Raw genomic sequence first — 72,089 nt, 5'->3', positions numbered from 1 at the left:
AAAACACTAATGACTATTTCAACAAAGAAAAACAAAATGGCATATAGACACTATATAGACAAAGTACATAAGCGAAAATAAAACACACGTCGAATTATCTCGTTTAATTCTCACCATATCAATTTAAACAACCGTAATTTACCGATGTTTAAATCTCACAAATCAAGGTAACAAACATAAATACAGGGTATCACGTGATCTCCAAAAAGAAGCGATTAAAAAATGCGTCAACAGGGAAAACCATTCTTTATTTGCATGCTTGGTCCCGATCCGCTATGAAAATCCACACTCAGTCAAAATGTCATAATGTTTCTAAATGTACCCTAAACACTCAATCAAATTTGTCATTATACAGTTTGATATATGTTGTCCTATTGCGCAATATCATTAAATACACATATGATAGAGATTGTTCTGAAATGCCTTTATTTTGGGTGTTTGTACGGTATTCTTTTAATTTACACATTCAGAGTCTAATACCTGCTTAGTGAATATACTGTGTCTTTTCGTTAATGTCGGATTTGTATTTGCTTAAGCAATTCAACATCTTGCAAAGGCAATGCTTACCCTTCCAGAGCCAAAAAACCAACAAGAGTTTACTGTATTATCAAAAAGAAGCGGAGCACAACGAGGGGGTATTCAAAACTCATTAGTCGATTAAACAAACTGACAATGTTATGGCAAAAACGAATAGTCCATAAAACATTACATAGAAAACTAAAGATTGAGTAGCCTTTTTTTCGCATTTCTTGCAGAGGTTTTTTAATCTCTAATGAACCTTCAACATGTTGAAGTATGGTACCCAGTTTCAATGTATGCTTAGCCATCGATTAAAGTCGGAATGCTAGTAACCAAATATTTATACTAGATGTGAAAATAAATCCATCATCTGTATTTTTCTTAGGTCATCCGTCAAATTGAATCAACTGAATTTAGATGTTTATGTATTGTCTTTCATGTTTTCTTTCTCTTTATGTATTTGTTTCTATAGATGAATAAACTAGTATTATATGAGAATAAATTAGTTTTTTGTTGTTTTTTTTTTGTTTCTGTGAGTTTATTCAAGGTAATCGTGAGCAAATAAGACAATCAGAATGATAAATCATCAATAAAATGCAAAAAGACTGCAGAAAATTAAGAAAATCCGATTTTAGATTTAATCAAATAAACTGATCAGAGATACCAGGATTTAGATTTGTGTTTGTCAGATGCACGTTTTCAAAATAATCATTAGTGACCAGTAAAGGTACATAAAAACCTCGGAAAAAAACTTGTTTAACTCTGAATTTCATTTGTTGTAAAACTGTTTGATTTGGACTGCTGTATATGATATTTACGCTAAAATAAAATTGTTTACTCCGACATTATTATATGACGTAATTTATGTCATATTTTCTTTGTAGACAACACCGCGCATTCCACAAGAGCCACGGAGGATATTTTTTCCGAAAAACAGACGGGTAACAAGTTTTGATAGTCGAGCAATACTTTATATATCTTAATGAGATTTTATTCTTATCCTCATTGAACAAAAGTATGTTTAGTATATTTGAGGGATGTCAACGAATACTCGAATACTCGCTTAGTAGAACCGGTTATCGTTTAAAATTTCCCTAACAGCTACCGTCAAAGTCTCGTACTGTTTTAAGGTGATGGGCTGCATAAGAGAGCAGCTTTTCCAGGCCTATGCATTTAATTTAAAAATGGTTCTAAAATAAAATTTTCGGCCACATCGGAATAGCGTCAGAGCGATTATTTGCGTCTGCATGGCTTTTAGTTACAAATTTGCGAAACCGACTTTCATTGGACAAGATAATATTTCTTACGAGCAAATTCGTCACAACCTGTGATGACCTCAGTAATTAGCCAAACGCAACAGTGACAGCTTATCTCCACGTGCATTTATTTCTGTGAATACATTTTCTTTACAAAAACGAATGTAACTGTTGTTTGGTCAGTTTTGACTTTGTTTTCATATATATTCAATAGATATTTTTTGAATTCTTGATTAAATCATTGTTAGCCGATAAGTACATGTAGTGTTAGAGATATTTGGTATGATATCTTTATATAGAAAATAAAGTTTATGTTTTAGCGTACATAAGACAACGACACTCAAGGCTATGTGGTGTTTCAAATTAAAAGATGTATTTCCGAGCGAGGACTCGATTATGGCCCGTTAACATAATCGAGTACTCAATTTATGCGTCTTTTTTTAATTCAACTATCATGATATTCACCGATATTTTATGTTTTAATAATTTTTATCAGAAAAATAAGCAGATGACAAATATTTTGAACATGCCTTAAGTAAAAAGTAAAACAGCAAACATACCGAGCTCCAAAGAAAATTCAAAACGGAAAGTAAACTCAAAAGCTCAAACACATTAAACGATTGGAAAACACTTGTCATATTTCTGACTTTGTACAGGCATTTCCTCGTGTAGGAAATGGTGGATTAAACCTGGTTTTATAGCTAGCTAAACCTCTCACTTGTTTGACAGTCGCATAGAATTCCATTATATTGACAACAATGTGTGAGCTAAACAAACAGACATAATAGATAAAATGTCAAAAATTGGGGTACAGCAGTCAACATTGTGTTATAATCTTAATCACTATAAAAACAAAACTATTTCAACAAAGAAAAACAAAATGGCATATAGACACTCTATAGACAAAGTACATAAACAAAAATGAAAGACAAGAAATCAAAAAATGACCATAGCACAATAACACAATGGCGTGATGTAAAAATACCGAGCCACGCCACAAGTATCTTACCAAAAATGGACTAAACAGTAAAGGTTACATAGTGAATGTCAATGAAGAGGGACATTTTTATTACACACACTAAATCGCTAAAGTGCAAATCTATACATATGCATTTCTTGTTTTATAGTGCTAAATTTGAAGTTGTTTGTCTACTGCGGAGGAATTGCAGGAATTATATTGCTGGTTTTGAGCTGTTCTGCTTGTGTGCAGTTCAGAAATAGAGGGAAAAAACCAAACATGACAATTTCAAATGAAGAAAACAGAATTCTAAGAGGTTCAGTCAAAGACAATCAAAATATATCTACACAAAAGAAAAGTATGCATATATACCATACCATCGATGACGACATATTAACAGATCGAAATTCCGATTGTTATGCATATCCAGTAGTACAGAATGAATCCAGTGACCCCAAAAGAAAAAAAAGTGAAACTGAAGCTGCTTGTAGTTATGCTCAACCATACAAAAGCCTGGTCCCTGTAACTATTGAAATGCATCATTATAAATAGAGAAAATGATTAGAAATATGCTTAAAACAGTTCACGCAGTAATAAATAAAAAAGAACCATGAACACAGAAACGAATCAATTATTTCAAAAGGGCCAACAAATAAAAATATCAGACAAAAAAAAAGCCTCAGAAATGACAAGGAAAAATAAATAGCTGTGATCTGCTTTTCATGTGTTATAGATATATGAGCATGCTGTATCAGAATTTTTTAATTTGGTTTTGTACTCTTTCTTTTGCCATGTGTCTGTGTTATATAGTGTTGTTACATGCATATTTTAGTTTTAATTTGTTGCACAAATGTATGATATATGTTGAATTTTTGTTAGATTTTTTTTCACTCTTAATAAAAAAAATGGCTTTCTACATTCGTTAAGGAACTGCCTAAAAGAATGAACAACAACCAAGCTAAAAATTAGTTTTATTCAAGTTACTGTTTGATTCGATTGTTTATGAGGAATACATGAATCTTAATAACCTTGTTTCCGACGTGGTATAATATCTTTATCAATTGAGAGAGTTTCAGGGTTTGCTTTTTTGATAAAGTTATGCCTGAGAAAATAGATTATTTGCCATATTATTAGATTTAATGAATCCCCACTTTGTTTAATAATATCACAAAATTTCACAGTAGGTTACCCGCATGTTACATTCATCCTTAGCTTTATAAATTGCAGATACAGTGCAGGTTAAGATTTGTGGTATTTTCACAGTTATGCAAATCATATCATTTCTAACGTTTTATCTTATTTCCTTTTAAAAATGCACAGTTACAGTAACTAAAAGTGCGATGATCCATTTACATAAATACATTAACGGTGCTTTGTGGCAAGTTTTGGTTTTTGGTTTGAAAATTCAAAAAGTTTCATACAAAAAGCTTCCCAAATTTCGGTTTAGAAGGTTATTTATTTGAACTAACAAGAATCAAGAGTTATGCGCAACGACAGAACATAACAATATTAATTCGTTTTAAGTCAACTGTGTTTAAAATTAGAAAAAAAAAATATTTGAAAGACCAAGATGAAACGATGCCTACCGATACTATTTGGTATTCATCATTTAACGTTACAACACACCGTGAAGATTCATATATCAAAACACTCTATTAGTAATGGGTGAGTATTTTTCCCATTTTCAGTAGAATATTTGCTAAAAGAAATAGAGCGGAAACTTCGTAATTTCTTTGTTTTTACTTTAATGTTAAAAATTAGTTAATAATGAAGCCATACACATCTAAAGGACTGCAAATGCATACAGCAATGGTATATGTAAAAGATTGGTGCTTGTGTTGGATAGTAAAAAAAAACACATACACACCCGTTAATGATTCCTCTTAAACTAGGTGAACAATGAAAAAAACATATAGTTCGTGAAGTTTCTATTACTACCGTTCACTTAGTGTGTATACTATCAAGTCCTTAGCTGAAAAGAGAGGAATAGAACGGTGCCTTTAGCATGTGTATTTTATTGTGGCGTACAGCAGTAATCAAAATAAGAAAACTGAGCCATGTGTTGATCCTTCAAACTAGTAGCTTTCTTCAATGTAAAGGATGTTAGCTCGTCTTGCTACTCATGTGGTTCTGCTCTTATTATTCCTATCATAAAGTGATGTACACTTTTAGGTAAAATATGAACACTATAGGTTAGGATAAGCAAATCGTTAAATCACGAAAAAGAATGATACAATCTTTCTACTACCAAACTAAATATTGATTCTATAAGAAGAATTATCATTCTATCATATGATTCACTCACATTTTAATTATCATGGAATAAATTGAAATATGGCGTAATGATTTATGATAGTTTCGGTTAAATGCATACACAACGTTTCCATACTGTGGACGATTAAGAGCTTTGGTTATTGTGACCAAAGCATTTGTATATTTGAAAATACGTAGGTTAAATTCCTTTTGATTTGTATATAAATGGTTTGCTGTCTCATTGGCATAAACTCACGCATCTTCTTTATATCATTCTTTTTTAAGGTTTTAGATTCTTGTCAAATTTTGGAAAGAGTTATATACAAAAGCTTCTTATGAATTATTTTAAACATTTTAATCATTTCGAATAAACCATAAACATTCCTAGAGTAACACCCCTTTGCATGAATATACTTTGAAATCTTCTTTGTGTCTTTAATATTCATATGTTATCAATTTGTTTGTATTGGGTCGTTTAAAGTTTAAAACCCCTACGAGTTATCAAAATTGAATGACTCGGGATTCATACTTCAGTGAAGAAAAGATATCGCAATTTTGTAGTATAAAACATATTTTACGTTGTTTTTCTTCAATTTCCAACGTGCGTTGTGTAACTTGCATCAATTGTATGCTAGTCTTTTGACAATATCTAAACTTGCATTGATAGTTTTGAGCTGGAATCAGACGTCAACATAACGGCAAGCCCTATTACTTACATTATACATAATTTGAGTAAATTCGTCATGTATTAAGTTGGCAAAACAGACTACGTTATTACTTGTGTTTATCTCGGATAGACAATTTCATCCGATGAGAACATTAGATTGGAGAGAATTGTTTAGCAAACTCATAACGGAAAGAAACTAATTTCAACTTGAATGTTTAACAGGAATTAAAAGAATTTTGTACGTAAATAGCTTAACAATAAAGTCATTTTCAAAAACTCTTTTCCTCGGTTTATTTTGCTTACAACATTTACATATGCCAAAGGTCAATACCAACAGACCAGATCGAGACACTTAAAAATGAAATCGTCTTAATAAGTTTTTATTTTGTACCTGACGCTTAAGCCTAATATGCTCACCTTTCCGCAGCATTATTTCTTGATTTTTAATGCAATTTTACGTTATCTTTTTAAAAAAATCATATAAGCATGTTTTGTTTAAATTGAATGTCATTTATTACAAAAAAAATACAAAACAAATATGCAGAATCATAAGAAATGAGACTACACTGCTGCAGACTGAATTTGTTTTGTTAGCAAAAAGGCAAATCTTAAACAAAGATATGTTCACTTTAGTTAGCAGAAACATATTGAGCGTGGCAAACAAAATGTGGTTTTTAAGAAAAGGGCCGAAAAAGATTAAACCCAATGAAAACTCTTGGATACATGTCTTTTCTATCATTAGTTATTATGGGCTTTAAACTAGGTTTTAGTAAATATGAGTAATCTCAGATCTGTATTTCATTTCTTTAGTGTTTCTGTGCTTTGTATCGATCTTATGAGTCAAGACGTTATAAGACCCACCACATCATTCTAAATGTGCCTGACTCGTCTTTGCAGCTTGTTTCATATTTGTGTTTCTTTGTCGTTTTGTTTGTCAATCAGGCCGTTGTTTTCTTGTTTAAATTGTTTCTTGTTTTTGTTGTAAGGTCGAGGCCCTTTAGTGTTTTCAATGAACTGTGTATTTTGCTCATTGTGGAACACCGAAAGGTGACATATAGATGCTCACGTATATGTCGGTTAGTATCTGATTGATAGTGGTTTCACTGGTAATATAACTATGTCTCCTTATTCTATATGAACATAAAACAACCAGGTTTATAAATTCCGCTTCATTATATCCATTAATTTTTTTTTTATCATCATCCTTTTTTGTCACTATAGATAGGCGTATTTCATTTGAAATTCTGAATATCTGAACAACAATTCACATGTTAATTCTAGAAGAGATGTTATTGAAGTGTTCTAGAAGACTTTGCACTACGCAATAGTTTGTTGGTCAATATAATTTAATTGAATTTAACAAAAATGCATATACTTATATTGTATTTTCATCTTCTTTTTATCCTTTTGGTAACTTTCGCCCCTTTTTACTTCCTGCACGGTACAACATGCTACACATTTTTATTTTAAGTTTGTAAAATCTTTGTCAAGTAAAAATACCCGTGATTATCTGCATCATTGACAACGGTAATAAATATGTACTTAAACCATATTATAGTTGAACTCATGATTTAAAGTTCATTGAGATAATCATGATAATAATATTCGTCTACATATCAAATACATTTTTGCGTTTAAAACAAGTTGATCAATTTAAAAATAAATTTTACTCAACTGTGCATACTGATATTATTAAGTTCAATACAAAATTAGACATCTGGCAGTTTACATTTAACATTCGTAGACACAAACAGGAATCTAAATGTTCTTTTGCAAAAAGATGTCTTTTCAAATCACAACTACAAACGCCTGCATTAAGTCATTTATATTGGAAGTAGCATAATTATACAGAACTTGAATGATGTAATTAACGATGGGTAAAACAATAGTATTTGACGTTGACAACTTTAAATTTAAATTGTATGTGAATGGAAACCCATTCTCAGAACCAATGGACACGAACGAATAAGAACACGAATCAGCGAGGAGACAGAAAAAATCCTGTTTTTTTTCTACAACATGCAACGTCAAAAAAGACATAAAAACAATAAGACATATTTTTTGGTATTTTTGAAAGAATTAAGCAAAAACTTTTTCCATTAATAAATTGCTTTCATAACAATCAAAGACGTCTCGAAAGACAAGGGCATTGAAACATAACATCATGCAAATTATTTGAGGAATTATAATTGGTTTATTTTAAAAGAACGAACATGGCTGTGTTTTCATAGGTATGGCATCACAGAAATAATTTGAGGCTGACACATTTGTTTGGGTTCTTGTACGTGCACATAGCCTGTGATGTGACATGATGTCTTCAAATAAAATCGCAAAAGACTTAAATGCAAATTTAAAATTTCATTTTCATTTTTTTTTTAATTTAAAATGCATGTTGCTATATGGGTTAATTTAGTCACATGCCCGTGATTCACTTAAGTCTTTGGTCTCAGGGTATGCAGAACAACCCCAGGAAGACAAGGCAGGGTGAGCGGTGAATGAAGATAAGTAAAAATACCTATGCAGTTAGTTTAATCGCAAGACTATGATTTCATTTTGATACATCAGCTATGTCAATATATACTTTTAGAAACTCGTACGAGCAACTTTATTGAACATCTTTTCAACTTTAACAAATATGGATATAACGACAGTCGGTTTATTACAATGTCCCTGATTTCGACATTCTGCACTTGTTGATGTTTGCATTGAAAAACATATCAAATGATGTGATGTTAAACAATAGTGTCGTGTATCTTTTTTATGAAATTATGACAACTTATTCCTTATCTAAAAAATATGAATGAGAGTTTTAATTACCGAAACATTATAGATGTATTACGCTGTCATAACACACTAGCATGTTAAATCGACAATCAAATGTTTAAGATATTCATAGCTCAATGATTTGTTATCAACAATAAACAGAAGCCATTCCATATTCCAAGCTCTGAATTGTCTAGAGTTGATTACTTACTGCACGTGTTTAATGATTATGTTTCCAAAGGTTGACTTAAACATAATACTTTGTTACCGCTTGCTATATCTCGTACATATCTTGCTATATTTTTAGTGAGAAGGTTATCTGAAATCAATAGTAACACCCAGATATTTACCCCCTTTACAAACCTACTTTCAACTGATATAATAATTCGTTGGTGTTAGGCCGGAACAAAAAGATAATGCATTACTTCTAAAGTTCCTCATATTCGCAAATAAATGTGACATGCAACTGTTGTACTTATATTTCTTTTCATTTAATTATGATATAATTTATATTTCTCAATATAAATTTTGTACTCCTTTTTATTAAGCTGTTCCTTTTATAATTCCTTTTTGTTAATATGACGTTGTATTTCTAGAATTAGCACAGTAAGAATTGTTAAATTTTCAAATCTTACTCGCCCTTCAGAAGTGTTAAAACACTTTCCTTTCTTATCCAAAACATGTGTTTAGACGTCATAGAGTCTTTTTCCACTTTAAGAACATTTGTAAAAGTAAAACTAAGTACAGGCGAAACACTTTCAAAACCAAAAGAAATTGCATTTGTTCCTGGTCAAATGAAATATAACAAATAGTCATGGCGTGCATGCTGATTTAATAATTGACATTTTATTCTCTTATGTTTTTTTTTTTAATTTAAAAAAAATGTAGTTCGAACAAATTTTAAGAAAATACCCATTACAATTATGAAACTACTTTCTCTATAACCAGATAACTTATTAAAAGGTAATTTGAATAAACCAATTACCAAATATCGAAAGACAATGCAACATAAACAAATGATAATATGAACGGAACAAGAGAATGTTCATCGACATTATCTCTCGGTAAAAATCATAAATATCTCATTAACATCCCATTAATATCTCAACATAAAAGGCTTCACAAGGTAAGGTATAATACATTTGTCAGCTATTTACATTTTTCATGAAGTATTGTTTGATATCGGTCAAATACAAATGTTAATGTCATTTTAAAGGTGGGGATTAAAGGTCGATTTATGTGATCATCAAGTTAAAAGCACACATACTATAATAAGCTGGTACGACTTAAATCCGTGTTAGCGCTGTACTCGAAATGAACTCATAAAATCAGTGGCAAGGTAGATTCAAGTACGTGCCAACATATTGAATCATCGAAATAATTAAAAGTAAAAAGTAGCTGTTTAGATTATGATGATTAAGATCTTTCTCATGTCATTGATCGCTTCTGTCGTTAGGATGATATCTCATAGACCCTTTCACAATAGCGTAATTTTATTTAGAAAATACAAAGAGCAGAATATGTAAAATATGCGTCAATAAGGAAGCAGCCAAACGACTACGTGTCACTTTGTAATCTATTCTGAGACTATAATGGTCGTGAACAAGTTTTTACATAACAATGCCAGATCTGCCATAAACCACCAAAATCCCCAAATTTCCTACAGATACGAAATACAACATTTGTGTCCTTTAAAGCATAACGTAAATTACATACCATTTTTTTTTTAATTCCGTTTGAAAAAAACCACCAAAGTTAACATATATATAGTTTGGATTCGGAATTTTATCGTAATAGCTAAGGAGCCCAGAGCAGAGATTTGCATTGAATGCAGTAGAGCACTGTGATATATCTCATTATTGTTTTAGATAGTAAGAAAAAACTAATAAAAACTCAAATGAATTGGATGAACTTTTTTAGTACTCATAAGGCCTTTAATGGTATTAGTAACGGCGGTAAGTTCAAAGTGTCACTTAATGTTACTGCTGGGAAAGACCAGGAAGTGCTTCAGACATCATGTACACTATAGTGGGATTTCACGGATTTAACCCCATTAATTATTTGCGATTCTTTCTGCAATATAAAGTTTCCCCTTTTTATCGAATTTTGATATTATATTTGAAACAGTCGATGAGAAAGACAGCGACCTGATTTTAGCTAAAAACAATAAATGAATTCGTTTATGACCAACGGCAATCAGGACAAAAACTGCTTTTAGAAATGATATACAGAGCAAGAATGTGAAGGGTTTTAGTAATCGGGGCAAAATTTAAGATGGTACACATAACAATTATGCAACTACTTTCTCTATGAATGATAAATAGACAATTTGATAAAACATGTTTAAAAATATCTTGAGACAGTTTAACATAAACTAATAATAATATGAACGGAATAAGCTAATATTCATTGACGTAATCTCTCAGTAACAATCATAAACATCTCATTATCATCCCAAAAATATCTCACTGTATTAGGCGACATATAGTAAGGTATTATATATCAGTTGTTTAAATTTTTCATGTAGTATTGTTTGATGTCGGCAAAAACAATTGTCATATTCATTTAAAAGGTGTTGATTTATTATCGATTTGGATGATCATCACGTTATATATACACATACCTTGATAGTAGTTTATAATCAGTGCCAGCACTGTTGTGGAGATGCAGTCATATAAATTAGTGCCAAACTAGCTTCAAAGATGTGCCAATATATTTTGTTATCGAACTATTAAAAGTAAAAATTAACTGTACAGATTCTGATTATTAAAAAAATTTACGTGTCATTGATTGCTTTTGTTGTGGGGATACTGTCTCATTGATCCGTTCACCAAAACGTTTTTACACTCAAACAAAGAAAAGAATATATGGAATATATGTCGTTGGGTTGATGTGACATTGACCAGTTGACAATAACGTTATTATACTCAGACAAAGAAAAGTGTATATGAAATATATGTCTATAACTATATGTCAAACTGTATATTATTCCGAGGCTATAAAGGTGTCGAACAAATTTTGAAAAAAAATCAATGAAAGATCTGCCGTAATCCGTAATTTTTTTTATTTCAAGTTTTGTAAGCACGGGCCTTACTGAAGAGACATTACTTGTCTAAACATGCATCCGGTACAGTGGTACCTAAATGCTTTTTCGTTATAGCAGCTTAAATACTATCTGCCTCCGAGAACATCATTCGCCACATATTAGACAAATATGACCTTAGATGAATTTGGCTATTCTTTTATGTCCCTTTGTTAAAGTAAAGACTCGTATTCCCGCCGTAACATCAAGATTTGATCAGGGATCTTTTAATGTTAAATATAAACTTATAATTGAACTTTTACTTATAAAAAAAATCACTTTTTTCAATTAAAAATTTGAAAGAGATGTATTTAACACTTTGTTTTATTCAAATAAAGTTTGACAGTCTTAATTTTTGAAACTGTTTTCCCGTTTTTAGCTTTACTAATTTACAAATATCTTTAATGAATGAATCTTGATATAAATAGAAAGGTTGGCAAAAATGAGCAAGCAGTACACACTAGGTAATAGTTTCATATGCTGTGTGTTACAAAATTGTTTAAGGTTAGAAAATGGTTGAGTGTCCGCTAACATTATTAACCACGCCAAGTTATGTTTCTGCTTCATTGTGTCTCATTGTACTATGACAATTTGCATGTTTACTTATTTACTGAACTGATTATTGTGGACATAACACCATACACATTATTTGTGAAATAATAATTGAGATTTTCAATCAGAACTTAGGTTATGCCTGTGTCTTCATACAATAGGCATCGCAAACAGACGATTTCGGCACAAATATTTGTTTTGGTTCTTGTACGTGCAGTGTCCTGTGAAACTACAAGCGTTAAGTTCATCACATGCCCTCAATTCCCTTGTCCATTTTTGTATGACAAGGCCGGAAAGACTGGGCAAGTGAGAGGCCGGTGAAGAATTCTGCAATAGTGTAAGCAAAATACCTATTAGGTTGAAATGTAAGTTAAATGACTGCATGTTGATACATTTACTATTTCATTATACTTGATATTAGGACCGTTGATTTATTACAATGATCTTGGTTCGACATTCTGCACTTGATTTTCTTTCATTGAAAAAAATACCAATTGATTTCATGTCACACAATTTGTCGTGTTCTTTCAAGGACATACGATACAGAAGAGATCCCTCGTTGAATTTTTCCTACGATTTTGAAGTCAATTTTTGTATGCACGATTGAAATATACATAGAACAATATACCAGCATGACTTACTTTTTTAGATGTTTCAGTTTGCAATCTGCATGTTTCACATCAAAAGGTCAAAATGTTAATGTTTAATACTTTTCAGAAGAAAAGAAAATAACACAGTTTTATAACGGAAAGAGATATTTTTACCCAATTTTTTACAAAGCCATCATTTATTTACTGTTGTTCAAGTCAGTCCCTAAAATGATGGTTTAATACGTTTGAATATTTATGAAATCATACAAAAAAAAGTTGTCAATTTTCTCTTCTATACAAATGTATACATAAAACAGCAAAACATTTATTTTAACTTGCAATTTCGTTGCATGGTCAATTGCAAAAAAGAATGGAGGTCCATGTGCATATTTTAGCTAGAAATGGAAAACCCAGTTCGTTGAATGCCGGAGATCCTACTTTTCGTGTTGGTGCTAAATTTCGTCGCAGTATTTTCTTATTGAAACATCGTCGTGCAGCTTTTCCCGCCATACATGAAACGGAAATTGCTGCCATTTACAAATGTATTAATGATAGAAAAGTAAACATGCTTCGAATTTTATGACCCGCAGTAAATATCGCGTGCTTAAATATACATATAAATATACGTTGCAAATAATTAATTTTAAATCACGTACTAGTAATTGATTTGATGCCGTCAGTGATTGTTATCTGGAGTTTTGTGTGCTTATTGTTAGCAACGTTGCGAAACCAACGTGTTAAAATTGGTGCCTTATTATCTACCCTTGCTCCTGCATCGTATGCCCTTAAGTTATTACAATAACTTATTTCCCGCCTAAAACACGATTTAACGGTTTAATTGTGTATGACATTCTGTACAAATGACTTTTGGTATTGAATTCGAGTGCTTTTCCTGGATTGGTCATTATTTCCGCACTACATGAACCGGATAATAGTAACCGAAATAAGAGTGAAGGAAGTCAGGATTTCTGTAGATTGAGAATGTTGAGTTTGGCTACTGCAAATGAGAGTATTCTTTAAAAAGGTATTTAGAAAGATATTTCTCTTATATCTTTTTTAATTTACTTTTATAACGATTCTCGTTTTAAACACATTTTCTAAGTTGTTTAATTATACTGTGTTCCATATGCTATTTTCCTATTTCACTGATAAAAGTAAAGGCAGACGGGTATATTTGGTGGTGCTTATTAAAGCTTCAACCCTGCAAATTAGCTAATGTCCATGTCACAAGTTAAGAATATAAAGATGTTCATGAATTATATGTTATTGATTGTAGATCTTGCCAATCTAAAGTGGGAAAGGATCTCTTTAATCAATAATTCCACATATGCATCTTCCCCTATCAAACTTACTATCAATTTTTTCGCATTTAGTCAGTTTATTATTTGTGATACTGAATGCATGACAATTTCATCTTTTCGCGTTAATTGGACTTTAGATTTTTCGTATTTTGTCGTTTGATTATTACATTTTTAAAATCATTTTTCAGTCTAAATTTTGTAATGCTTTTCCTGTTTTCAACCTTTTTTAATTCGTTTTTGTTAATGTAATGTGTTATTGCTTGAACTAAAACTGTAAAAGTTGTTACATTTTCAAATTTGTATGGCCTTCCAGTTTTGACATGTGAACACACTTTAATTTCTTCTCCAAATATATATTTCTTTTGTACTACAACTTTGATATTCTTTAAGTATACTGTGTAATAGGAAAACTAAGTATAGGCGTATTTTTTGGCAACAACTTGCATTTGTTCTGGTCAAATAACATTTTAATCATTGAATAACTTATCGAAGAATTCAAATATAGAAATATATTTAACGAGTGACAGAACAACACATTAGTTCACGAATGTGCGAATCGCATGGGTTAATTATCAGTGTTGTCCGGTCACGAGTTGAATATTTTTCGATATTTTAATGTGATTAGCTATTCTTTTTATTTTATTGTAAATAGGCTTTTAAATGGAAATAAAGTAGAACATGCAAGGAACTATATCTTTTTTCTACGAATTCACAATTTTCTTTGATGCACCGTCATTGAGAACGTCTTGACAGTACCTACTGTTGTATGATACAGAAGAGTGAAATTATCGAGTGTATTTCACATGTGAAATTATCGGTTTTTATTTCACTTTGAAATCACGGTAACAATGGGTAATTCATCGCAACAAAACTAATGTAATATAAAGATTTACTCGTGCATGTTGATTTAACAATAAGTCTTTTCTTCTCATATGCTCGTTTTTCATATTGGAAAAGATGTAGTCCGAAATAAATTTCAAATTTAGGATAATTCAAAATCTCAACCTACTTTTAATAGGCCTTTTCTTCTCACATGTTCGTTTTTCATATTGGAAAAAATGTTGTCCGAAATCAATTTGGAATTTAAGATAAAAATTCAAATTCTGAACCTACTTTCTCTATGAATTATTAGAAGACAAGGTCAATGAAATAATACAAAAACTATAGAAAGGCAATATAACATAAAAACATGATAAGTTATTAATGATATAAACAGAACAAGCAAACCCATATCGACATAATCTCTCATTATAAATCATACATATCTCAATAACATCTCATAAACATGTCATCAAATAACCTGCACATAGTAAGCTATTATACACTCAATAATATCAGGTGTTTACACTGATAATATTGTATTGTTTGATGTAGGTCAAAATCAATTGTCAAAGTTATTTAAAATATGGTGCTTAAGGTCTATTGCATATTATGTAAATAAAAACATAGCTTAATATTAGCTAGTACGCCTACAATCAGAGTCAGCACTAGAGTGGAGGCGAACTTATAAAAATTATAAATGCCAAGCTAGACGCAAATGTGTGCCCACATATTGAATGATACTGTTAAAAATACCAATTAACTGTTAAAATTCTAATGCTCAATGGCTTTGAATTGTCATTGATTGATTTTGTCGTAGGAATGCTGTCTCAATTGACCAATCATAAAAACGTAATTTTATTTAGGGAACACAAAAAAAGGGAGATGTGGAACATACGTCAATAGGACAGCAACCAAACGACTTCATATCAATCTGTAAATTATTTTAGACTGAAGGTTGTGAAGAAATTTGACGACACAATGGCAGATCTAAAATAAACCCCCATACCCCCAAAACATAAAGAGATGATCTACGGCTTTGAAGTTCTTTGAAATATTACAAATCACATATTATCCTTATTGGTATCTCTGTGTAAAACAAACAATCAAAATAACAATATTAATTTAGTAATCGGACTTCGAAAGTTAACAAAATTGAAACTTCGTTTCTGAGTCCAGCAAGACATTAGGATTTACTACAGCAAATCACTTTCATATATATATGTCATCATTGTTTTAAATGTTAAAAAAAAACTAAGAAAAAAGTCACGTTCGAATATGATCACTTGAGATATCATACTTGTTCTCGTGTATTGCTTTGCTATCGGGTTCGGTTTTTGCTTTACGTTTGGTCCTCTTTGGTTTCATCGGTTCCTCAACGTTTGCATGCTATTAGGATTGTTACATATGTTGGCCTCGAGCATCACTTAAAATAAATTGATTGTCGAAATGCTTCTATTCTAACATAGGACTCGGACTTATTTTCAACTGAGTGTTACCGTGTTTTTTGCTGTGTGTTTGCTTATTTCACATTGACTAGAGGTATAGTGGAAGGGTTGAGATCTCACAAAGTATATTTAACCCGGCGCATTGTTGCGCCTGTCCAAAGTTAGGAACCTCTAGCCTTTAGTTAGTCTTGTGTGTTTTTTGTTTTTGTTTTTTTCATTTCGATTCATTTGTATGCTTCGGAATTAAGTGTGGCGTCTATTTCCCTGAACTAGTAAACATTAATGTAAAGTGGCCAGCTTAGGCCCGTCTCCGTCTGCAGCATTGTCTTGTTGCGTTGAAGACTCATTAGTGGCTTCGGGCTGTTTCTGCTCTTTGTTTGGGCTGTTGTCACATTCCACATTTCCATTCTCTATTCTAATCTGTTTCAGTAAATTTGTAACCGTTAATGTTACTTCAAATATTACTACTGGGTCGAAATAGCACCTGATGGACAATCTTTCCTCGAGAAGAGCATCCAAAAATATTGGCATCAACTGGATGATACTCTTTAATTGAATTTTCAATTTATTAATTTTTATGGTGTTTTTATTTTAACAAAAACGAAAACTGTCATTGATAAATCAGGATGTTTGGTAAATACCATTATGTGTTCCAACTAGTAACATTATTCAAGCCTTTTACTATTGGGTTGATTTAAATTTCATTGATAAATACACAATTTGTAGTCTAATATGGACACTGAATTCAATCGAAAAGTCCCTAATCACATGGCAAAATCAAATGACAAAACACATCAAACGAATGAACAACATCTGTCATATTCCTGACTTGGTACAGGCATTTTCAAATGTAGAAAATGGTGGATTGAACCTGGTTTTATAGCGCTAAACCTCTCACTTGTACGACAGTCTCATCAAATTCCGTTATATTTACAACTATGCGTGAACAAAACAGACATAATAAATAAAATAGTCAAAATATGGGTACAAATTTTGTCGTTCAATGTTTATTCAAAACAATTTTATAATCCCACTCCCCGCTGAAAAAAAGAAAGTAAAATAGGAGCAATGTAACTAAATTGGATTCATCAAATTATGTTCAATTGTTTCCTTTGTGTGCCTAATTTCATTAAGTTTGAATTATCTAATTTATTGATTTCTTTTCACTAATGGAATTAATTTAAAAACTTACCTTAAATTTGGTAATTTTTATACGCTTTCACTGGGAATCGAACCCGTCCTTGAAATCTGTTATTTGTGACTGACATCAACATATCGACGAAATATGTCTATTTTATACATATAAATGAACATATGATATACATCGGTACAACGACACACAGGGCTTGTACCTTTATATATACACAAAAGGCAATCGTATAGTTAAGTTGGTAGCCGCGAGGTTAGCATGGTTAAGATCAATGAGTTAAAGGTCAAGTTAAAGGTATGGACTTGTCGGTTTAGGGTCAAATCCCTCTATTCTCTTTGTTGTCCCTATTCTTTAGATGTTTTTGTTTTTTTTCTTTCTTATTATGTATGTAATTGTGGATATTTTTGTAATAATAGCGAGTTTTACCGTTTATTTTTGGATTATTATTGGCTATATTACATATTTGAAACGAAAATGATTACATTCAATTTGTCCATTTTTGTTTTATAAATATAATAAGTTTTCATCAGTTTTACTACATAATTTTACAAATGTTTATTCGCAAATTCCTATGCGAGTAAATTGTGATGTGCCTAGAATTAGGCTTCTTGTTAGAAATTTCGGTAACATACTTATTATATATACTTTATACATGCTTTTTGATCAGGTTGTTGTCTCTTTGACACATTCCCCATTTCCATCATCAATTTTATTAGTTGTGAAGCACCTAAAAGTTCGAATATGTCTTATTTTGTAAACACAGATAATATTCAGATACCTGATAATTTAAAGGCAGTCGTGTTGTGTTATATTTGTATTTTTCTAACCAATTAGTTGTGATCTCATATTTAGTAATACATCGTTGAACATGATAACAGGGTTATTTAAACTCATTTACAATACCTTCTAATTAAGAAAAGGCTTTAATTTTGAAAAGACATTAACATAATAGTTTAAGTTTAAAAATCAACGCTTATTCATTGTATTTATATTACATATCGACTTGTTATTGGTTTTTCAGTAGCCCTTAAGAGACTGACTACGAATAATCGTAAATACTTCACAAATCAAACATAGCATTGAAAGTTTTCATTATATACACAAATGTAGAACAAAATAATAATAACAACAAATATAAAAATTGATGCGAATTTGTTGCATAATTTAAGACTGAAAGGTCATGAGAAAATAAGACGGAACTCTGCTATAGAATAAGCTATGTAAAAAGTAAAATAATGAAAAATTACTGTCCACACATTTTGTAAACATGCTGAATTTCAAGCTTAGTTTTTAACTGATTTTTTATGATTTGACGATCGGGAATTATATGTAATAATATTTAACCTTTAACAAATTATCGGTTTGTAAGTGACGTATCCGTGTAGATAATCAGCAAAGTAAAATCAATCTTAGAAATTTGAAGTCATACCACAACTAGCCGTACATACTTAATGTAACATGTTATGGACAATTTTATAACCTTCAGCAAACCGAACACGTCTCCAAATAATGTACATCTGATTGTTAACATTTTAATCTTACAGTTATCTGCATATTCAATGAAGGTTTTGTGCAAGGTAAGTGTCTTTACATCAACTCACTTTAAACAAAATATATAACATTTTTCGATATTGTTGGTTTTTTTTCAGAATGACTCGAAATTGCTTTCGGCTTATGTAATTATTTCATGTTTTCTTACACACCTATTGAAAATTACATTTTGCACTTATTGTTCAATGCCACCACATCCTAATATTTATGTGTGTGACCTCTCATGAAATAAGGTGTTAAAGATTTCACTTTTTCCTCAAGATGAAAAACCAGTAGGAAATAGGGTTCAAGATCAACTTAAATGTGCCTGGTCATACGTGCATAATAATACACAAGTTAATGCGGTTTTATACCTTTAATACAACACGCTAGTTAAAGCGGCGATCTTTGTAGTTTTTTCTACTGAATATATTCAAGTTTATGCATATAAATAGCCTACATTACAGATGCATGATTGCATTAGAATTATATACATATATGTTGGATATCGAGAGGAGGATGTTTGTCCATGTGATGTGTAATCATGTAATATAATATAACAATAAATTGTGTTATATCTAATTCAAATCAATCAACAAAAGTGTAATCCAGCAATTGACGTTCCTCACCAGTTGACAGGTGAAACTTTTTTTACTGCATTTTATGTTAACATACACGCACACACACACACACACACACACACACACACACACACACACACACCGGTAACTACTATATTCGTATATAACAGATGTTCACTTTCATCGGTACAATGGTGAACCTCGGGTTCTAACACGATCTACATTCTTAAGAATCACATTAAATCATTAAGAAAAAAAAGGTAACAAGATAAAGTAATTACCAGATATAAACAACTATGCAAATAAATGTGCGATATTATGAAATTGTTGATTAATAAACTTTAAATGAACCAAAGGCTAACAGATCTATTTACATCTTCTTAAGTGGCAATTGATCATGGCTAAAATTGTATTTTTTCGAAAGTCAAAAATCGTAATTTAAACAACTTTGTAAGGTGTCATCTAATGGTTTTTGTTTTATGCACATACACTACATTAAATGAGTAAAGATAAGAACAAATCAGATGTGTACCTCCGATTACAAATATATATTAATAATGCATTCTTCTATTTCAAATTAACTTCTTTCTCCAGATATTTACATTTTAAAGACACACCCGTGTTGGTGTAAATGACCGTGCTAGTCAATTTGTTGAAATTACCCTGTTTGTGGCCAGCATAATTATCACATCATGTTAACATTTTTTAATTAATCAAGGTTATATTTTTGGTGACTTGCTCCATATTTTGCACTTTTCTTCTGACATACTGTTCAAAGTAACCTTTTTTTTGTCATTATTGACAGGCGTATTTGGATATAGTTCATGACCATGTTTGAAGTTTTTGCTAAAAAAAAAAGGTAAAAAAGGAAAATGAAAACGATTCTGCTAATTTTATAAAATTTAATTTAAATGGTAATTTTAAATGTAACGGGCATTGATTTTTTTTTATTTTTGTTCTGATTTTCGCCTTTATAAAGAAAAAAAGGCAGTTGAGAATTCTGTTTTGAATTTCTCTATTTGAATTTATAAACAATATATATGTTAAGTTTCAAAATGGGATACATTATTGACCATTGTATACCCATATGGAGTGATTTTCTTTCAGAACGATAGTTCTTTATTTTAAAGAAACAACCCGGACAATACCAAGTTTCAATGAAATGTGTTTCAAAATTACCTATGTAAGGTCATTTTTTTCCCTGACTAAAAAGCAAACTACAGTTTACTAAAACATTTAATTCATTTGATAGTAATCGTGTGATATTGTTAATTTGGGTTTTACTTTTCAATTTCCCATCTTGACTAGGCTTTAGGATTTTAATAACACTTTTAAAACAAGCCAAATTGTATCCAATTGTATATGAATGTGAAGTAAGCGTCCGGTTCGTTATTCATTAGTCGATATTCAAATTTCTTAGTTGAAAATAATAAATATAAAATATTCCATGACATTAAAAGCATGATATCCATAGTTCAAAGGAGTAAAAAGATATGACGAAAATCGTTTTTTGACCCCTTCAAGCTGTCGGAAATTCTCGTTGTCATCAAATATAAACCCTTATGTAAATCGCACATTTCTCTTTATAAAATATAGAATTTTATCAATGAAATGCAATCAAAGATGTATTATAATACATGATATTTCTAGAAACAAAAACCAACGATCACTCTAGTAACATTCGTGACATTTAAGAATATAAATAGAAATAATAATTGAAAGCCAAAAAAATTCAGGCAAAAGGGCACACGGCGATGGCTTGACCTCCCTGATCTCTCAATCTTCATAAAATTGTGCAGATAGTCAGTTAATATAAAGATACACATGACATCAACAGGAATTTGGGTAAACGTCTTGTCTTCAATGTTTATGTAGATCTCTAAGTGCCAGTTTCATATCCAAAATAAATATAGTGAAAACCTACCGGAGACCGCTTAAATTACGATGAGACCCCACTGGTGCTTCAATGTCCTTAAAATTGAATGATCGTTTAAATTATGTATATAGTATATATACAGATCGTATCAAAAGGATTTCCCAGAATAATGTCATCTTCGATATCTACGGAGGACTTAAATTGTCACTTTTCAGCTAAAATCGTCGACATTTCATTATATATTTTGAATATCAAACTGGCACCTCCATAAACGTAGAAGACGAAAAGTTTAAGTTTACCAAAATTCCTTTTGATGTCATGCAGTGGCGGATCCAGAAATTTTCACAATAGGGGTGCACTGACATCCTAAGAGTGGGCCCGCTTATGTCATGCTTCAGTGATTCTCAAAAAAATCAACCAAACTTGTCCCACAAAGGGGGGAGGGGGAAACTGACTAAATCCGCATCTGTCATGTATATCTATATATTAACTAAATATAATTGTCGAAATCCGGATATGGTGTACAAATTGTTGCACCTCATGTTTGCGGTATACCATCTTTCTCGCAAGTTTATTACTTTCTGATTGGTATTAAATTAATAATTAAGATCCATTTTTACATCAGGTGATCCGTTTATTTGGCAATCGCCATGTCAGTCAGCAGGGTTTAAGAACATCCATTGTTCGACCTTCTAGTCAAATGAGTTTTGCTAAAATATACTTTTTTCACTTTTTTGGTCTTTTGGAAAATGTTGTTTGTGCTGTATTTAGACCACTCTACCAAGAACTTTGTTTTGCATGCACACGTATTAAAAATGCGGTTTGTATCCAACACAATCATAGGTTTGAACGTTGTTTTCAATTTAGACATGTTTATATTTTTTCGTTTGGGCTTGTATTATATTTGACTTCGGGTTTATATGATCCGTCCATCCTATTTTGACTCTTCAAAATTCAAGAGTCAATCCCAAATTGAGGTAAATTATATGGCCTTCCAAATACCGTTTCGATCCCTAACATCACTGAAGAGACATTAATTGTCGAAATCCATATATGGTGTACAAATTTTTGCACCTCATGTTTACGGTATACCATCTTTTCTGCAAGTTAATTGTTTTCTGTTTGGTATTAAGTTAATGATTAAGATCCATTTTTACATCTGGTGATCCGTTTATTTGGCAATCGCCATGGCAGTCAGCAGGGTTTAAGAATCCATAAATGGTGTACACATTTGTGCACCTCATGTTTACGGTATACCATCTTTTCTGCAAGTTAATTGTTTTCTGTTCGGTATTAAGTTAATGATTAAGATCCATTTTTACATCTGGTGATCCGTTTATTTGGCAATCGCCATGGCAGTCAGCAGGGTTTAAGAACATATGTTGTTCGACCTGCTAGTCAAATGTGTTTTGTTAAAATATACTTTTTCACTTTTTTGGTCTTTTGGAAAATGTTGTGTGTGCTGTATTTAGACCCCTCTACCAAGAAATTTGTTTTGCATGCACACGTATAAAAATTGCGTTTTTATCCAACGCAATCATAGGTTTGAACGTTGTTTTCAATTTAGACTTGTTTATATTTTTTTCGTTGGGCTTGTATTATATTTGCCTACGAGTTTATATGATCCGTTTATCCTATTTTGACTCTTCAAAATTCAAGAGTCAATCCCAAATTGAGGTAAATTATATGGCCTTCCAAATACCGTTTCGATCCCTAACATCACTGAAGAGACATTAATTGTCGAAATCCATATATGGTGTACAAATGTTTGCACCTCATGTTTATGGTATACCATCTTTTCTGCAAGTTAATTGTTTTCTGTTTGGAATTAAGTTAATGATTAAGATCCATTTTTACATCTGGTGATCCGTTTATTTGGCAATCGCCATGGCAGTCAGCAGGGTTTAAGAACATACGTTGTTCGACCTGCTAGTCAAATGTGTTTTGTTAAAATATACTTTTTCACTTTTTTGGTCTTTTGGAAAATGTTGTGTGTGCTGTATTTAGACCCCTTTACCAAGTATTTGTTTTGCATGCACACGTATAAAAATTGCGTTTTTATCCAACGCAATCATAGGTTTGAACGTTGTTTTCAATTTAGACTTGTTTATATTTTTTTCGTTGGGCTTGTATTATATTTGCCTTCGAGTTTATATGATCCGTTTATCCTATTTTGACTCTTCAAAATTCAAAAGTCAATCCCAATTTGAGGTAAATTATATGGCCTTCCAAATACAGTTTCGATTCCTAACATCACTGAAAAGACATTTATTGTCGAAATCCGGATATGGTGTACATGTTTTGCACCTCATGTTTGCGGTATACCATTTTTCTGCAAGTCTATTGTTTTCTGTTTGGTATTAAATTAATAACTCAGATCCATATTTACATCTGGTGATCCGTTTATTTGGCAATCGTCAATGGCAGTCAGCAGGGTTTAAGAACATCCGTTGTTCGACCTGCTAGTCAAATGCGTTTTGTTGAAATACACTTTTTCACTTTTTTGGTCTTTTGGAAAATGTTGTTTGAGTTGTATTTAGACCATTCTACCAAGCAAGAAATTTGTTTTTTCGCATGCACACGTTTAAAAATTGCGGTTTTTATCCAACGCAATCATAGGTTTGAACGTTGTTTTCAATTTAGACTTGTATATATTAACTAAATATAAAAATATACTTCTTCACTTTTTTGTTTTTTTTGGAAAATGTTGTTTATGCTGTATTTAGACCCCTCTAACAAGAAATTTGTTTTGCATGCACACGTTTTCAAATTGCGGTTGATGTCCAACGCAATCATAGGTTTGAACGTTGTTTTCAATTTAGACTTGTATATATTAACTAACTATATGCATAACATTATGAAGATTGAAAGATCAAGCAGATCTAGCCAATACCCTTGGCCCTCTTTCCTGTATACAGTTTGAATATTTAGTCAATACCCAAATTCCTTTTGATGTCATGTATATCTATATATTAAAAAACTATATGCATAGTATTATGAAGATTGAGAGATCAGGAATATCTAGCCAACGCCCTGTGCCTTTTCACCTGAATATTTGACGATTTTTATTTAAAAAGTGATACTTTAAACCCTCCAAAGATATCAAAGATGACATTTTTTTCTGGGAAATCCTTTTAATTGCATCTGTATATATACAAAGGGTACACGATTAATACATTTTGTGGATATCGAAAAACCAGGGGGTCTCACTGTTTTTACAGCGATTTCCGGTAGGTTTTCACTATATTTTTTAAACTGGCACGCTGAGTCCTCCATAAACATAGAAGACGAAAAGTTTACCCAAATTCCTTTTGATTCCATTTATATCTATATATAACTATATATAACTATATGCATAACATTATGAAGATTGAGAGATCAGGAAGATCTAAACAATGCCCTGGGCCCTTTTTCCTGTATATAGTTTAAATATTTTTTTTGCTTTCCATAGTTGTTTCTCTTTCTATTTTCAAATCTAACTAGAGTGGCCGTTTGTTTTTGTTTCTTGAAATATCATCTTTGAAATGTACATCTTTGATTACATGTTATTGATAAAAATATATATTTCAGAAAGAGAAATATTCGATTAACATAAGGGTTTATATTTGAGACAACGATAATTAACGATAACTTGAATTGGTCACAAAAAGATTTCCTACATCTATTAATGTTTACTCCTTTTAACTATCACTATCATGCTTTTAATGGTATCGAATGTTTAAATTTTCATTATATTCAACTCAGAAAATTTTAATATCGAACCGACTGCTAGCAGCCGGTTGGATAATGAATATCGAACATAGAATAACGTACCAGTAACTTCATATACATCACATTGTATGTAGCATCTTTTTAACAAAAGTATACAATCGTATTGATTCACTCTATATTTGAAATCTTACTATGCCTTGACCTAAGCATTTTGTGCTCTCTTCCTGCTAGTTCTTGATTTTGTATCTTTGTGTACATTTTACTCTATCAAATGATCAAATATTTTCATCTTCTATACGGGAAGATCCACGTACATTATAAAAAGGGAGAGTTGGGGCTGTAATGTTGTATACTGATTCTGAATTGTTGAAGAAAAAAATTAACTGCCAGATAATAGAGGGTAAACAAATATTATACATAGTTCGATACACTATTAACAAACAATCTGCTTTCCTGAGTTAAAATGTTATGAAACAAGTTAAAAAAAAACACCTAGCACCCCTTTTCATAAGGTTAATTTATAATACATTACGAACAAAGTATATTTTTTCATACACAGTAACAATTTATTTGTTTCTTGTTTATACAATTAGTCATATTTTTTTTAACTGAACAGTGATTTCTTAAGTTTATATTTAGATTATTTGTGAGTTTTATCTAACATCATAGATACAATTTAGCCGTAAGTATTTAAACCTAAACTCATCAGAAAAATATATCCCACTTCAATGTGATTGGTGAAATTGATTACAAATCCTACTAAGATTTGCAGAAAATAATATATGTTCACGGTATATACGTCAGATAATGCTTATTTTAAGGGTTTCCTTGTCGTCTATCATATATTTAGCATTACTATAATAGTTTTTGCATATGTGTAACGAGCGGAAGTAAACTAGCCATAAATTCACACCAGGCTGATTAACAATATCAGAGGCCTCTCGTGCAGATAACCCGTAACTGTGCCTTTCGCGCCAAGTTACTTCCGGTATTTCCGGAGTCGTCTGATGTCTGACACACAAAGACACGACAAAGTGTGATCGGTTTATTAAGGTTACAACTGTGCTATTTGAGCAGTCAAATTGCATTGACCACATATGCATATGCGATATTCAGCCACTTACCGTATATCGCCTTGGTTATGACGTTGACAATGTGTTTCCGTAGATTTTATTTATGACGTCAATATATGATGCATATTCGCGGAATTTACACTGTCCACTTCAAATTAAAAAGAATATAGTTTTTACCCACATTTTTTTTTAATTTGAACAGTTTTAAGAGTTGCTGTATATAAAGAATAGCCAAACATTGTCTCAAATTATAAATTTTCTGCACAAAAAGATTAATACAAGAAATGTGCCTCATATAAAAACAATTTGTCGAAGGTATATAATACAAAAGATTAATACATGTCCTTTTCCATATCGGCCCATTGATCATTCTTCGACCCATATCAGCACTCGACTAACGTTTCGGTCTGATATGGTGGTCTAGGATTGATACCCGGGTCAATATGGAAAAGGCAATGCATCAATTGGTATATAAGACACCTTTGGTATCAGTATTTTCCGAAGAAAGACATCCATACGGTCGGTCATTCATTTGATCAATCCTGACATCCCTCGGTGTGTTATTCAACAGGAACAACATTAGAATATGCATAGAGCATTGCTTCATTTTTAAGAAAGACTTTATATCCCTTGTTAATCTATATATCACAACAGTATAATGAATATACTGTTCTAAGTTAAAATCTAACTGTAATTGACAACTTTGCTATAAGAAAATTTGGTACAATCCGAACCTAAATATTGCAAAGCATTGAAAGTCAGTTGTTAGAAATACAATACAATTTATTTGAAAATTATATAAGAATAAGAAGATGTTATATGATTACCATTGAGGCAAATCTCAACCAGAGAACAAATGACATAGACGTTAACAGCTATTGGTTACCATAAGGCCTTCGACATTGAGCAGCTTGAGACAACAATAGATTTGAATTATATAACAATTACATGTTACAGAAAATATTCACATTTACAGATCACTATTGATCACTTAAAAATATATGCAAATACCCCATTCCTGTTATGAATAATCATTACTTTGTAATGCAATCTTCATAGGAACACTTCGGCTGACTATTAGCAAAACATCATACGTTACAGAATTTGGAAGTCCTGTCTCACTCAATTGCCAAATTTTTGAAGATAAACAATTCCCTATTGTACACGTAATTTGGAATATATATACAAACGGAAAGATCATAGAAAAGAATGTGCATCAGGAAAATTCTTCATTGAACATCACATACCCTACATTTGAAGATACTGGCAATTACACTTGCTCTGCTAAAGATAGTCAAACATATGTCACCAGTCAACCTATCAACCTTACTGTAATAGGGGGTTAGTATTATCATAATGTATAAGACTATTTTTAGAAAACTACTGATTATTATTCTTTCTAGTTGGTTTATGATTATGATGATAAATGAGTCTGCACTATATACATATGTTTAGTACTATAATATTTTAGAACTAATCATATATTACCAATTACCCAATATTTCAATATGAATTTGATAATTACATTTAGATATTAAATTGAGTATTTTACAGAGACTACGCAATGATTTTTAGAAGAAGAAGAAGGTGTCACAAGTGTTAGCAATGATTTGCGAATTTTATTTTTGTTAACCTAATGACATTTATTAAAGGCGATAAAAAATACTTTTGAAAGTATCTAAGCTGAACATCATTCGGTTTGAACTTAGTTTCACCCGACATCTCCTTGTAATCATCTGCGACAAGAACAAGTTAATGATTGTTTGACATATATCGCTTTAATATCGATTTTATAACATAACATTGTAAAGACATTTATACATTTAAACAAGTACAGATCGTTCGCAATAAAGAGTACTAAATCATACAATATATTTACGTTACTAATAATTCAGGTATGGAATTTCCAACGGTATGAATTAACAAGATGTATAAAAACATGATCACATACTCATGGGGCCTGGATGGCCGAGTAGTATAATTAGTCGAACTACTGTAGAGATAGCCTGTTAACACTGAGGTTGTGATTTCGAATTCAGAACGCGAAAGGTCCGTTTGACTTCAATCTTAATTGACTAGGATTTTTCATTTTTTCAACCTAAGGTTGGCGGTTATCCCCGGATACTCCGGCTTCCTCCATCAATTAAAAATGATCACCACGAAATAGCGCAATAGTAGTGAAAGTGGCGTTAAACACCATCAATAAATTATCACATGCTACATAGAATTGTAAACTGTTGATGCATTGATACATATATAAATATTAATGATGCATTATTGTTTTACAGCTATTCCTTGTGTTAAAGTTGCACGAAAGTCTTACAGAATTCATCGTGGACAAACTGTAACTATTGAATGCAACATCACTTCCACTCCTAATCACATCGATGTGTACTGGAAGAAGACATTTAATGATTTAAAAACCAAAGTAACATCCCATACTCAACGAGTTCATGGCGGAACAGTTGCTGTTCCTTCATTGACAATTTTGAATACAGGTACAAAAGACTCAGGATTGTATACCTGTTACGCGCAAAATCTTGTTGGCACTGGAAGTAGCCAATATACAAATTTGACAGTCGTTGGAAGTAAGTTATTTGCATTTAGACTCTTTTTTGCGGCTAAATATTAAAAGATACATTACATTTTCAAACCTTTATCTCCTTGAATCAACTCCAAATATATTTGTCTTGCAAAATGACATGCATATGGCTATTCTCTTTATGTATATCATTTCGTTGTTTGCAACAAATGTAATAGTGCTTAATAGGGCACACGGGAACACACCAAATGAAGGATTCAGTGTTAATAGGCAACAAATTAAGGACTCATCATTTCAAAAAACAATACTCTAAGTAGGTTAATATAAAATTTCTTATTTTACAAAAGGGATGAGCCAAACGACTTCGAAAGACTTGCCAGAGAATCTCGTTTCTTCAAAAATCTCAAGTTTTAATTGAAGAATACGTAATTACCCCCCTTCATATTATAAGCACGTCATAAGACGTTTCAAAGGACAACACCGTAAAGGACAATCACATAAGGGTTGCCACAAAGCATGAACACGTTAGCGAAATTTTATAATTTTGTATCGATAAATATGTAGAGGCATTTGGTGACTATGTTATTTTGAATACATTTATAACATGTATAAATGTACACAACTTTAATTAATTTCGAACGTAACGAACCTCACACAAAACCGCAGTTGATTCCTTGTGCTCCAGAAGAGTAAGCAGTTCCTGATTAACATGTGACACCCGTCGTGTTACTCCTATAAAATATGTAAACAAGACATTCCCCATTTCCATTCTCAATTTAACTGATATCAAGTTATTAGACTTTACACCATACTGGATTAGTTAATGACTCTTATTGTAAATGTAAATTGTAAAACCCTGAATCTTGACCAAATGTGAACTTTTAAAATTAAAACAAGTGTTTTACGTGACAAAGGATAGACTGATTGCTACCGGTATAGACAACACCGATTTTTAAAAATTAGAAAAAGTAAAAAGAACAACACTTACATAGTGTTCTTTTCATTTTTTACAACATAAGTAAGAGAAACACGAACCCTTTTTCAACAATAATATGGGTGCCCTCGTGTGATCTAGACGAGTAAGCGGGTTCTGTCCCACATTTGGCACCCATCGTTTCAAAAGTAAAATCTATCTCAAGCCTCAAATCATTGTCATAGACCTGAGTCCCATGACGTCAAACAAATCAAATATGTTACCATGTGTCCAGTTTCAATGTGTGTCATTTCTCAATGACGTAATGAAGCTCGAATGCCTAGCCCATTGTTAATTCTTTTAAAGTAGACGCCACTTTTGATATATAGAAAGCTGCTGTGCTAAAGCGCTCTACCCAAGACCTTGAACAGTTGTATAAAAACATATCATAAGAACAACCTGTTTAAATCAGTTGGAAAAGACTTTGCTCACAATATCGGCGCGAAGCACAAATAATCAAAGAAAAAAAAAATACAAAGTGGCGATCTATCAGTCGTTACATTTATTTCACTGTTTGACCTTCAAGGCAACGTTACTGAATTGAAGCACCCTACACAGCCTTTGAACAAATAATGTGTCTATATTGATAATTAAAAAAAAGACTTGATAATAGGGCTAAGTCTGTCATATGTGTTTTTCGAAAACTGTTTTGTGATAAAGTCTGCCGTTAGTTTTCTCTTTTGAATTATTTTTCATTTTCCATGTCGGGGCCTTTTATAGTCGACTATACCGTATGGGTTTTCCTCATTGTTGAATTCCGTACGGTTGCATATATTGCTAACATCCACTTCAGTTGAACTCTGGTGGAAAGTTGTTTCATAGTCAATCATACCACATTTGCTTATTTTTTTACTAATAACTAACTGAAAATAAAATAAATATAATATGTTACATTTTGCCTAAAAGTTCAAATTGTTCATTGTTCAACACTGATGTCGACTTGATTCAAATATATAAGTCGTATTGATGTCTTTGACAACACCTCACCTTCTTCGATGACGTTTTGGTAATTCTGACGTCAACACATCGGGCATTGATAAAAGGAACACATATTTAGAAAAAGAAGAGACATATATTTGTGACCTCTGTGTGATGCAATAAAGAATAGGACACACATCTGAGGAAAGGACCCATTATAAAGGCTGGACATAGATTTGAGGCTGATATATATAAATGTAATGCTCTGAAAAGCAATGATACTCCGAACCGCGATAGTCACGATGAAGTGCGATGGTTTGATGATGAAGTGCGATGGTGGCATTGTGACGCTATCTTGTTTAAAGCTACGCTAAAGGGCGTTTGTGGTAAAGCTGTAGTGCGATGGGCTACATTACCTTCACTGTTAATGTTTTTCGTATAAATAGGAAGATATGGTATGAGTGTCAATGAGACAACTCTTCATCCAAGTTACAATGTGTTAAAAGTAAACAATTATAGGTCAAAGTACGGCCTGCAACACGGAGCCTTGGCTCACACAGAACAGCAAGCAATAAAGGGCCCCAAGATGACTAGTGTAAAACAATTCAAACAGGATTCATGTCCATACGTCGATTTTGATATCAATGTATTTGTAAGAGGCAGCTTTTCATCAAAAGTGTTAGTAAATAGTCAAGAGTATGCAGCGAAATTAATAAAAATGATCTCTCATTTGGTATATGCAACTTTAACTAAGGACATATACGATAAAAAATAAAATCTGTATATCAAATGCTGCAAACAACGTTTAAAGAGATGAACATAAAGGGTATAGATGAAACAATAATATAAGCAGGGCACTTGCAGATGCTATTCCAACAGTATAAGATAATCACATAATTATTATTTGACATGTTTGATAAATTTCTACAATTGACATTTTACAATCGAGAGTCTAGAGTTGGGATATCTAAATAAGGGATCATCTCAAAAGTATGAATTTCATAACTGATTTACTCGGTATAGTAATAGCTGTTTTAACATTGCTGCCAATACATTTTGATAATTGTTTTAACGAATCGCTGTTTTAGTAAACAACGCATAATGAAATTCATCCTATATCTTCTAAGTTTAACATGTTATTTGTTTGGCTGATAAAATGTATGCGACAAGTTCTTCGTAACGATACGTTGGTTGATGTTTTTTATATTAATTTTTTGATGAGTTGGTTGATTGCTTGAAAGACAGATTGATTTATTGGCAGTAATGCATAGTGTTGAGAGATGCATATTTCATATTGACTAATGCATTGATTGATTGTTTGTCTGACGTCAAGAGACGAATTTTTATCCAACATTGTTTACCCAAAGAAACATGTTAAATGTCCCCATCCGACAAAAGAGAAACACGATGAGGATCTTGATTAAACGTGCACGATTCTCTTCAAACTAGTCATCACGCGTCTTAAAGACCATCACAAATGAGCAAAAGGACCATCACAATTAAAAACAACGAAGACCATCAAATATCAGCGTTACAATCAAACTTCAGCGTCACAGTCGCACCTGCGAGTCCTACATTATATGTGATTCAGGTCTCAGACAGGGTATATAATGTTACATTCCCGGTTTAGAGTATATATTCCCTGAGCCATAGGCAAAGGAGATATAAACCCTAAACCGGGAATGTCACATTATATACCCTGTCTGAAACTTAAATTACACAGTCATATATTACGGATTCCCCCTAGTAAAACATTCACGTTTCAATGTAGTATATGTTTTATTAATTGTTTCTTAATATTTTGAGTAATTCTTTTAAATGCAAATTTTTCATCTTGATTTTTTTTTTTTTTTTCCGCATACGTAAGGGATTTTGTTATTTGCTGTGAAAATAATGATATCGTGTATGCAATAATTTGTAATAACACTTTAAGACATTGATTAAGTATTTGATGTGTAAATCGCGTGAATTTCTATTAAAAAACGTATTATTGGAAGATTCGCGTCATTATAATCCTTCTTTGAGCCTCTGACATTTTTTAAGTGTTCTGTATAGCTTAAGATTACGTTACATAGCAACGTTCATTATGATGACGTTGTTGAGGTTCCCATTGGGATAAAAAAAAAACATCTTATATACCGTGGCATGTTTTCTGTATAGACCCTGACATCTTTGTGATGTTATCCAATCATAAAACTCGACACATTTGTTATCCGAAACATATATATGTTCTAGGATGCTGGACACAGTGCAGGCGGTGTTGCCACGATGTCACAGACGCAAGGGTTCGAATCCCGCTGAGGAAAGAACAAAAATTTGCTAACGCAATTTTGAGGATCTAACATTGTTGGGCTAAATTTGAGACGAATTATATATATATATATATATGTCTCACCTAATAAAAGCTCTTCAACTGCAGGATGGTGCAAGTCGTGTGGTTACAGACGATGTCTGACTTGCCAACAAATACTGAATACTCAAACATTTACTTGCCACTCCACCGGGTCCGTATACACTATATATTGCAATGTAACTTGCAAAACCCAGAATGTTGTATACCTTCTTCAGTGTCGATGTGACATGCAGTATGTTGGCGAGACAGAACAGCTATTCAACAAACGCATGAATGGTCATCAAAGTGACTACACCTGCAAGCCCGACCTCCCCGTAAGTCGTCATTTGAGATCACCTTGGCACGCCCAAGCTGATCTCAAAAACCTTACCATCACTATCAGAGACCACAACGAGGGTTGCTCAAGGGCCGACAGACTTGATCGGGACAGTTTTTGGATAAGAAAAGTAAGAACAGATTCCACAGAGGGTATTAATGAAAAAAACATAAAATGAGTCCCTGCTATCAATTGTTTCCTGTAACTAAGGCTTCAGTACAGGACTCTCACAGTTTTAAGGAATTTATCCTTCTCCTCCTCCCAAACATCAATATTGAAAACATTTACCAACGTATTGATTCGTGATAATTTGTATGATGTTCAAGATTATTATTTCAGTTCGACTACCACATGTCAAGATAAAGAGTCATTTGACATCTTACTGATGAAGGATATTAGTTATTCGAGTTATTGCTTATTATATATTATATGTGGTAGTGTCCTGTATCATATTTATATGATCCATCGCCTCGTAAGATTTGTCGTTGGCTATTATTCGGACATTTAATATATATATATATATTATCCCCTCCTCTAACTATATTTGAATATATATATATACCGTTTTATTGCGGGATAAAGGTCAATGACAAATAAACTATAATGACGATAATAGAGAAATAAGTCAGGACTCCAGACGCTCGTTCCGTCAACACTATTGAATGCAAAAAGAAAAATAGTTCATTTAGAAAAGAAATTATGATACCGAGGAGTCAAATATCATTAACAACGGTAGATTTAGCAATTGACACAAAAGAGAAATGATTTGAAAGTTAAAACGACGATTTGTGTTTTCCAGGTTCATAAAATCTATTGTTAACGAACTCCCATCGACTTCACTTATATTTTTAATTTTAGACATGAATTATCCATTTGTCCAAATCGATTCGGAACGAAGCATACAGGTCAAATATGGAGAGTCCCTCATGCTCAAGTCTTACATTAGATCTTATAAAGGATATCCAATTCGAAAAATATATTGGCAGTATATAAATAATGGAATTGCAAAAAGAATTGATTCTAAGACAAATGGGAAAACTTCTGACAACCCATCTCTCACTATTATGCACGTAACTACACTTCTGACAACTCATCTCTCACTATTATGCACGTAACTACATCTGAATCGGCAAAGTTTACCTGTTTTGCTGAAAATGATGTTGGAACTGCAAAAAGTAACTCAGTTGATGTCAATGTAAATGGAGGTGAGTTTTTGTTAAGATTAGAGTTCAAATGTTGCTTCCTTAATTGGCGAACTATTAAAGGTGTCATATATAAACCCTATACATTGTTTATTAGTCTTACATCTATGTTGTCGTTAAAAGAAACAAATAACAAAATACTTCCACATTTGCTTTCTTTATTTTTTAGAATTACTCACAGATAAGGCAAATCTACAAAACGGCCAAACTCATCCATTTATAAATCCCTAAATAACCTATATTTATTGTCAAAATCCTTACCAACACATATATTTTGTCCTAAAATTTTAACAAAACTAGATATTGATGTAGACCAAAAGATATATTTTAAAAAAAAAGCACGTTGCACATACATGTTGTACATGTCGTACATACAATATCCAATTTCAATACAAATGTGAATGCATGCCAATATTTGACACTAACGATATGCTTATTGATGTCACGCTTCAATCACATATTACATTTACACACTATGCCTAAATGTAACCTTCTTTTCTTCACTTAAAACATTGACAAATCCTCAATAACACGATCTTGAAAAAGGATTATCAAATTCGTTTTCAATTTTTTGTTGTACAGTGTATTGTTTTAGCTTGTATTTGCAGCTTTATGTTTTGTATAATGTTGTTTGTATTTTACATGTTTTAGTCTTTTCCTTTTTTCCATGGCGTTGTCAGTTTATTTTCGAATTTCTTTGGTATCTTTCACCTCTCTTTCACTTCTTTTCGAAGAATAATGAATACAGGGCAAATACTAGTTTGTCATACTTTCTTCTTCATGTATACTTATACATATATTATGAGGTGATATGTTATATTATATGGTATTTTTTTTTATAAATTAACTGTTTGCAAATGTAAAAATTATTCGAAATACTAAGGATTTTCTTATCCCAGGCAAAGATTACCTTAGTCGTATTTGGCACAACTTTTTGGAAGTTTGGGTCCTCAATGCTCTTCACCTTTATACTTGTTTGGCTTTTCAACTATTTTGATCAGAGCGTCACTGATGAGTCTTATGAAGACGAAACGCGCGTCTGGCGTATCAAAATCATAAACCCGGTACCCTTGATTACTATTAGAATTTGACAATCATTGTTAATCGCAAATATATTACCATTTACTAGAATGAACAGTCATGGAAAACGTACCGATCGATAGTTATTATATGATACGATGTATTGATAATTGAATGGAAAGTTAACGAACATTATCTGTTCCAAATGTCACATAATGATAAAATTAGCTTGTTCACTCGACTTCCTCTAGTACAACACACTAACACTGATGTCTTGTATATTTCATATTTTGTAATCTTACATGCATATATAATTATATATTAGACACTGTACAATGTGAACATCAAAACAATAATCAGTAATTTATTGTGTTACATGCAGATTAAAACGTTGATAGTATTTTGGACCTACAAAGCAAATTTGTGTTTTGTTTTCTTATACAGCTGAACCTGTTATTGAAGTTTTTAACACAATGTACGAAGCAGATGTTGGGGTAGAGGTTAAACTGGTTTGTTATATACGTTCTGAACCTTTTATCACAAATGTTTATTGGGAAAAAGTTGCAAATGGCACAAAAACAATAATAAATCAAGGATCAGTTGGATATAAGGGTGGAACACCTGTACATCCTTCACTTATTATAAGTTTTCTTACCATGTATGACACCAGAAACTATACATGTCTGGGAACGAATGCGGTTGGAAATAGTCGCAGTCAACCAATAGCCTTACAAGTAATAGGTGGTAAGTTCGAAGTGTCAAAATTTTATTTCACAACGGAAAAATTCAATAAAATTGTGTATCACATTACGTGAATATCTGAATTTAGCAAATGCAAAAGCCATCTCCATGTAAGTGCCAGACTGCTTTCGAGCAATCTAATTTAAAACAGATCCTGTGTCCACGCTTTGCTTACAATGATTTGACTACACCCCGTTCAACAGTTTGTTCTGACTTTTAAATCAACCAATGAAACGGTTGCCTTCACATTTTTAAGGTGTGTATGACAAAACCTGAGGATCGCAAAAGGTCATTAAAACTAAGTCGAACGAAGCGTTAACAGATCCTTTTCAGCGAATCGTGAACGCAAGATATGTATTCTAATCAGATTGACTTTTGAGAATAATGAACTAAGTAGCAAAGTAAAGATAAATCATATGCATTGTTAAACAAAAAGGAATTGGATAAATGTTTCGTGCAAATATCTTTTTAACATTGCCTAAGATACATAAATGCATGTTTATCTCATCAGTGTATAACGTTTGTAACAAGGATAATCCGAACTGTTTGTTAAAATGTCATAGTTATAGATTGATTTGGATTAAGTCTAATCGTCATTCTGAACAAAAAAGACCAAGAAGAAAATGTATTTGTTGAAAAGGAATAATCGTCTGAATATGCATGTTTTGTTAAATTCATACTTAGAGCACCAGGTTTTAAAATTTTCATGAAATAATGATGTTTTAACTTTTAGATTTCCCTGATGTATCTGTACCTATTAACACACACGAAGTAAGTTTTGGTGATAGTGTTGAACTGAAATGTTATGTCAAGGCAAAACCTTTACAACATTTAGTTTTTTTGGCAACATAATGTAACAGGTGTTATCCGACGAATATTAAAGGGAACAGCTGGGACAGAGGGCATGACTGTTGAAAACCCATCACTCTTCATAACATTTGCTTCCAACACCGTTTCTGGACTATATACTTGCTTTGCACAGAATACAGTCGGAACTAGCCAAAGTTCCACAATAAACGTTACAGTAAACGGAGGTAAGATCAAGGGACAATGTCTTTCAATTTACAGATGAATTTAACAGAATCTGAAATGAACAATAATTGAAAATTTATAAAATAATATTGACTACTAGTATTGAACTAAAGTGAACTGAAACATGACTTAACATTCTTACTAAAAGTGTCCAACGTTACAATTTTTTTGTTCACTTGAATAATATATGAAAACGTCAAGTTGTGATTAAAATTAATATTATAAGACTGCTATTCTAACTGATATTGAAATCGCGAAGTAAACGCAAACGTTGTTAGCATAGACAAAAATAAATATGGCTGGCAATATCTATTAAAAAGAGAAAATGTTTTAGGAGGGTTCGAATGTTTGTTAGTTTTTAACATGTTGTAGCAATCTAGCTATGCAATTTATTTACAAACGTTAAGTATCTTTACACATTGTGTTATTATTAAGTTAAATTAGCTAAATAAATTAAATATTGATGTTTCTGTACAGGCGTTTTTAACATAGAATAACACAATACCGATGGGTTAATGAAGCAATATATAATGCGCATTGGTGATTACCTATTGCACTTATCTACAATATCCCTCTTATCAAGTAACTAAATTTCAATGAAAACAGGAATAACAACATATGTTCTTATCTCCATGTAAATAAAAGATTGCATATGATTCTGTGTTTCCGTAAGGGCAAAACGTCAAAAGGGAACATGGATATAACATATCGACACTTTGAATTTTCCCGTGAAAAGAAGTCCAGAAAATACAAATCAATAAGTTCGATACACATACAAGGAAACCGAGGACCAAAATTGGTAGGCATCTTTTATCCCCATTTTAAGTGACAAAATGATAAACCGACACATATTACAAATACAATAACAGATGGAGATAGATTTAGTGAGCAATCTGTAGTAGAGAATTGATAAGAAGTAGTGGATTCGTAAACGATAATCAACGAGCGACTTTAGTCGCAATTTGATTATCGTTTCCGAATCCACTACTTCTTATCAATTCTCTAGCTTAACCCATTTCTAGTAAAATGACTGTCTGTTTTATGTTTTGACAAGGAATCAACGGAATTTCATAAAATTATTTCGTACTTTGTCTTTTTTATTCTATAATAACTGGAAATGATTATATCCACACAGTTCACATCTATATTTAAGTTAACATACATTTAATATAACTTGAATGGTTGTTAGCTCCCCTTTTTAATACCAGATTTCATATTTGTATATTAATATTTCATTTAGTGTTTAATAATTACAAATGATTTAAATTATATATAGATTTTGGAAACTATGATTTATTCAAGAAGACATTTATTTATATACAGTATTTATTTATCATTTTTTGAAAAGTTAAAAAAATATAATTGCCAAAACTTAGAAACCTTTGAAATTTACATATATAGTATATACCAATCTGTCATTGTTTTCAACTGATAAAGAATTGATTTCAATTAATCCGTTCGAAGTAAAGATAAAAAAAAATTAAACCGTTCGTAGTAAAAATATAGAAATTTAGCGTGGTTGCCGTAATACCACGATTTCATGAAGCTCCAGTTCATGATGCTTTTCCAAATAAATACAACTATTTGCTTAAGGTCTTATTTGAACATATACACATGAGTAAAGTTTAAACTGTTTCCCTTTCATTAAGTTTAGATTATTTTAACGTTATTACATTTGACATCCATCGTCAACCTGTCAATAAACTAGTACTATCTGTAGTACGCATTCTAAATCCCCAGCAGAATTGCCCTTGCTACGGATGTACAATGTATAATTATGTCAATGTTTTACTTTTTCATTCAAGCTGTTCATAGCCGTGATCGTCTAGTCGTTGGTACCGAAAGACGTTACTGTGATATTAACAGTGCCAAGTTCAAACCTTGTACCCGGAATGAAATTTTTTCATTGTAATTTTTTTCTCGACCAAAATATTGTCTAAATCTTAGAGGTATTATATATATTTCATTTTTGTATAAAGGCGATGATATTGTTTCTGGTTTTACAGTCAAAGAAGAAGTTTTATGGTCGTAGCTCATATATCACACTTTATTCAAATAGACAACTTTCGAGTTCGTTGCATTTCCATCAAAAACTTTGGTTTTATTGAACATCATTCGTGCGTTTTGGGCGTCGTCACTTCCGTTTCTATGTTGAGCGAATGGCTGAAAAAATGATAATGCTATATTGCACGAATTATTCGGCAAATTAAATTCTTATAATTGATATTCAGCACTGCTATCAATAGGGAAATGTGATTTAGTATTTACGGAACAAATATTATTTCTAGTTTATCCTGCATATTGACGATCACAAAGACGCTTGATGAACTTTGATAGAGCAGGGATACAGGCGATCCCCTCTATCTGGTAAATGACGTTTCAAAGGCGCACACAATTGGCAAACTTTTCCGGTGAAGGACATAACTCGAAAGTGGTTTATAAGACTGAGTCCGTTCAATGTTGACGTGATGTATATTTGGACCATTTATATTCAAACAAAGACAAATTATTGATAGTATGATATCATTATAAGACTAAAATCATAAGTAAGCATTTGTTATGATGAAAAGGAAAAGTCCTTGTACTTTACAAATGACAAGTGTAATGGGCATTTAGATGTTTATTTTATCAAGGAATTGTACTAATATATTCAATTCCTTGATTCTCTAGTGTTTAGAACTAGTGTGTAATAGCCACAGTCCGGTAAAAAGATTCACCAGTTCATTATAACGATGTTCAAAATCGACCAATATTCAAACCTGACATCCTGAATAAACTTTTTTTATGATATGTCCATACTGCTATATAACTATACTCAAGAACGTTTAGATGTAGAACTTAATCTTCTTTAAAAATGAAGGCCCAAATAAAAGAATTTAAATTTGAAAAGAAGATGAACAAATCCAGACATAACATATATCTGTTATTAAATAACAAAATGTATTTATCTATGAGACAGAAATACAGTTTATTGACATGTATTGGCAATTATGCTCTTTAAGAGTGTTATTTAAATATCGGTTTATGTCAGCACTCGTGGTATAGTGGTATCATGCATAGACTGAGGAACAAAGACATTGATATGCAAAGGTTATTTATTTTTACCATGAACACGCATGTACTGTATGCATTTACATCATTACACCACGAACAACAGATTGCCTCTTTTCGAGAAATATTATGTTAATAAAAACTCACTTATGCGATATGACCAGAAAAGTTTTCAACTCCTTATATAAGAAGGACTTACTATGTTATTTTGAACACATATATCATGTTATGGAGGGGTATTTGCGAAAAATACCAGTCAAGGGACTGTAAAATTTCCCGAGCCGCTAGGCGAGGGAAATTCGGTCCCAAGACTGGTATTTTTCGCAAATACCCCTCCATAACATGATATATCTGTTTAATTACACCGAATAGATTGGATTGAAACTAATTCATTAACATGTTTATGCATAATTTTGAGGATAAGAGGATATTGTCATAGAACCGCGGGAATTATACATGTACTAATACGCGTTAACTCGTATTTTTATGTAACGTCATATCCGAAAAATTTTGGCGGGAAAATGCTCGAGAGGGTAAAAAAGGAATATCCAAAATGGCAAATACCATGGTATTTGAGGCAAAGTCACCGGCAGTGGTAAAAACAGGCAAATTCTTTTGAAATGAGGAAAAAATATTAGAATATGCGAAAAATACACCGGCTATCAACCAATCAAAATATGGCTTTCTTATATGAGGTGTAATTAGGTGAAATATTATTTCTTTTTTTTTTCTTTTTTACTGTGGACTTTCATTGTTCTAAAAATAAAGAACGACTTACCTCGCCTTAGACGGTAAAATGACAATATGATGAAAAGACAGTCATTTGTGTTTTTTCTGTTGTAAATCTTATTATAATTTAATGAATTAATTATTATTTGTTTGGTCAAAATATGTATCTGTCTTCGTCCGTGTACATTCACGCCAACCATTTTTCATTTTAAGATGAAAAATAGATTTTGCCAATTGCTCTGCAACTTTTAAAGGAAGTTGGTTTGAAAAATGTAACAAAAAGTTATTGAAGTCACTTTCGAAAAACCATTTTCTCTATGAGATTTGAAAATTGTTATTTTTATAAAATTATAATTTTGATTTCACGAATATATTGAAACAAATATCAATAAGTTTGTGTTAAAAATGATTTTATTTTGTCCAAAGTTTAAATATATTAAAACATTTGTATTTGCTTGTTTTAGAAAACAAAACATATTTCAATCTCATTCTTAAAAGCAAATATTGAAAATGCTGACCTTTAGCATTTTTTCAATTTCACTTACAATATTGAAAAATGAAAAATGCTCTAACGTGGAGCATTTTTTCAATTCAACTTACAATATTGAAAAATGAAAAATGCTCTAGTGTGGAGCATTTTTCAATTTGACGTTTGATATTGAAAAATGAAAAATGCTCCAATTTTTTGATTTTTCATTTTGCTGTGCAATATTCAAATTCGAAAAATTTTCATTATTTAAATGCCTAATAATGAAAACGAAATGTAATTTGTTTCAATATAGGCGTTTTAAATGTTTAAATTGTTGACACTTTTTATTAAATGTTTTACTTTTTCCGTTTTCTTTTTTCTTGTTTTAAGCGCAATATCTTGAAGATCTTTTTAAGGCGTGTGTCTGTGTGAACTATGTGTGGTATCAACAAATTCCGAACAAGAATGGTACACTGACAAGTACGATAATGACCACAAAAAATCATTCTTTCTTTTTATCTATATATCTAGCTGTCTTTGTAGCTACATGTTTATATCTATCTTTCGATCTATCAATCTGTCATTCATTGTTTCTATCTATCTGTTTATCTATCTGACTTGTGTTCATCTTTGTCTTTTCTTTCTTTGAATTGTCGGGGTTGAAATCTTTAATTTAGTTCTCTCGAAGTGAAGAAGTCACTTGTTTACATACATGTACATGTTGTAAGAATGGACGAACTTTTAGACCATCGATGTTTGATTCAACAAGTATTACTTGACGGAAGAACACACCAAGACATTTCTCAACACTTGACTTCTTTAGGAATCAAGCGTGTATCAGCGCGAACAATAAGCCGTTTTTGTTCTGAAAATGGAATTACTATGCGATGCGGAGTAGACGAATGAACATTAAACCATATCGTGGCTGAATGTGTAAAACATGTTAGAAAAGAAGGGAAAATATTAGAATATAAGATATTGTCCATGTCAGTTTCTGTACATGTTCAAGGAGGAGGGTTCGCGGGTGGAGTGGGGTGGGGAGGGATGGGTGTAGATGTTATATTATTCTGATTTGTTTTCAAATTTGTATTTTTCTGCATTGTACAGCATTTCCTAATTTTGAATCTGTTTAATGCAAACTTGTTTTTCCCAAGCTTATAATATTCACAATTCTCTGTCGCAGAATATCAAATAAGCGTCATCTTATAAAAGAAAATATGAAAGTAACTTGCATGCATGTATGTGTGGTAAATGTATATTTCGAAGGATGAATGACTTTTTATTTTTGTGTTTACCGACAAAAATAATGTAGCAAAGAATATATCATAATTATGTGAATAGTATTTCAACAAACATAAAACAGTTCCCATGAAGTTCTGTTTTATGTATACATTCTATTACCTTTTATTCAATATGATTTTACATCTTTAATATGTGAAAGCAAAACGAGTATTATAGGACAAGTATGTCGACACAAAAAATGGGTCTCAGTCAGTGACAATCTTCTTTTGAAATAAAAAAAAAGTAAAAAAAAAAAAAAAAAACAAGATCGACACAGATCGACACAAACGTATTCCGAACCATATACATCATGTACATGGAACATATACTAGTAGTTACATTTAAAATATGATGTGCGCATAGTGTGTGTTATTTTCAGGTTGGACCCACATACGGTCTGAAAATGATGACAGGCCATTTATCAAGCAAAGGAATCAACGTGTCTGAGGCTAGAGTTGGTAAAGCATCGGATCCAGAACTTTTCATAAGAGAGGGGGGGTCATGCTTCAGTGATTCCCTATATAATCAACCAAATTGTCCCCAGCCTTCTTCTCTGATGGTTAAGTGATGAAACCCCGGCGTTCATAACACTCTCCAAATCACACAATATTTTTAAGATGTAACATGTAAACCAATACAATACAATACAAAGTTTTTTTATTGCTAATTATGACGCCCAATAATTTGAGCAGTACAATTAAGTTCAATTTCATACAAGTGATTATATATTGATTACATTGATTATTTAAAAATTAAACAAAATCAAGTCTTTTTCACTAGAAGAATTTCTACAGGAATAATATGCATGATATATATTGTTTTACAATATAATATACTAGTAGATGGACAAACTACCGGTGACTAAATTGTATCTAGAATTAAATTTCTCTCTTTGAATAAAGTATACAATAATAAACTTACTTTTTTAATTATAACATTATCCTCAGATGACATTAACCATATTAATAATGATTTATTTTGGGGCTTTAAAAGTTATTTATATATTCAGATCTTTTATTTTCTAAAACTGGACACTGAAGAAGAAAATGAATTTCATCTTCAACTTCAGTGCTGCATAATTTACATAATATATCCTCTATTCGAAGCCCCTGATTTCAGATTTATTGATTTGTTTTATTTTACCTCCTCATTTATTCCTTTTAAATTGAAATATGAATGCTACCTTTTATTAGGACATTCATCTACATGTAGGTCACCAAAGGAAATACATAGTGTTTCAACTTCTGCAATGATGACAGCGTATTATACACATCACCGACGCTTTCACAAAGCCAAGCAGTAAGGGACGACATCAAAAGTTCAATGTAGGATACAAAACTTAATTCACATAGTTTTTTCACTGACACCCTCCCCCCTTTTCTTAACTTAATTTTGGAAAAAATGATTGTAAAATATGGATATGTGTAAAATCGATTTTGGATAAACAAAACTCGCAGCAATTTTACACCCCCTTCCCCTCTCCCACCCCAAACTATTTGATTGAAGTTTTTCATCCTACATTCCTTCTGCTTTCGTGACTGTTACCATGATCGGTCATGGATTTTGCGTTTCATTTGGGACATAAAACATCTCTTTCGAATAGCCTTAATTTTTGTTTGCTAGTCAAAAGAAAGGTAAATAAAAAGTTGATATTTTAAAATAGATAAATCTTTTGTCATTGTACAAGTTTCGTTGTGTGTGTGTGTGTGTGTGTGTGTGTGTGTGTGTGTGTGTGTGTGTGTGTGTGTGTGTGTGTGTGTGTGTGTGTGTGTGTGTGTGTGTGTGTGTGTGTGTGTGTGTGTGTGTGTGTGTGTGTGTGTGTGTGTGTGTGTGTGTGTGTGTGTGTGTGTGTGTGTGTGTGTGTGTGTGTGTGTGTGTGTGTGTGTGTGTGTGTGTGTGTGTGTGTGTGTGTGTGTGTGTGTGTGTGTGTGTGTGTGTGTGTGTGTGTGTGTGTGTGTGTGTGTGTGTGTGTGTGTGTGTGTGTGTGTGTGTGTGTGTGTGTGTGTGTAAAAATCGTCTTCTAGTGAATCATGTCGCTTTCTTCTTATATATCATTATCTTGGTATCGTTCTTTACTACTCCCAAATGGCATAACAGGGACTTGAACCCTACAAACATTCTAAAACAGTAACTTTCTTTTTCTGTACCTGTCTACTAGTATCCCAAGCTATTAATTTGTATGAATGTATTACAGTTGTGGTTCTTATTCAATTTGCTGTCAGTCATAACTTATTTTTTCATCGTTTTATTAAAATCTTGACCGTGTTTTTTCCCGTTTCTTTTATTGTTTCGATTTTTTGGGTTTCCTATAATAATGATGATAACAAACTAAAAGTTATAATTAGTTTATTTCGCTTCCTCTACCTAGTATTTGTTTAGCAACCAACAATCAATCAATCCAGCTCTTTATTATTTGTAACAAACGTATATACACGGCCGTCACTCGGCTAACCGAGAGATTGGTCGGTTAATCTATATAGAGTATGCGGTTATATCGGCGGTTGGTCTGTTAATTGAGTTGGCTAAAGTCTGTTAATCAGGTGTTATCGAGAAAATACTTGCAAGTTCAGTATGTTACATTGTATAACTTTTTAAATATATTTTTTATCATAAAAATTATTCATGTCTGGCAAAACAATTCAATGTACTGAATCCAGTGGTGTAATTATTTTTTTTCTAGCTTCGATAAACAATCAATAAAATGAAAAGGCGGGTTACTCATCAATAAATTTATACACATTTTACACACACAAAATGACAACTTGGCTGAATTTACTTGCATGCAATATTTTGAACATCGAAAAAAGACAGGCATTATGTTTGTTAAACAAATATTAATATCATTGTGTGAAAAATCTACACGAAAATCTGTATTTTGGTGATATTAATCAATTTTTATTAAAAACCTGGTCTGTCAATGGGTCGGATGTATAAAACCCGGTCTGTTATTTGGTCTGTTAAGAGTTATGAATGGCAATGAAAATATAATTTGATTGCTTTATGGGGAGTTATCGGATCAAATGGGTAGGCTCAAGACGAGTGGCTAAAATATACGGAAACAACACATGAACAATGAAACATAAATTTAGACAATGGAAATTGGAAATTGATAAAAATGGTTTCAAAAAGTGTAATATTAAAGTAATATTAATTTCATTCAAGGATGGTCGCATATATCATGTGAATTCTGTTTCGTTGTTATGAATGACACCATCTACATTGGTAACCAGTATATACATCATTTTTATAGTTCGTTCTTATGTTGTACTGTTATACCACTGTCCCGGTTAGGGGAGAGTTGGGATCCCGCTAACATGTTTAACCCCGCCACATTATGTATGTATGTGCCTGTCCCAAGTCAGGAGCCTGTAAATCAGTGGTTGTCGTTTGTTTATGTGTTACATATTTGTTTTTCGTTTATTTTTTTTTTATATATAAATAAGTCCGTTAGTTTTCTCGTTTGAATTGTTTTACATTGTCATTTCGGGGCCTTTTATAGCTGACTATGCGGTATGGGCTTTGCTCATTGTTGAAGGCCGTACGGTGACCTATAGTTGTTAATTTCTGTGTCATTTTGGTCTCTTGTGGAGAGTTGTCTCATTAGCAATCATACCACATCTGCTTTTTTATATCAGAGATAAACGTCGTAATGTAACTAAACATCAGTAAGTAAAATAATATTGGGATGCTAAAATATAAAGAATAGAGAAAGAATAATGAGAAAAAATAAATAAAATGTAGAGAAAAGTGACATAACAATTTAAAGATTACAGAAATAAACAACACCCCCAATCCGGACCCTCATGGTATACACGAGAATCTGGATGGAGACGCAGAATATAGAATAATAGAGAAGGACAGTAGAGAGTGATGCATTGCTAAAAAAGAGAGAAAAATAACAATTGTTTAAGAATACAGACATGAAACACCCCTTTTTACTATTAAGAACCTCCAAGATGATTGTTAAAACAATTTTGGCATTTATTCCACATCTCCTTATTTTTAAATTAATAGTATAGACAACGAGATCTATATAGATGCTTTGCAATTTTTTACTGTATATCACTTTATATTATTTGAGACTGGAGTCCGATAAACATTGGCCTCCTGTCAACCGCTGAATCTGATAGCTCAGTAAATATTGTAAAGTGCAAACAAAACAAAATTTCAGGGGAAGGGGGTGGTTGAAACAGTAACGGATTGCGATGTACTCAAATTGGTGACAAATGCTAGAACTTTACAAGCGCACAACTGCAGTTATCCTCTGCACTTATGTAGAAAGGAACTAAACGGAATAAAATGAATTAAAACTTAAGAAAATCAAATGTAGCTGCATTCGCTTCTTTCCATTTACTTCTTTAGATTGTTTTGTAAACAACATATGATTAAGTAATAGAACAAAAGAACCAATTGGATGATGCTGACGAATAAGGGTTTAACGTCCAGTGGCAAATATCATGTCCATATGAGAACGACAACACGTTATATGTACCCGGTGTTGTATAAGACGGACACTTTCAGTCGGATTTTTGAACGTGCTCCTTTGAACAGACACAAAAATCAAGGCTTATTGAAAACGTTAATAATAAATTTATGCATATTCCAACGGCCAATCCATATCACGCTATATTGCAGTGACACACCTTTCAATAAAATGCAAAGAAAGTCAAAATCAAAATGCTCTTACTACAAGGATACTGTTGCACCGTATTGTCATTTTTTTTTACTCAAGTACATATCTTTCTTAACTTTTTGAATGGGAAATTATAAAGGTAGCAAAACTAGTGTCGTGGCTAAATAACTCTTAACTGACACAATTTTAATTGTCCAACCCATTAACAGACTTTATTCCCCTAATAGTAACTAAAACGTGGTATTACTCACGTTATATTACAATTATGAAATATTTACTAATGTCAATTTATTTTTTAGAACCAAAGTACTATTTTGTGTCCTTTAAATGATATCTAAAATTGTTTGTTTCGCCTTTTATTAAAACAATTGCTATGCGTATAAGCATAAATACCACATACTTGCGCGACGCCTTTAAGTTTTACTGAAATTTGCGCAGACTATGAAATGTTTTTACAGGTGGAAAATGTTCTATGATAGATATCATTTTGTCAGACACTTTTCTTTTTTTTTATTTGGTTCTTATAATATGCCAAAAATCTGTATATTTAATAGAGTTGAACATTTAAATTGTGCGTTTTACTCTTAACAGACGTATAACCGACCCGATTAACAGACCAACCGCCCATATAGCCGCATGCTCAATATAGATAAACCGACCAATCTCTCGGTTAGCCGAGTGTCGGCCGTGATATTATGGTCCTTTTTTATAATTATTATTTCTCTGCAGGGAACGATGTTTTGGAATATTGTTTCATATCATTTTGTAATACGCTTACGGAAATATAATTGTGCAAGGTTTAACTTAATGTAAATGGAAGAAAGTTCATATACTTGGTAGCATAACAGTCATTACTCTCCTTTTTATGTGACAATATTTAAGAGTTATGGAACTTTAACCACTGTAGGGTAAAATCAACTGTTTCATACTAATTACTTTCCCCTGAATTATAAATAAAAATCAAACTTTCCTTTCTGTTGTCAGAATAGGAACGAGAATTGCACAAAGGGACAACAACTCGACCAAAAAGCAAAAACAGACCAAAGCCAATAGTGAGTCTTCAATACAGCGAGAAAATCCGGAATTCGTGCTCCAGTTGGACCCTTTACACAAATGTGTACTAGTTCATCGAAAATGGACGTCACATTAAATTCCGAAACATATTAATAAACGTAAATAAAAAAATATATATACAAAACGAACTAAGGCTACCAGCTTCTTCTTTTTTATTCTATTATAGTACTTAACTTATTTATAAGTAGTTTGTGCAAGCGAATGTACCTCCAGTGTGACTTTCAAAAATAACTTGATAGTTGCTTAAGGTATATCATACGTTTAACCCCGCCGCATTTATGCGCCTGTCCCAAGTCAGGAGCCTCTGGCCTTTGTTAGTCTTGTATCATTTTTTAATTTTAGTTTCCTGTGTATAACTTGGAGTTTAGTATGACGTCCATTATCACTGAACTAGTATACATATATGTTTAGGGGCCAGCTGAAGGACGCCTCCGGGTGCGGGAGTTTCTCGGTGCATTGAAGACCCATTGGTGGCCTTCGGCTGTTGTCTGCTCTATGGTCGGGTCGTTGTCTCTTTGACACATTCCCCATTTCCATTCTCAATTTTATTTTCAAACAATTCGGAAGTTGACATAATATTGAACAGATATATCATGTTAAGGAGGGGTATTTGCGAAAAATACCAGTCGAGAGAATGTTAAATTTTGCGAGCCGTAAGGCGAGGGAAATTCATTCTCAAGACTGGTATTTTTCGCAAATACCCCTCAAGAACATGCTATATCTGTTTAATTACACCGAATGTAAACGTTCAAAAACGCATTGATGATCGTGACGTTACAAGCGTCCAGTCGGATAGAGTATTTTTTGGCAAATACCATTTCAGAGAGGGTAAAAAAGGCATATCCTTTTTGCATATACCCCGGCGGCGTTAAAAAATGAACGATATTCATTTGATAACAGTAAATTGGTGAAAAATACACAAGCTATCAACCAATCAAAACCCAGGATTCTTACATAAGGTGTAATTAATGTATAGACACACCTGTCTTCTGTTGAATACAATATAAGTGCTTCGCAAGAGACTTTTGGTTATGTGTTTAGTTGGGTTGTTATTTCGCTGCCGTGTAAGCGACATCTTTTTCTGTTCATATCAGTTTATATCAAATCGTCGTGTTGCGATGTAATAGACCAAAAGTATGAAGAGAATTATAAAGCCATATTTTTAATAGAGATTCTGCTGAGAATACTAACTTACAGAAAAAAATTGATAAACAAATTAACTGTCGATATATTTGATACATAATTGATTTATATTCATAACAGGTGTCGATAATAAAATTACAGTATTTTTTTTGGTCAAAATCCATTGCAATTGTACTGACTGATTTTGTAGGCACAGACACATGATGGTTTATAGGTTGTTATTTGCTTTAAACTAACTATCACAAACTTCGAGCACGCTTGTAATTGTAACTATGTGTTTAGCCTTTTTTATAACTTGTTTCTTGGTTTTTATACGCCCGTCTAAGACGGGAAATATTATGGTATACCGTTGTCCGTCCGTCCGTCCGTCGTCCACACTTCGGACATTTAATAAAAAAGCTTCCACCAACTTCTATGAAACTTTGTTGAATTGTTTATATCTATTGACGTAAGCTCCTTTTCGATTTTTATAAATTTCAAATTTTTTGTTTCCATTTTATGAAATTTTATCCTTAAAAAGGGGGGATTTTCCAGTTTTAGGACAATTATTTAAAAATGCTTCCATCAACTTTAATGAAACTTTGGTGAATTGTTTATATCTATTGACGTATGCTCCCTTTCGATTTTTATAAATTTCAGATTTTACGTTTCCGTGTCATGAATTTGTATGCTTAAAAAAGGGGGGATTTTCCAGTTTTCGGACATTCACTCATAAACACTTTCAAAAAATGTTATGAAACTTTGGTGAATTGTTTATATCTGTTGACTTAAGCTACCTTTCAATTTTTATAAATTTCAGATTTTACGTTTTTCAGTTATGAATTTTTATATTGAAAAAAGGGGAATTTTTCCAGTTTTTGGACAAAAACTCAAAAACACTTTTACCGACTTTTATGAAACATTTACATTTTTGGAGTTCTGCAGTCTTATTCATAAAAAAATGAGTTTTTTTTCAGTTTTTTCGGATAATAAATCAAAAATGCTTTCAGCAGTTTATGATGAAACTATGGTGACTAGTTTATATCTATTAAACTAAGTACCCTTTTATTTTTTATAAAATTTCTGATTTGATGTTGTACAGATGTGGAATTTTTTCTTCTTACGCTAATCACGTTTTCATAACGACAATGCATTAGTCAGTGTTTAGTTTTCTCGGTTAAGTCTGTTTCTTAGAAACTATTAGCAATAGGTCAACTATACTTAGTGATTTTTTGTAAGGTGTACATGTATTTCTTGTTCTGTTTATATGACCTTGACCTCATGTTCTTGGACCATGTTAAGTTTATGTGATAGTTGTAGTAAAGCTTTAAGACTATCAACATAGAGGGTGGGCATGACCTTTTTCGGGACGTCGGGATCGGGTGTTTTTAAGCTCGGAATTTCGGGATTGACCCTTTCGAGATCTAGGATTTCTTTTTTCAAATTTCGGGATGTCGGGATTTAATTTTTATACGCCCGTCAAAATTTTGACGGAACGTATTATGGTATACAAATGTCCGGCGTCCGTCTGTCCGTTCGTCTGTCCGTCCGTCCGTCTGTCCGTCTGTCCGGCGTAAACATGTCATACCGTAACTTGAGAAAGACTCATCCAAATTTCATGAAACTTAATACAGTTGTTCCTTATGATGGTCATACTTTTTGGTGATGATTCAAAATTTTTGTTTAGAGTTATTATTGAGTTTTTTGTTAAAAAAGGTGGGTTTTCATATGTCACGCTGTATCTCAGAAACTATTTATGATTATTGCACACAAGACGAAGGGCGTATCATGTGCTCATGGCGCAGCTGTTTATTTTTTAATTCGGGACCTCGGGAATTCATGTTTTTAAGCCCGGGATTTCGGGATCAGGACCCATCCGACCCCCTCAACATAATATCAATAATAAATAAAGAAGGCGAGACATTTCAGCGTGCGCACTCTTGTCGTAATTTGAGAAATTTTAAATAATTTGATTAAAATATTTATCGATATTGCCTCTTTGTTGATACTATTATATTTTATGTAGCTCGTCCGCTTCCATTTTATATTCGTTATGTAAACAGAAAGTCACAACTGTTTTGTTTTTTTAACAGGGATCACGAAACTTTAATCCTGTTCCATATCAGGCTGATAATTTTGGGCATAAAATTCATCTTGATCAAAATGAATCTTGCAAGTAGCCCTCGAAGTTGGATATAGAGAGGGGGTGATGTTGAGGTTACAAAAAGGGGATGTTGGATATAGGATTATAAAAATTGGGGTAATGAAACCAAGGGGACAACAAATGTGGGATCTGGAGAAAAAAAAAGAGAAATTTAGGAAAAGGCGCACACCGAGTCACTCCGACCTCATTCACGTTAATGAAATAAAATTCCATCTGTAATGTCGGAATAAGATTTTAGTTTGTTCAGACATAATAATTTTGTACCTTCTATTTTTTTAAACAGACCATACCCTTTTCTAAAATTGACAATGGAAATGGGGAATGTGTCAAAGAGACAACAACCCAACCATAGAACAGACAACAGCAGAAGGTCACCAATAGGTCACCAATAGGTCTTCAATGCAGCGAGAAACTCCCGCACCCGGAGGCGTCCTTCAGCTTGCCCCTAAACAAATATATACAGTCCGCCAAAAGTTAAGCACCACCTATTTTTATTGCATCAAAATTTTTTTCAATTAAAAAAATCAGTTAATCCTCGAAAAAGAGAAAATATTCATGTAGCAATTTTGCTAACATATACCACAAACAGACCGTAGACTTAAGTTTGTTCACGTATGCAGGTTCTATGCATTTGAAATTTGCGTTCATAGAAAATAGTGAAAATTACACAAATCAGAAACCGAATTTAAGTTTCACTGTGATTTCATTTTTTTACAACAATTAATCACCCAATATCATTAAAAGTCTCTACAAATAATCTTTGGTATGTTCGGCAAATTTAATGTCAATATTTGAGTCAATAGGATGTGTAACACCCTCTCTTCCGGTACAGTTCCATAACACGGAGTCTCATACTCTGTACAAGCCTTCTGAACTTTAGTTGAGCAAATTTATTCCATTCAGCAACAATTGCGCTTCTTAAATCGCTAAGATTTTGAAAAGGTGGATCTCTGCGATTGAGATTTCTGCCAATGGCATCCCAGACATGTTCGATAGGGTTCATGTCTGGAGACATGGAAGGCCAAAAGATAGTGTCAATGGCTTCTTGCTCTTTGTACTCTTTGTACTCGGTTACAATCCTTGCCCTGTGTGGTCTAGCATTGTCGTACATGCACAAGGGTCTTGAAGCAAGTGGATGATTATCAAGACGAGGGACTACAATGTTTCTCAGCACCAAATCCCTGTATGTCTGTCCGTTCATGTTACCCTGCAGAATATGCATACCCACCTTACAACAGTACGAGAAGAACCCCATACTATAACACCACCAGCAACGTATGAAGTCGTTGGGCAAACGTTGTTTTGGTCATTAGCAGTTTAATTTCCACGACAAACTCGTATTCTGCCGTCCATTGGTCATAACAGATACTGACTCTCATTTGACCAATGAACATTTTTCCAGCTTATCATGTTCCAGCGTCGATGGTCATAAGCCCTTTGAAACCTGATTATACGGTGCCTGGCTGTTAGGGCAGGTCTCATGACAACACGACGTGCTCTTAGGTAGTCTCAATGAAGTCGACGGACCAATGTTCGAACACTAACATGACCACCTTGACGCATCGAAAAAGTGTATTCGAAAAAGTGCAGATGACCTTTGATAAAAAATTGCTTGGCGTGTTTATCGGAGTTTATTTTTTTTTTTGGTCGTAATGAATTTTCTTAGTGTATGTTATAGGCAATTCATAACACCAAACATAAATATTTTTTCGCAATAGTTAAAAAAATATTGCCAGTTATATTTAGGTGGTGCTTAACTTTTGGCGGACTGTATATATATATACTAGTTCAGTGATAATAGACGTCATATTAAACAAATTAAACACAAAAAAACTAAAATTAAAAATAATACAAGACTAATAAAGGCCAGAGGCTCCTGACTTGGGACAGGCGCAAACATGCGGTGGGGTTAAACATGTTTTTTGAGATCTCAACCCTCCCCCTATACCTCTAGCCAATGTAGAAAAGTAAACGCATAACAATACGCAAACTAAAATTCAGTTCAAGAGAAGTCCGAGTCCGATGTCAGAAGAGGTAACAAAAGAAAATAAACAAAATGGCAATGATACATAAATAACAACAGACTACTAGCAGTTACTGACATGCCAGCTCCAGACCTCAATTAAACTGATTAAAAGATTATGTCTTCATCATAGGAATATCAGGCAACTCCCGGTAAGGGTTCAGTATTATACAATCATAAAATATTTAAGAGAAGAACATAACTCGTGTCATGCCAACAACTGGTTTTTAAATAAATGTGTTTAATTCCGATGTAAAGACCCTTTAAGTGAATCAATATTAAAGCCAAAATATGCAATCTTTAATGACCTGACAACAGTATCGTAACTAAATCCCTTCTTAATAAGTCTGTTTAAAGGTTTTGTTATCTTCTAATGTTCTTTGATGTCGTTTGTTGATGTGGTTCATAAGTGTTTCTCGTTCTGTATATATATTATACCGTTGTTTTTCCCGTTTGAATAGTTTTACACTAGTCATTTTGGGGACACTTTATAGCTTACTGTTCGGTGTGAACCAAGACTCTGTGTTGAAGACCGTACTTTGACCTATAATGGTTTTTATTTTAAAAATTGTGACTTAGAAGGCGAGCTCTCTCATTGGCACTCATACCACATCTTCTTATATCTAGAGAAACGTAAACTAGCTTCACATTTGAATTTCATTTTTAACTGAAATGCCACCTCCCATTCATTCCAAATATTAGAAAATCTGTCTCAAAATGAACAAAGTAATCAGCAATATCAGTGTTGACAACATCAAACCTATTATGACTATACATTTACCAAATAAACCATACTATAAAAATAAAAGACGGACAGGAACAATTATACACCTAAATCTTCAAAACTTGTCTCCTAAAGACAGTCGTATCTAATTCCACCAAGCACTGACTCAAATGTCTGCTTCATTCCTGATTAGTTTTCCCAAAATAATGTATATTTCAGTTAAAAAAAGAAAAATTGCTGTAAAATTCAACATCCAACTCGCGGGACCAAAATGTAGCATGAATAATTTTGATGGAGATTCGGAGATGTGGACCACAGCTTGTTCTAGTTGTAAACAGAGACGATGGATGCCAAATGTTAAAGCACTATTGGTATCTAAATAACTAAGTAAATAAAAACCAAAAACAGTGAAAATTATATCATTTTATCTAGTTAAGAAATGGAGCATTCAATGACTTCCAAAATAAGCCGTAATTAGATGGAATATGGCATATTCATCAACCTTATACAGGGAGACTGGGAAAAGAACAGCTTTCCTATGTGTTGTTTTTATCTTTACACCTTTTCTAGGTTATCACCGAGGGTATCACCAAACCCGTAGCTAGTGCATGAAAGTACAAAATTTTATGTTAATAAAATTTCCTGTTTCAATATTTTTTTATTTACTTTACATTTAGGTCAACTCTCTCGGTTTCGGGTAATCTATTTAGTCGTTGAGGGCTTAGGGCACATTTTTATTGCTTTAAACTATGCACAATCCTTTGGATAGCCACAACAAATACGTGTTTTGATGAGCAGACATAGTTATGCTTTTCTACACACATACAACTTGCTCAGATTTTATATTCAATGTACATTAACTTTTAAAAGAAGTTTACAAATGTTTTTCAACGATGCAAATACTAAACTTGAGAGTAAAAATAAATATCTTTATCAATGAATTCAACATACCAATATCTTTTTGATTTAACAGATATATAGAGAACATTTAGTAAACCTGAATGTAAATAACAAAATAGGGAAATATAAAATTCACGGTTTTAAACAAGGGAAATAACAATTGCATAATAATCCTGCGCCACATCAAATAATTTTGCTGGTGCGTTGTTGTTCTATCTTTTCGGGGTAAGGTAATAAATGTGTATATACGATTTCACACATACACACATGTGTATTATATTTAAAGTAAAAAAACAAAACTTCTGAAGTGTTAACAATGAATGAAAAAATAATTTGATTATTTTTTTTTCAATATCTTTGATAAATTTGAAAAATGAAAAATGCTCCGCTTTGGAGCATTTTTCATTTTGTCAAACGATTACAAAAATTGAAAAATGCTCCACACAAAAACATTTTCATTTTTGAGAAAATTTTCTAAAGTCGAAAATTCAACCAATACGGGACATTTTTCATTTTTCAATATTTAAAGGCAAATTGAAAAATGCTCCACGTTGGAGCATTTATCATTTTTCAATTTTTTAAGGCAAATTGAAAAATGCTTAAGGTTAGCAATTTCAATATTTTGTTCTTTAGAAGGAGATTGAAATTTGTTTTTTTTTTTCTAAAACAATCAAATTCGAATGTTTTAATTTATTCAAACTGTTGATAAGATGAAATCTTTTTAAGACAAACTTATTATTACTTTTTGTATTATCCTCGTGAAATCAAATCATGTAATCTCATGAAAATTACAAATTTCAAATCTCATAACGAAAATGATTTTTTAGAAGTGACTTCAACAGATTTTTGTTACATTTATCAAACCAATTAACTTTAAAATTTGTAGCGTATTTTGTAAAATCTATTTTTTCAGCTTAAGGTAGATGGGGTGTCTAAATTATAATCCATAGAATTTTTTAATAATTTGCCAAAATGTAGTTTATATCAAGCTTTTTAAAAAAAAATGATAAAAAGAATGGGTCACGGGGCTTATTTTCACGCTACAGGTTGTTCAAAATTAACAGATTTTGTATAGATTATGCATGGAAAACCCAATTTTCTGCCATAAAACGAAAACTACACCATAGAATTTTGAGATAAAATATAAGAAGATAGCTTTAATATTATGCTTTCAGATAAGAAAAAGAAAAAATGGGGTCACCGGACTCGTTTTCTTGCTACATAATAAAATAGGTAAATTCCTAACACATTCTATTGTAAAAGTACCTTTATCTGAATTATCTGCCCTTACATTTGAGTTGCCTCCCCTTATGTGGCAAAGTTGGAAAAAATTGAATCAAACAAAAGTTTTCTGTTTTTTGTAAAATACAACCATAAATATGATAAAACATGTCATTTTCTATATTGAAATGAAAATTCTTACACATGAATTACCTACTACTCTCAAAATTTGCATATTCTATTAAAGATCTAGACCGATTGTTTTCAGGTATTACAAAATCCAAGATGGAGGAAGACACCCTATCTACCTTAAAATGAAAAATGTTTGGCGTAAATATACACGGTCTTCGATGGAATTCAAACAATTACTAACAATTTGAGGGATAAAACTAACAAATATTGTTTTTATTACAGTGATCTCAGAGATTTGCTGAATCACTTTTACTTGTAAATATGTGAATAATATTTTATAAGAGAAACAATGCATAGACTGAGGACTCTATTGGTTATGAAGAAAATACGCGCGAGTTCGAGCCGTTCATATGCGACTCGTTTTTGAGAGGATAACATATCGTAAATTAAAAGTTTAAAGTTATGATATAAGTTATCTTAAGTTAACACAGTGGTCAGTGAATTCTTGAAAAATAATCTACTGTAAGAACAATAGACTGACGTCAGAGAAATCAGTTAAAACATTAAAACGAAAAAAGAGGAAACAGTAGTTTACCAAGTGACTTGATATAAAGATTGTAAGACAGTATGATACAACAGTATCATGATTTTTTGCATGGAAAGGTGAAGTAAGTGTTTATTTATTTTAAAGGTTTACCTGTGGTTGTCGCCGGTGTCCAAAGTTACAATACAACATACGGGAAAAAAATACAATTAGACTGCAGTTTCGTAGCACATTCTGATGTTCTACTTGTTTACTGGCAGAAAAACTATAAAAACGTAATAACCACAATATACAAAGGTGCTGTAGGGACTGCGGGAATAACACATACTTTTCCATCACTAGTCTTAACCAGGCCAACAACAGCTGATTCAGGAATATACACATGCTTTGCGACAAATGTAGCAGGAACCCAGAAAAGCTTACCAACGACGTTAATTGTAGAAGGAGGTTTGTAAGAACTATGTAATTATAAGTAGGAAGCCATCGAATGTTTTTCAATTAGACGACTACCCTTGAGATAGCTCGGGAAAAGTACACGACATAGTATGACCTTAAATAATGAACAAGCAAATAACAGTATATTAAATTTTAAACATGTTAATTGTCCTCGACAAACAAAATGTTAAACAATGAGAAAATGAAATGACCGATCAAAGCTTATAATTTACAAATATAAAAACAGATCAATCATACAGGATAGAACTAAAGTAGCTGGACAACAGGCTTCTGACTTCTGAAAGGGGTTAAACATGATTACAGGCACTCATCCACATATGAAACTTGAGATAGGGATGTTACAGTAAAACAGTAATTAAGTCTTTTGAATATGATGTTATCATCCTAATTCACAATTGTATAAGTGGATTTTGTAGGATGATAATTCCAATGATACTTAAAATGCATATATTGCTTGTCTATGTAAACGCCTTTTGTTAAACAACAATGGGTGATTCATTTGTTACACTGGCTGTGCACTTTTCCTTGAAATCCATCAAAAGTTTCAACTGCACAGAAATAAGTAATGTTATCAGCGATTTGTACATTTTTTCTTTGCTCCTACTTTCTAATATTGTTTAAGATCATTGGCAGTACCTTATACTCAAGCATGTTAAGCAATGGCGTCACGCATCACAGCAACATCGTCACGCTTTATTACCCGTCTGCGTCAATTCATCAATGAACTGCTCGAAACTTCATTCATACACCTATCGCAACGTTTGTACGCGAAAAAATAATTGTTTTACCAACTATTTCGTGTTATTACATATTCTAAAGCAACAAATTATATTAAGACAAATTGCAGATAAAAAGTAAAATGGCATTGATGATTTAATACCGACTGTACCACTTTGAATGACAGCTGGTCAAAAAGCGCTCGCTTAATATTCCTGCTGTTAATGTTGCTATCAAAAACATTATTATATATGTTATATAAGACATACCTACATAGCTAGATAATACAATTAATTATCTAATTATTAATACAATTTTATATTGATAAGTATTGTACTTTTCATTGTTATTAAATACATGTTATATCAGTATTACAAACCTAATCTTCAATTTTATCCTATTCTTTGGATGATTTTTAGAAATATACCTGTGACGTCACTTTTGTGCGTCGATCTATTCAGCTGACATACAATGCGTTGTTCGGCTGTGCTGTTTTTATGTGCTGATCTAGGTTGTTTTACGTATTCGTTTTTATTCTGTAGTAAGTCACCACTTCGGTGTTAACATGTATATCAATTATATGGTCATTTTTATATTTAATAAATTTACAAAAGTTTGCAAAAATATGAATTATTCTAAATACTTAATATTTTCTTATACCAGGCAGATAACCTAGCCGTATTTTGCACAGCTTTTTAGAATTGTTGGTCATCAATGCTTTTCATCTTTAGGCCAGGCACCTTTGATAACTATTAGCTTGTCGTAATGTTCTATTGTATTGTTTATTTGTGTGTTTCTCTGTCCTGTATGTTCTTCCATTTATTTGTATTGTAGTCCTGTCATGTTATGTTGTCACCTAGTGTTATATTTAACATTGCCGTTAAAGCGGGAGGTTTGGCTAGCCACAAAACCAGGTTCAACCCACCATTTTTTCTTAAAATGTCCTGTACCTAGTCAGGAAAATGGCTATTGTTATCTTATAGTTCGCTTCTGTGTGTGTTGCATTTTAGTGTATATGTTGTGTCTTTGTTCTCCTCTTATATTTGATGTGTTTCCCTCAGTTTTAGTTTGTAACCCGGATTTGTTTTTTCTCAATCGATTTATGAATTTCGAACAGCGGTAAACTACTGTTGCCTTTATTGTTCGGCTCAATTTTGACCAGATGTCTTGATTGTAAATTTTTCGATTATATCACAACCGATTGTATTCAACGAAAAGTTGATGCAACTCATTCAAGCAAGTCTGTTGTCTTAGATTTCTTTCTAATGTTTTATAACCGTTAATATTCAAATATTCACGTTGTATTAAGTTTCCTTATTTCAGCCTCATGTTTAGTGTCATGAGCGGTGAAATCAATATATCAGAAAATTAGCCCAGTATTGTCCTGTAGGACCAACAAGTTCTTAGGAATTGTTCGATATTCGTATCTTGTTTTTGAAAAAAGTACTACACCTAGTTCATTCCAATATTGATGGCGTAGACATTCTCTAAAAATGATTTATGCATAATGTTAACGTCTTCTAGACAAAAGTTGAAAATATCACAGTGTCATTAAGGTACGATGTATTGAATATAAAAATAAGGAGATAAGTTATGATTGCCAATGAGACAACTATCCACCAAAGTTCAAATAAAGTGGATTGTAGCAATTATAAGCAATTATATGGCCCATGCATTTGTTCTACATAACATTATTGTGTACTAATATTTGGACAAGAGGCAATACGGGCCGTGTTTGGCCTCACCCCCAAATTTTATTAAACTTGTCATGTTGTATCTCTATACCAAAGACCCTCTGAAAATGGGTGCATTTTGAGTCTATCTCATATATCCTGGTGTCTAGCAACCAGTATAACAGTGGCGATAAACTCAAAAAACATGCTAAATATACAGCTTTAATTTATTAATGATTAAGATCCGCCTTGTTTAACATGCAGTTAATTACATATTTAAAAACTGTTTAAATGTAACACAATGTAATGCATATTTGTGGGCAAAACCGTTGTAATTTCTCCTTAGCAACAAAACTATGCCCATAACAACGGCAATGTGTTTTCTATTATACAAGATTCAACTTTAATACGTTGCATCAGAAAAATAATTTAAGATGCACATACATGACATACATGTAGTAAAAAATACCAAACTCCAAAAAAAGACTAGGATAAACCAATGCTCAATATAATCAACAAACAAAACTACAGACAAACAACTGTAAGTCTTCTAGAAAATGTGGTACGAAATGCACTTGTAGAGTCCCTCTGTGGAGTAAAATATGTACCATTGATCTCATTTGAAATTGATTGTTATTACATTTGTTACATAAATACATGTACACCTTATATATTCTTTTCAATATACCCAGTAATGAGGAAATTTACAGATTTGTTCTTTAGTGCTGGGTGTTGAGGTGTAAACTCTTGTTTTTAACAGTTATGGCATAACTACAAGGGAACTTTCTTTCTTTCGATCTATTTCGTTATAAACATGTTAATGCAATCCATTATCTTACTGAATTTTATGGAAATTTAGTAGAGGAAACATATTTATTTGTTTAGGATACCGTTTCTTTCTCCAATTTTTGTATCTGTCTAATCCGTTGCCCATTTTTGTCAAATGATGATATTGGTTTTGCCTCACAGAGCCACTAGAATACAGATGAACTTAAGCATTCATCTTATTATCAGCTAAGTTTGACCTACTATCTTTCAACTTGGCTAATATCTAAGTTTGTATCTGTTAACTTTTATATTTATATTGACATATAAAAACATACTGCCTTCTCCATATTTTTTTAACATGAAGGTATATCTTGAAATTTTAAACATTTGGTCTGGAAACCTGTTTTTGTGTTTTAGTCTTGTCTTTAAGTAGCAAATTCAGATCCCACATCATTAACCAAAAAAACAAAAAGTAATAATACCATGGGTTGAAATAAGAAATAAATCTCTTGTTTCTCACTATTTATATAAATTTTAAACATAAAATCTTTCAAATCTTTTTTCTGTATATTCTATTCTATTTCTGGAATAAGCACATCCCCCCACTTCACTTTTTTCATAAATCCTTGATCATCCCTAATACCAGAGAAGATACTACCATTCCGAAAACAACCAATTTTATAGGCGAGATTACGAAAACATTCGAATTTATCAAATGTTGTTATATTATAAGTCTATCTCTTATTTTAAGCGAATTTCATATCTTCAAAAAAAAAGCTGTTTTCCTCGAAATTGTCGTTGACTCCCTTACAATATGAAGTTCATTTGGTTTTTTTTTATATAAGAAAATAGATTACTTACGAAATAAATAATAGAAATACATGTTACTGGTTCATAAGTGAAAAGGTCAAATGTTTAACAGCATAAGCATGCATAAATTCAACCTTTTTTCAGAAGAATCGGTAGCAAAGTCAAATTTCTGAGTTTTATTGCGTTGCTTGGCCTTGAAAAAATATAAAATAAACTATCGCACCAACCTTGACCAAAACGATTTTTTCCTGAAGTTTGGAATATACGAACTTGTCTAAATGTTATAATTTCAGATTGGTGCAAGCATGGTGCGGTGGCCAAAACGAAGGAAAACCACAAAAATTTTCTATATTTTTGTTTATTTTCTCAATTATGACGTCATTAAACTTTTTTTGTTAGATACAAACAGTTTTTTTTCAAATAATTTCCTCTAGTTTTAGTAATTAATGGTGAAAAATATGATAAGTTTAAATTTGTATCATTTTGTAAATCTGGGGCCATTTGAGGCCATTATAGAAGAGGGACTAAAAGATACCAGAGGGACAGTCAAACTCATAGATCGAAAACAAACTGACAACGCCATGGCCAAAAATAAAAAGACAAACAGACAAATAAAAGTACAAATTCTACTCCTTTGAAATATATGTAAAAATAATTTTCTTCATTCCAACATGTCTTATTCTCGTTATTTTACAGGCAGACCGATAATAAACATAACATCAACGAGATATACAGCATTCTATGGTAAAGAGATAACACTGAAATGCATTGTATTTTCCAATCCTTTACTTACCAGCGTATTCTGGCACAAAATCAATAACCATGGTCAGGTGAAACTTATTAAAAACGGAGAACCTGGGACGTCTGGTTCATCTGTTCAAATACCATCATTAACGATCAAATTCGCTACGCCTGCAGATGAAGAAATTCATTTTTGTTTGGCTGAAAACAATGCAGGGTTAGCTGATAGTCGACCTATTAAACTTAATGTACATGCAGGTAATCCTTTACAAGTATACATTTACTTAAAATATGAATATTAAACTTAATAAAAAAAAACCAAAAGTATCAACCTTAAATTTGCCATTAAATGGTAAAATCATTGCATTAAAAAAATAATAAAGACCAATTGGAGAAAAGAATTTATTATTATAAAAAATGCCATCTCACAGATTGGCCTCACATTTTGAAATTCAATTAGAAGTATCCTTAATATTCTTAGTCATACATTTATTTGGAAAAGTAATTACATTGAGGCTTCAAACTTTTCAACTAACATATTATACAAATAGATACGTATTCAAAAAAGTTTTGATCAATTGACTTTTTTCATGTCTGATTATTTAGAAGAGATTTGACTACACATATATACATGAAAACTTTTACAATTCACATTACAAACAAAACTCTTATTATTTAAATGAAAATATAATTTTTGTATTTCTTGTCGACTTTTTGCAAATTTCAGAAAAAGGAGTTTTGAGCTATTAAGAAAATCAAATATAGATTGTTAGCAAATCATGTAAGCAATTGGTGTTTGTATATAACATTTTTTATATATTATATAAATCATATATCTTATAAAAATTGAACAATGTTAATGTTTTTGTTCAAATTTATTCTCAATTTTAATGATAATACAGAAAGAAATATAACGAAAACAAAACAATAGCCTCAAATCTGTTGTTGTGGTCAACGAAAACAAGTATCCAAAATTGAACTGAAAAATACATAAAACTTTTGTACATATGTATATGTTACAGGCATTTTCTAAATTTAGGCATTATGTAACATGACTGAAATTTTAAGTCATTTTCTAAAATGCCTGTGCGATTACTCTAAATATCAACACAATAATGTTAATAATATTTAGCGTAATTTGCAGATTTAACATTGTTGCGCTGAGTGTGTCACCTTCAATGGTGATCCAATGGATGGATCTGTCGTAGAGTTGTAAATTGTTTAGACGTACTTATCAAAAAAATTGAAAACAACACGTTTAATAATTTCTTGCGTGCGAAGCACTTTTCTGGATTTACCTTCATCAGGAACGCTCAAAGTCAAACATTTGAAATCCGAAGATGTATAAGTACCGAAACCGTTGAAGAGCAATATGTCAAAAATACCTAAAATAAATAGCCAAATTCATCTAAAGCCAACTTTGCCTGAGGGAGTTGAAACCTTAGTTTTTTAATAATTTCAAAATTTATAAACGGACAATTTTAGTTAAGTTGGTTAAATCATGTCAGTACCGAGGTACTGACTACTGAGCTGATGATACCCTCAGGGACTGATAGTCCACCAGCAGAGGTATCGACCCAATGATGTAAAAAATTGAAAACAACACGTTTAATAATTTCTTGCGTCCGAAGCGCTTTTCTGGATTTACCTTCATCAGGATCGCTCAAAGTCAAACATTTGAAATCCGAAGATGTATAAGTACCGAAACCGTTGAAGAGCAATATGTCAAAAATGCCTAAAATAAATAGCCAAATTCATATAAAGCCAACTTTGCCTGAGGGAGTTGAAACCTTAGTTTCTTAATAATTTCAAAATTTATAAACGGACTTATTACTTCTGAAGCTGCATCTTACGATCCTTATGACAGAAAATTTAGCTAATCTGCAATCAATTCCATCTTCATGCCTAATATATCATGTACTGTGTTACAACTCTAGATTCTACTCACGAGGAAAGGTAACACTAGGCCACCGAAAGCTGAATTATAGTTAAGTCTAGGTGGTCGAGTGGTCTAGAGCGATGGACACAGTGCAGGCGGTGTTGTCACGATATCCCAATAGCATGCGTTCGAATTCCGGCGAGAGAAGAACAAAAATTTGCATCTGCAAATTTGTAGAAGTGACTTTTTTGTGCTGATATTTAGATTAATTATGAATATATATATATATATATATACATCACTGAAGAGACATTATTTGTCGAAATCCGGATATGGTGTACAAAAACCTTGGCACCTTTTGTTTGCGGTATATCATCTTTTCCGCAAGTTTATTGTTTTCTGTTTAGTATTAAATTTAAAATTAAGATCCATTTATTACATCGGTGATCCGTTTATTTGGCAATCGCCAATGGCAGTCAGCAGGGTTTAAGAACATTTGTTGTTCGACCTGTTAGTCAAATGCGTTTTGTTAAAATATACTTTTTCACTTTTTTTGTTTTGGAAAATGTTGTTTGTGCTGTATTTAGACCCCTCTAACAAGAAATTTGTTTTGCATGCACACGTATAAAAATTGCGGTTTTTATCCAACGCAATCATAGGTTTGAACGTTGTTTTCAATTTAGACATATATATATATATATATATATATATATATAAATCATCAGGAGCAGCAGAAGATTAAGCAGCAGCAGCATCATCATCATCGTCATCATTTACAGCAATATTAATGCACGCTATTTTACACTTACCTTCTAAAACCGTAAGTAGACTTCTAGCTGTGCCTACAGAATTTCTCGCAATACACGCATATTCTCCAGACATCGATACTGACGGCTTTTGAATTGTCAATGACGGATCGCCGACTATCGATCCGTCTATGTTTAATGAGCTTTCTTTTATAATTGTGTGATAGTCATTTGTATTTCTCTGCCAATACACTTCTAGTGCTGGTGGTACGGCCTGTATACTGCATTTAAGTATAACTTCAAAACCTGTTCCTACTTTTGAGGGTTGAAGGGGGACACTTACGTCTGGGAGAGCTGAAATTAAGGTTAAAATATTTGGCTTTCCGCTATTTCTTTGATAGCTAAGAATACATTACATTTAATTGATTAATTGTTTTGTGAATGTCTGTTAAAAAATTCCTTGAAACCGTTTTTATGTCACAAGTATTTGAAATCATAACGATGTGGACATAACTTTTTTTTAATATGAGAGCATCGATACTGACGGCCCCCCCCTTGCAAAAAATTCAAAGTGTTTTTTTTTTTGTTTTTTTTTTTTTATTTTACAAGTCACATTGATAAAGTTCGTTAAAATATTTTTGAAAAACGATGTTATCAGTAAAAGTGGTTATAATGTAAACATTCATAAAATAGTCAATTCTGACCTGATTTCAGGAATACATGCAACGGAATGACCTCAAACTTTTGAGTTTCTATTCGAAGGACATCATGTTTTTTCCATGACGTAAGTGCGCTTAGATCATTCATGAAATTCGAAATTTTTTTTTAATTTTATTTCCTTCAGTTTCAAGCGTTAATGCATTTGTTTTCTAGTTTGTTTTGCATTCGAATAGAAATATTCAGGTATATTGTTTTTTTCTTCGATCTTAATTTAATAGGATCCCAGATGAAACGGGTATGACCCAATTATCATCACCTCAATCCCGTTCATTTTTCCTCGATTGTGACATCACTTAATTTGTACTTTCCATGAACAAGATGATGGGTGCCAGTAGTAGAGCAGCAACAGCTTAATCTTCCTTGGTAACTAATGTTTGTGTTGCTCAGTCTTGAGTTTTCTATGTAAAATTTTGGGGACTTGTTTGTATATTCGTCGGGTTTTTCTTTGTCTTTGCGTTTCTCTTCGACTTAGGAGTTTAGAATGTTCATTTGATATTTTCTTTCTCTTTTTCCGCTTTTTTACTCGATCATATTTAGCGAATTTCCCATCTATTAAGTATATTTATCATATCTACCTGCCAGCACTATAAGGTTGACAGGTTTACTTTCAGTGACTCCAGCTGTGTTTTCAACAAAACAACTATAATATCCTTTATTTGCAGGGGTAGCATACTTTATCGTTAATGAGGGTGTCTCCATAGAACTTCCGGATATTCCAGGAAATTCCTTATTTATTAATACTAATGGAGAATGGTCGTTGTTTCTTTTTATCCAGTAAATTTTCGTAGGATGCGGAAATGCGTTAACAATGCATTCAAGCGTGACCGCATCGCCGTAGTTTGCATTCAAAACCGATGATGTGGTTGTAACAGTTGGTTTATCTACAAAATATTTTTTTTATTTTTAATATGAGAGAGAGAGAGAGAGAGAGAGAGAGAGAGAGAGAGAGAGAGAGAGAGAGAGAGAGAGAGAGCGAGGGGGGGGGGGGGAGAAAGAGAGAGCATTATTGCAAGAAACTAAACTGCACGGTAACTTATTAATATATCATAGTTGTACTTCACCGTTGAGTCGGAATCATCGAGTCGATACTTATTTGACAACGATTTCATTTGAAGATATTTCAAATTCATTTTCTCATTATTTTAATTCCGAACTAACTCTTCAATGCAAAATAATTCTGTGTTTGCCTTAAGTACATATAAACAACCAGAAACTACAGTGCAAAAGACAAACACATTTATTTCTTTCTATGTGTCAGTCATATACCCATGCGACGACGTGTAACAGGATTTAGACTACACAATAAAAATCATTTCACGAAAGCATTTTACGGTTAATATTTTAATAGCGATATGATCGATCAAACACACAGTTGATATGTCAAAACAACAACATTATAACATATTAAGGAATGTATGTATGCTCTATTCGTGTGCAAGATATGACAATATAAATAGTATGTTCCTCTTACCGCCTATAACATTTAATGTTGTAGATCCACTAACAGTTGTTCCAACCACATTTGTGGCGAAGCATCTGTATGTTCCGATGTGGGTTTTGGTATTATAAATGATAGTCAAAGACGGATTGGTAGGTGATATACCCTGATAGCCAACTGAATTTCGGTTTATGATTGCCATTTTGGACTCTTTCCCAATAAACATCAATGATAGGAGGATCCGCAATTACAATACAATTCAATGTAACATCTTCACCATATACAGATTCATACTTTTTCATTTCAACTGGAACGGTTGGTAAATCTAAACAAAAATGATACACAATACTTTTCATTTGTAGTAGTAAGCATATATTTTATATTTTTAAAAATTTAGTGACGATGTTTATGAACAATTTAACATTTCAAAAAACAAAGAGTAAACAAAATCAAGAACGAGGTTTATGATAAGAAATTACATGTCAAACGGATGTTTTTGTCGATAGGTTAGGTTTTATGATTGAGAAGTAGAGCAAATATGTAGTACTATATAAAGGTTACCTTCGGGATTTGCGAAAACTAAGTAATGGAAATTGTTTATGGAATGGTTACTGGAATACTCTGATAATATCGGTAATACAATTTCAAATTTATTGTTTTGCCACTCTTTCTATTAACATATCACTTATATTATTATATTACTTAACCTCGAAGAATGCAAATACGATTTTAACCTAACAACGTAATAAATCCACAATCAAAGGCATTGACAGAAGTAAACGACTTTGAACTATCAATCATAGTACCAACATCGTCTGAGTTCGCTCAAGTGTGTCTTGGGTTATATTTTAATTCAAGAAGTTATTTTGGTGTTTTACATCAGAGGAGTGTCAGTTGCTTAGTTAGGTTATAATGAGTTCAGAAGATCCTCCTGGAAGAAACTAATGTTTCATGCCATTCATACTTCTAAAAGAGTTGACATTGAATTGATGTTCAAAATGCATAAGTCTAGATGTAGAAGAGGACGAACAGAATACAGATGTATTGCGTACAAGAGGTGACCTTTATAGCACGTGTGAATTTGTATATCATGTTTAAATACTTACCTCCAAATACCTGTACACCAATAGCTTTACTTGTTGCATTTCCCATATCATGAGTAGCAAAACATGTAAAATTTCCAGCTTCAGATGTAGTTACAGTCTGGATGGTAAGAGATGGATTTTCAATGCTATTTCCTGATATCCTTTTAGTTTCAAAGTCAATCGTCGTAATAACCCCGTTGTTGTTAAGCTTCCAGAATACTTTCCGAACAGGGTTTTCCACATTGGATTGAATGCTTACCCTCAGCGTAACAGAAAGACCGTAGTTTACCTCGTACCTGTCTTTGTCGACATCGATAACTGGATCTACGTGTATTAAAACAAAGAGTAAATAATCTTTCAATGCACGTCTTATTTTTTTCTATTTCTTTTCAAAAATATTGATGTAAACAATTTTCATAACACGTTAAACAAAGTAACGTGTTATTTAATATGCTTTTGACATCGCTGGTTATGCATGCAAAGCAAACGATTCTTATCCTCTCAAAGCATCTGGTTTTCTAGTATTTCATACTAATTTTTAAGATATGTTTATTCACTGCGGAAATTGCGAATGTAGCTATAAATTCAGGTTCATCATGAACGTTATCATATATAAGTTAAACAAACATATTCAACTGGTTATGTTTAAGATTTCCAAACAATCTTTGAGGTTATTACAAGCCAATGGCCAGTACAAAGTATATAATATTATATTTATGAATCAACTTTTTACATAACTTTGAATTGTTCGAAATACTCAGGATTTTCTGCCCCAGGAATTCTTTATTACGACTGTATTTTCCCAAATTCTCTTCACCTTTATACTTGTTTTAGCCTTTTAATATCTTTAATTTGAGCATAACTGATGAGTTTTTGAAGATGAAACGCTCGTCTGGCGTATAAAATAATAGGCTTGGTATCTTTAGTGAGTTTGGTGAAGAATAAAAAGTGTTCGATCTATTTTCAATGGCATTTAAGAATTGAACGCTTCTTTTTGTAAATTCATTGGGGTGTAAAAGCGTTGACCGAAGTACATTTTTTATGAAGCGCGGAAGCGCTTCATTATAAAAATGTGCGCACGGTCAACGCTTTTACAACCCTATAAAATTACTAAAAGAAGCATTCAATACTTATAATTACATTTTTTTGCTAGGATCATGAAAACACGATTTCTAGCAAATTTGTCTTTTATTTACCTGTGCACTTTATAGTGGAAGCTCGTGTCATCATGAATGTTACATTTCATTTTAGAATGAAGGTCAATTTCAGAATGACGCGAGATTTCTGTTAGCCAATCAAAATAACGTATTATAATGAAACATACATGTAATGTAATTATTGATCAATGTTTTGTCTTTTTTCTCTGATTTACACATAATAACCGTACTTGCACTATTTCAACCGCTTAGTTCAGAATACTCAAGTTCTCGAAGAAACATAAATTGAAATAATGACCAAATCTGCCCAAAATACGGATAAATTAGGATGTGCAATACTGATGATGACGCCTTGTTCATACTAAAATAGCTTTTCGGCCCGGTCCTATACAGAAAAAGGCCGTGTTAGCCCATTGGTTAATACGGGACATTCACTTCCTGTTTTAAGTTTTGTTGTGCTTCATTTAACTTTGAACGTTTCTTTATGCATAAGATACATTTTATCATATTTTGTAACATAAAATAACATAAACATGTTATAATCATATTCCAAGTTTTGTAACGATTTGAAACGAATGTATTCCACAGCCTTTCCGAGTAAAGCTTTCGATTATTATCACTGTTTCATTTTCGTAGATCAATCTTCAGAACGCAGACGAGTAGACAGTAAGAACTCGAGTCTGGTGGCCAACACAGCTTTTTCTAAAATCTATAACACAGCCAATACAGATCCCGTCAGTTAATCATACTATATTATACTCACGTATTATAGCTAAGATACCTGCTTACACCCTTAATTTACAGGTGACGGGTCACATTCTTTAAAAGAAATTCAATATGGTATATATATATATATATCGGCTATCAGAAGTACTCTCCATGAAGACGAATTACAAATGAAGAAGGATGAACAACACAATGATAGTACTTACCTCCAAATATTGTAAGCCTGATAGTTGGACTGCTAGCATTCGAAATTTCATCTGTACCATAGCAGACATACTGACCAGAATCCTCAAACTTTGCATAATTAATAATAAGTGAAGGATTTTCCTTAGTCATGCCCTCCTTTCCTTGTCCCTTTTTAATTGAAACCATGATACCAGAGATGTTCTTTCTCCAGAAAACGTATACATCAGGATAGTTAGGATCTGGTGTTATTCTGCAATGAAGTGTAACTCGAGTTCCATATTGTTCTGTATAGAAGAACTTGCTGATACCTACTGCAGGTTTTCCTAAGGGAAGAGGACGGAAAACAAAATGTCAAAGCACCAGTCAAAGAAGTGTTAATAACAACATGGCAAAAATTAAAAGATATACTTTAAACAGGCTAGTAAGCACACAGAATACAAAAGTCGGATACTCTTTAACACACATGGTAATTAATTCGTGATAAATAAGAGACAACAGTCGTGTACCTATGTTTATATCTATAAAAAAAACAAAAAAACGAAGATACAAACACGCAACAATCACAAAATTGCAGAAACCCTAAACGGAGCGTTACCGTCATCGTCGAGAAGGCAAACGTCTCATAGTATGCATGCATCCCAAACCGATTGAATCCATACGCAGTAAAGATGCATATTAGAGAATGAGATACAACAAGTTAATTTACAGAACAGACGACTTTTCTGGTATCTTAAGATCAAAGTCCAATAAAAAGTGTTAGGAGTGAGTTGAGGTACAGACTCATCGTATCGGTCATACAATTCGTTACGGTTTAAACTCCGGTAGCATCGGTTTCAGTCAAGTTTCCTCATTAGTTTTTTAAAACAGTTTGAAGTAAGAAGCACACTCTTGTTTATGAAGTCTGTATAGTGTGAATATGAAAGAACGTAACGTAATATTTGAGCAATAAGTTACTTCAGTAATATAATAGCGAATCTGTACTGCTGCTCTTTTCATGTGTGTAATTCCTATTGAGTGATACGTTTTACAAGGAAAACTATTACAAAACCCATCATCATTCAATGGAACCGCAGTGATTAATTTATTTTAAAGTTAACAGTCTTTTGATTTTTTAATAAGAAATACAAATTCTGGAATGCGGTTTCAAATGATATATATTTAAACTCATCATATAGCAGCTGCAGGACATTTTCTATACAAAATGAAGAGACGCACAATAATCAACAATCCTTTCGCAAAAAATAACATATAAACCGCATAAACTCACTGTATACCCTTTTGATAAGAGGAGGTTAAGGTATATTTTATAATTTCAAAATCGAAATATTATATTTTAGCTTTTTTCCAGTAAACCGCAAACATGCTTCATATAAAAGTTTAGGTGTAATTCTGAGAATGTCATTAATTTATTTTTTTCTGATCTAATTAGTCTTATCTTTATACAAGGCAAAGTTATGCATAAAATTAAATAAAATAAAAACAGTATTTTATCGTTGCTGTGTTGTATATTGAACCTTAGATCGAGATCGCAAAATTCTCGCACTGACTTCTTTTAGAATAATAAACAAGTTACTGAAAACAGACTAATAAATAAAGCGAAATCTATTTTTTTTTTTTCAAAAAAGTGTGTGGACAGAAAAATACGAGAAAATATGGAATTCTTAGTTTTGTTTGAATGGATTTCACTTACCAAA

General features: G+C 32.2%; 1 protein-coding gene and 2 long non-coding RNA genes across 3 annotated transcripts in view; 2 read left to right on the top strand and 1 right to left on the bottom strand.

Annotated features, from left to right (window-relative positions):
• The window catches only part of LOC127718311 (uncharacterized), a 12,595-nt gene extending 8,948 nt beyond the window's left edge, over window positions 1-3,647 (top strand). The window contains exons 5-6 of the long non-coding RNA XR_007989727.1: window positions 1,404-1,460; window positions 2,903-3,647. This is a non-coding gene — a long non-coding RNA (uncharacterized LOC127718311). The remainder of the gene's footprint in view (window positions 1-1,403; window positions 1,461-2,902) is intronic.
• A 30,689-nt stretch (window positions 3,648-34,336) lies between these two features.
• LOC127719112 (hemicentin-1-like) lies at window positions 34,337-62,868 on the top strand. The gene is made up of 3 exons (XM_052225136.1): window positions 34,337-34,436; window positions 57,441-57,740; window positions 62,414-62,868. Exons 1-3 carry the CDS (start codon window positions 34,337-34,339, stop codon window positions 62,758-62,760), a joined length of 747 nt encoding a protein of 248 aa, XP_052081096.1. The 3' UTR covers window positions 62,761-62,868.
• Window positions 62,869-65,152: 2,284 nt separating this feature from the next.
• On the bottom strand, window positions 65,153-70,713 carry LOC127719096 (uncharacterized). Its single transcript, XR_007990167.1, has 5 exons — window positions 70,416-70,713; window positions 68,348-68,650; window positions 67,275-67,566; window positions 66,379-66,684; window positions 65,153-65,437 (listed from the first exon to the last, which is right to left on the bottom strand). It is a non-coding gene; the product is annotated as an uncharacterized LOC127719096 (long non-coding RNA).
• Between the last annotated feature and the right edge of the window lie 1,376 nt (window positions 70,714-72,089).

This window comes from Mytilus californianus, unplaced genomic scaffold (assembly GCF_021869535.1).
Source record: "Mytilus californianus isolate M0D057914Y unplaced genomic scaffold, xbMytCali1.0.p SCAF_10, whole genome shotgun sequence".
Classification (NCBI taxonomy): Eukaryota; Metazoa; Mollusca; class Bivalvia; order Mytilida; family Mytilidae; genus Mytilus; species Mytilus californianus.
This window is presented reverse-complemented; position numbering and strand designations above follow the sequence as displayed.

What these genes read in the sequence shown, in the direction of transcription:
- LOC127719112 (XM_052225136.1), top strand. Translation starts at nt 34,337, where the DNA reads ATGCACGTAACTACATCTGAATCGGCAAAGTTTACCTGTTTTGCTGAA. An exon ending in TGATGTCAATGTAAATGGAG is followed by an intron (nt 34,437 to 57,440) that starts GTGAGTTTTTGT and finishes TTTATTTTAAAG; the next exon opens with GTTTACCTGTGGTTGTCGCC. An exon ending in GACGTTAATTGTAGAAGGAG is followed by an intron (nt 57,741 to 62,413) that starts GTTTGTAAGAAC and finishes GTTATTTTACAG; the next exon opens with GCAGACCGATAATAAACATA.